This window comes from Adiantum capillus-veneris, chromosome 4 (assembly GCF_014529385.1).
Source record: "Adiantum capillus-veneris isolate H3 chromosome 4, ASM1452938v2, whole genome shotgun sequence".
Taxonomy (NCBI): Eukaryota; Viridiplantae; Streptophyta; class Polypodiopsida; order Polypodiales; family Pteridaceae; genus Adiantum; species Adiantum capillus-veneris.
Window position 1 is genome coordinate 159119830 of NC_140934.1, and position 72089 is coordinate 159191918.

At 41.2% G+C, this 72089-nt stretch overlaps 1 long non-coding RNA gene across 1 annotated transcript; it reads right to left on the reverse strand.

Annotated features, from left to right (window-relative positions):
• Positions 1–19419: 19419 nt before the first annotated feature.
• LOC147460232 (uncharacterized) lies at positions 19420–20559 on the reverse strand. The gene is made up of 2 exons (XR_015187750.1): positions 19872–20559; positions 19420–19794 (listed from the first exon to the last, which is right to left on the reverse strand). It is a non-coding gene; the product is annotated as an uncharacterized LOC147460232 (long non-coding RNA).
• Between the last annotated feature and the right edge of the window lie 51530 nt (positions 20560–72089).

Genomic DNA, 72089 nt, shown 5'->3' on the forward strand with positions numbered 1-72089 from the left:
TATGTGCAGGCTAGTAGATGCATGGCAAAGGGCTAGAGTAGCTATAATGATCATGGATAGGTAGGTAGCAGCAGAGATGTATGGCTAATGTGGTTTATAGGCCAAGAAGGATTCCCAAAGGAGCCAATCTGGGCAGCAAATGAGAGAGGTTCAAGGTGCAGTCTTTGGGCCTAGAAATGTAGAGCTTGAAGTACTAAAGGAGCAGGTCAAGATGGCTCATCAAACACAGCTACGGAGCCCAAGATATTGGAGTTTGAAGGTGCAGTGTTTGAAGGGCAGGTGGAGTTGTGGGTGTGTAGAGCTTTATCTGTAGAGCCTGCTGGTATTTTTAGATCGGCAATCTAAGTCCCGGGTGTCAAGTTATTAGCAGTCAAAGTTTTGACGGGGGCCAGGTTGGTGCCGAGTTGGTCACATTGGTAAACATGACATCTGGTAGTTCTGGAGCTTTGCCAAGGATTGTACACATGTTATGCAGTGTATGGAGCTAAAAGGAATTCACTGCCGTTCAAACAGATCCCGAAGCGAAAAGTTAAAGTAATTGGAAGTCAGGGAACAGTTGCGGTAAAAATGATTCCATATGTTTTTTTTTCAATTTTGATACTCATCTTTCGAGACCATACGAGAGTCGACATGCGGCAAGGCTAAAGGGTTTCAGAGTCAAAAAAGTGGAGTTGTGATTGGTCTTTACAGCAGGGCAATTGGAGCCTCAGGTAAGAAATGGCAGGAGAAGGAAGTGGCATTAAAAAAATGTGTTTTTTCTATGCTTGTTGAAGATTTTCCAACCCATTCCAAGATGGGGCGTTCCATATACTGCAATGTGGCTCGCATGTGAACCCTATACACACTCTTAAGAGAAGGTGGGACATTACATAACCTCGGGCGTGAGCCCATTGAGATAGTGTGAAGGAGAGAGTGATCTCCCATCGGCTTTGGCGATGGTGCCCTCCTAGGCGGTGTTGCGTTGCCTCTGTTGGTGGCACTTGTGAGGGCATGGGCGGCAGCCCGCCGATTTTGGTGGTAGCTTAGTGTGGTGGCCAGTGTTGGGCGGTTGTGTGAACTATGCTAACATGGAAGTACACCCCAAAAGGGCTTGTTATCACATGCCAGACCTCCATGTGCTCATTTAGAACTTAAAGTGTGGTTTAAACTTAAGATTTAGTGTCACTTGCATATGAGGATCTAGCACTAACAAGCAAGGCTCAAACTTAAGTTTGAGCCCCACTTACATACACCCATGTATTTTGGACTTTGCATAGATGTATGTGAGCATATCAAGAAACAATTAAATCTAGCAAGGCTTGAACTTATTAAGTATGCATCTCAACCCCACAAGTTAGAGCCTTGTCAATATTGATGTTGGAATTTTCAATTTTGCATACCATTTTTTAGACCACAGGGCACACACTTCAAAAGGGATTTGTCAAGACCGACTTGCATTTGCTTCTATGTGATGAGGAGATATAGAAGAATTGGGTTATGAAACAATATGCTATAGGCTTCTACCAAATACAAAGAGAGAAACAATTGACGAAGTTTCCAACAAAAATTCTAAATTTCTAATTATGAAGAGTGGCCAGATTTGATAAGTAACTGGCACAGCAACGCTGGCACCTACATTGTTCAGGTGTATTTTAGGCCTCGAGAGTAGAGAAGTTCCTAAACTGCAAAAATTCAATCCTGGACAAAACCATCTTGCTAAAGAAGGGCAAGCATACCCCTCATAGAATGGACATGGATGAGATGGCAAGTTAAAAATAGATCGACTATTGAAAGAAGCAATAATATCATTCTTCTTTGATTTGAAAAGGGAAAATTTATCTTGGGAGCAAGTTTGTGAGAAGTACAAGCTAGGAGAGCATGAGTACAATCAAATGAGGAGCTATAGCCAGTACTATGTCAAGGACTCCCTCAACAAAGAAAAGATGACCCCACCCTCGCTTCCAAAAAGTGTAGTAACTCTTCTCAATCATCTTTATAGAGATAATATGGCCATAATATCTCAAGATGAGTCTATTCCTTGGAGAATCAAGGGGGTGGGCTTTGATATGGGGAAAATCAAAGACTTTTGCAATACAGAGCAAGTACCATTTCAATTGGCCGTCTTGGATTTTCATGGTACTAAAGAACGGCTCTCTACAGTTTTTTTTGCAAATTTGGCACTCAATCTAAACACATTGAATGCACAATACGAATATGTGCTAGTGTGTTTCATTGATTTCATCAATATCAAAATGCTTCTTGAAGGGGTTTCTTGCCAGTCAACTAAGGTCCATATTGAGTATGGAAATATCCAAGCAACAAGAGATGACTCATGGATAGATGGAACTGTGGACACTGCAATGGTTGCTCTTTTTGTTAGCAAGCTAGATAGGTTTGAGGCTATTGGCAAGGCTCATACAAAAAGAGTCTTTTTCTCAGGCGCTTGTGGCAAGGATCATGAATTTATTGATAGAAATTTCATTGATGGCCTTATCACAGGGTTTTGTCCTAAGCAGAGCTATGTTTTAGAAATTGCGATGGAGTTGTGTTGGAGGAAAGCTTGTCGAAGAAAAAAAGGTTAATTGCTCTATGTAAACATGATTTTGAATCGGAGTTAGAATCTCAATGCTCGACTCTTTTGGAGAGCGATCTGTCCTTGTAGGAGTGGTATGGTGCAAGGGAGGTGCAAGTCAAGCATCACTTGCGAGACAAACACTGGAGCTGGATGATACAGAAAAAGAAGACCTTAACAATCTTGACGTCGATGAGCAACAAAGTAGAGGAGAGGATGTTGATGGAAATGAAGGCAATGATAATGTAGACAACACCAATGATAGCAAAGTTCAAGAAGCTACAAATTTTGACCATCAAGGGGGGGAGATAATGTTGGAGAATGAGTCCAGTTGTGGATGTTGAGTGTACAAAAGAAAATGCTGAAGATAATGAGCATCATGACACAGGCAATGAGGATGCACAAGAGGATGATAGAGCCCCTCACGACATTGTAGCTGATGAAAAAGGTGAGAATGATTCAAGGATATTTTTGATACTAGGTTTAATGATGCATGCCATTATCATGTACCAATAGACTCCTAAAGTGTAAAAAGGAAGAATAGTGTATTGAATTGATCAATTGTGAAACTTTAAGTCCTTTAAACACTATTTTCTTAACACTACCTTGTGTCTTTGTCTAAAAGCATGTCATTTTAATTAGATTTAGTTGTTGTTGATTGAGTGGTATCTATGCACACCTACCATTAAAAAATCATGGGGGGATCAAACTTGAGTTTGAGCCATAACAAAGCACATACAAATGTGTATTAAGAGTAAGGAATTTTGGTTTTGGTGAGACAATAATAGCATTACCAAATACTAATGAGGCTCAAACTTAAGTTCAAACCTAACAAGGAGAGATAGTGAAGCACTAGTGTATGAACTTCAATCACAAAAGTCCTAGCTGAGTTGTTCTAAGTGAGACTTAAAATTCCATATCCTAGTGTAGCACTTGCATATGTTACATGAAACTCATAATATCTTTGTACCTAAGAAGGCATTGAAATTTAGTTTATAGGCTCAAACTTAAGTTTGAGCCTTGCCTCCACATGTTAGTGTAGCACTACTATGTGAGGCAAAGCTCATGAGCAATACCATGTTAGGCCAATCTCAAGAGCATTGTAGCAATAGAATCTTCCAAATAACAAAAATACTTATGGATTATGAAGTAAAAGGAATCATACCTTGAAAATTCATAGCTAAGAGGTTTTTTAAATAAGCCTTGGGTGTGCACAATATAATAGGTTTATACATAATGAATGCGTTGAGACTAGAAAGGGCTTGAGACTTAAACCTTACACTTGAAACATACGCCTAAGGTTAAGACTTAAGCCTTAGGCATAAACTTTTTTTTTTTTTTGCAAAACTCACAATTGTGAGTGAATTATATCAATCAACCCAAAAAATTACAAGGTCTTGTCATGCTCGTGTTGAGCCATGACACCATCCAGGGACCAAAATTACATCGGCTATCAGGGCAACCACTCCTTCCAACCCGCCCTCTTATTCTTAATACACAAGGTCCATTATCCTGTTCTTCTGATATCTTTTAATTACCGATGGCCAAGATTTTCACCCGTCCTAGGTATGCCATCTGCTGACAACAAGGCACAAGTAGTCCTAGAACAACCTCCGAGTGTTGCTTACATCCGAGCATCCATATTAGCACTTTGATTTCTTGTATAATTTTACAAAGCTTGCCACCTCAAAATCTCCTCCAAACACATGGCGGTTCCTTGTCTACCATACATTATGTAAGAAGAAGTACCTGACAATTTGAGTGTTGATGAGGATGGCATGACTATCTGAATGCTTCCCTCCAAGGAATAGATCAATTTAGAAAAAACCAATTCTCCATGTTCTTTGGACCTACTTGCATATTTTCCCTGCGAGGCCTTTGATATTTGGGCAATACATGAAGAGATGGGTCAGATCTTCACTAGCCACCCTGCACCCCAAGCATCGATAGGACCCAATCCCTCTCTCCTGAATCTTCACCCCCATTGGTAGAGCACCCCAAATTACCTTCCATAAAAATACCTTCATGTGCTGCAGAACCCTTGGCTTCCAGATGTTCTCCATTACTTGCTCCCACCTTTCCTCTAGCCATTGTTTTTTCCATATCTTGTCAAGGGGGCTAGACCAATTCTTCTTACGCATCATTGTATGATAAATGTCTTAAGGATGGGGTTTCCAAAAGAGACTGCTTTCGGGCCGTTTCCACGCATTCCAGATAAACTCCGAATCACAGATTGGCATCACTATATTGTCAATCTCTTTCATCACTTTGTGGACAAGCAAGACCTCCTTAGGTATAAAATTAAGTTTGAGTCTCACCCCCAAATGTGAAATAGGTAGCATGCTAGGTGAGCATCACATTATCGTGTGTATGAGTTTCAACGACAAAAGTCCTTGTCATAGAATCCTACCTCAGTAGTTCCAAGTGAAGCTCAAAATTTCATATCCTATTGCAGCAATTACATATGTTAAGAAAGAGTCGTTATCTCTAACAAGAAATCAAAATTTATTTTGTAGTATCGAACTTAAGTTCGAGCCTTGCCTTCGTATGTTAGTGTAGGACTACCATGTGAGTCCAGCCTCATGAGCATTGTAGCAAAATAATGTTACAAATAACAAAATACTAATAGATTATGAAGAAAAATGGATCATACCTTGAAAAATTCATAGATAAGGGGTTTTATAAATAGGTATTGAGTGCACATAATATAAAAGGTTTTCACATAGTGAATGATAAAGACTAAAAGGGGCTTAGGGCTTACATTTTAAACTTGAAACACAAGTCTAAACTTTGAGATTTAAGTTTTAGGCTTGAAACAAAAGCCTAAACTTTGAAACTTAAACCTTAGGCTGGAGCTTAAGATTGAGCCTCATTTTCAAATGTGCTGTAGGTCTCATGCTAGGTGAGCATTTTTGTTTTAATGTGTTCAATGGAGCTTTTCTACCAGAAAACTTCTGGGTTAGATGGAAATGAAATGGATTCTATGGTTATTGAAAATCCACTAGACTATTTTCTAAATAGATAACAATGGCTTTTTTCATCTTTCAGTTGAAGACAACAAAATAGAAGACGAGATACATAAATCAAGCAACACAAGTGTTACCCACCATTGTTGGAGAGACCCCGTTTCATAAAGGTGATGATACATCTACTCAAGATATTGTAGAGCAAAAAAGTGATCTTGTAGAATAAACCTCTCAAAAACGTTCAAATGACATGACTAAAGGGAGCAAGAACATGCTACCTACCACTGGAGAGACCCAAATTCATGAAAGCAACACTAGGAATAGTGAAGAGGAGATGGTGATGGTATAGCATCAAAGTGATTTTGTTGTGCAAAATTCTCCAAAACCTTCACACGACACTTGCAACCAAGGACTTACAAGAAAAAGGGTTACAAAGGGACATGAAAAGCTGCATAAGATACAAACAAAGTCCAAAGCATTCAAGAAAGGGAGCAAGGGATTGAAGGTGGTGAGAAAAACAAAGCTACATATTTTTCCAATGTGATTAGTATAGATATGGCCCTTTTTTGAAGATAATACAAAATTCTATTATGTTGTCTTTGCAAGTCAAATTGACATTCAAAATCAAGGATCAAGTGTGCCACAAGTAGACATCAATGTTGAGGAGTTGCGTCCATATGCACGAAAACGTAGGCCACTTGGAAGCTTATATTCTTTTGAGAGAGATGGAGATAAATAAGTCTTTCAATCTTCCCACATCATAGAGAAATGCAATCACTTTAGGAGACATCATTATAGATGAGTATGGGAGTATGAGACATAAATAAACGTGTGCAATTTTCAAACGTGTGCTGCAAATATATGGTCCTTTGTTTTGAGATTTATAAGTGCAAAACCTTAAATTGTTATCATTCTTTTGTATCGTATGCAGAAAATATTTCTCATGCAATCAGCATGAAGAAACATGCACTCATTCTTGATGGAGTTTTACTCAACAAAGAAGACAAGAGGCATCCATGTACAGATTGTGTCAAAATTGGCCTTGGTCACACCACAATTGTTGTTCGCCCGGGTTGTTTTGAATTTTTCAATGAGATATGTCAGTACTTTCATGTTGGTATTTGCTCCACCATGCTAAAAAACAATGTTTGCACTTATGTGAACACTCTTGAAAAGCATGCACATAAAAAAATATCATTTCTTTATGATATGGGGACAAGAAGATTGCTACATCCATAATCTTTGAAAAGTGTATAGACCGGATAAGCCTAATGTTGAGGCTATGTTTAAGCCTTTGTTGAGTGTTTGGTATCAGTGCAAGAAAATTATGCAGTACAAAGAATACATTGCTCATTGATGATAGCCCTTTTCAAGGGATGTATTAACCCAAAAGATAACTGCTCATATCCGAAAAGTTTCAAGGGAGGCCTGACTATCTTCTTTGCAATGAGCTTTTACCATACCTTTTAAATCTAAATAATACAGATGAAATTTGATATGTTATTTCACTCAATCAAGTTGGAAAATCTCCAATCACAGAGCTTCATGACCTATTTACAAAGTTTCAATACATAATGGAAGAATGGGGCATGTTCAGTGCCCAAGTTCTAAGGGAAAAACTTGACAACAATTCAGTCAAAGTAGAATGCTCATCTTGTGCATCTTCATAGCTACCATTGTACAATAACAAGTTAAGTTATGTTCAAGAAAGTAGGGGCAAGAAAGTAGTAAACTCCTTAAGAAAGGATCCAGCTAAGTTGACATCCAAGTTTGGTGTGCCATTACTATCTTCAAACTAGCTGAACTTGTTAAAATTGTCTCACCAAAAAAAAAAATTGAGTGATCAACATGCTATTGCTTATGCTACTAGCTTGGGGTATGATCATGGTCATTTTATTAGTGGAGTTGTAGCAAAAGCATACATATCAAAGCTACAAAAGGCCTACTTAAGCTTATGGGTAGGACTCACTTTAGATTTATAAAAAAATATAAAAATTAAAATCAAAATTTTATCTAATCTAGCATATTTGTTATTGCAAGTGGAAGAAAACAATCAGTAAGGGCTTGGCGTGCGTGTTGACTCAATCACATGGAATGTTCACATATATCTAGAGTGGTGGAAATGTATTAAGAATATTTTGGCCAAAACAATGTGTTGGGCTTTAGTATTCCGGCCAAAACAATGTGTTGGGTATTTGAACATGAACCAAATATGTACACTTTTATATTTCATCACTAGATGCTATTCAACCTTGCAAAATAAGTCTCTCTTTTAACTTTGTGGTTGGAGCTCTTTGTACAATATTTCTTCTCTATTGAAGAAAATTATTTTCTTTTGTTTTCTTCTCAAGGTTTAAGTATATATATCATGGATAAAATAAATAATGTTGGTGCACATTGTGTAAATTGAAAATAATTTCTCTTTCATTCACCATCATGCCTTTTGTTTTGAGCAAGAGAATCTGAAGCATATAATTTTGATTTCAAATGTATAAAGCATTTTCTATTGAGGTGGCACATGTCATTGAGGACTCATAGGCCTAGAAGGAAATTGATTCCACCACCCTCAAATACTATATGAAAACAAGCAAGAGTATTGATCCTTGAACTCAATGGTGTTTTACTTAAGACCATTAAAATGCAACATAGTGATGTATGCCCAGATAGGGAAAAACATATGCATCTCGTTGAAGAGAGTACAAATGTATGACATTTTATTTGCAAAGACGCATTCACTTTTCTTGATTTTTACATGCAATGGTTTGAGGTGTGGACTTGGAGCACTAATAGATTGCAAAAGACTCATCGTATTCTTGAGTTATGCTTTCCACAACACCATCAAAAATTTAAATCATAGCAGGGATAGGCAGCATGCCAAAAGACAGATCTTCTAATTGGATATCGATTTGTATACCACAAGAACTTGGATGTAGCATGGAGAATTTTTCATGATTTGGATGGAAATAACACCTTAATTTTTTATGAGGCCGTTTACAGTGTAATGTGGAATATGCCTGAAACCTACTTGATTTTTCCAAAAATGTGGAATCAATCACTAGAAGAGCTTGAAAGTTTTTTTTGAGAGAACAATCACTGCATGGTTACTTGGTTGGATCTATGCAAGGGACAAACGAGAGTATACTTGCAATACGTTGGTAAATGAAGCAGTTTGTGATAGAGAAACCTTGTACGTATTGGGGAAATACATGAGAAAACGCAATGTTTAATGATGTATTTATAGTCATTGAGCCTCTTGACATAGTATCATTTCCAAGGATGAGTTGTAAAATACTTGGATCCGTGTAAATATGTGAACTGGATTTTATTTTCTATCCTAGTGTTTCACTATTTTGAGGTCCCTTCAATTCTAAAATTTGGTTTTGATTATTGTAGATTCTTTTCATGAGTGTTGATAAAGCCAATTCTTTAACATTAATGTCTCAAATTTGAGTTACTAATTCAAAGAACTTTTTTCACATGAAGATGTTGTATAATGCAAATTGAGTTTAGTGCCATGCTTCCCTCATGCTTTTGATGTCATTGTAGTCGATGCATATAAGTATGTATTTAAATACACATATCCCTATAGATATGTGTTAAGGGGTATATGAAACATAGAGTGTGACAGTCAATAGATGATAGTTCAAACTACATAAAAATACTAAGTCTTTCAATAGCGTTATAAGAAATGGGACTTGAATAATTTCCAAAATGCCTAAATAGGTCTTAAAGATAGTTTTAAAAATTGAACTAATTTATAGTCTTTTTGTCCTATTTATTTTCTTAGTGTTCTAAGCTATAATTTTGAATTGCAAAATAAAACAACCACATTGTTCCGAAGGTACGTGTGTGAACATACTTACTAATGTAGTAGCATACGGTTCTTGAGGATAGGTCCTTTAGAATACTATTTTCATTCATTCTTGTGCATAGTGTCATTTTCTTTAGGATAGGGCCTACAATTCAGGATCTTGCGTGTTAACTCATAAAACATTTGGTCCAAAAAAGAGTCTAGTTAGCATGAAGTTCTCCTCTATACTTGAAATGGGAACAAAATATTTTGAAATGAATCAAACAATCATGAGAGAAAAGAGTGTGTGAAAGAAAAGGCTAATTGTAGTGGATCCTCGTGTTATCCTAGATGATGATAGCATCATGTGGAATAGTTACCACTACTAGAGAAAACATTGCCCAAAAAATATCCAGCAATAGTACTTGGCTTGAGGAAGTGTAACAAGGATTGTGTGGAAAATTTGACAAACAAAACATAGTTGAAAGATAGCATGTTTTGGGAGGATTGCAAGAAACACACAAAGATATGCTCGCATCATTAATGAGTCTATAAGACATACAATTTGGGTTAACTACACCATTGATTTGGAAACATCACAAGTATCCCTCGGCCAATGATAAGCCATCCATCAACACTATAGAATGGTATATCTCGTTCTACAAAAACACACATACACATATACATTTTATCAACTGCCTGGTTTTGTCTGAGCGCAGCAAATGTCTATGAATCTCAACTCCTCTCTTGGGAGACTCTCCTTAAAAATGGTTGTTGGCCTTGGGCCTCTAGTCCTCATAAAATTCCCCTCTTGAGTCTTAGGGGAGCGTGAATTTTTTTGGGAAACTTACTAGGTGATAAATCCCCTCTCCCACTCTCTTTGCAATACCATACTCTGTGCATGACCTGTTGAACACACACATACACACCCCCACCCAACACCCCCGTTCTCTCTCTCTCTCTCTCTCTCTCTCTCTCTCTCTCTCTCTCTCTCTCTCTCTCTCTCTCTCTCTCTCTCTCTCTCCGGGGTTAATGTGGTCGTTGTTGCTGGAGCATCCTCTCATGATAACACAGTTAGCAGTGTTTTGTTGTGACTATTACTCCTCAAATCTTGTACCATAACCGGTATTTATAAACCAAGTGAGGGTTCTACCCCTCACTTAGCCTTGGTGCTTGTTTTTCTTCTGTGTGTGAGAGCATAAATAGTGAGCTTTTCTAAGTACGTGAACTACTCCGTATTGGGTTGCAATAGAAATGGTGGAACACAAGGACTCATCTCAGGTTGGTTAAAAAGCTATGGTTTTTGGTTTTGCAATACTCTGTAGTAGCATGCTTAACACTTAGTTGGTTAATGATGGTTATGCCCGTCTATTGGTTGGAGTAGCAGTTCGTCTGCGTCGTTTCTCTCACATGAGTTCGCGCCACTGTTTACTATCTTACTTGCAGATTCTTGTTCACGTACTGGTTTGATAAAAGTCACACATTTAATGAGGTTTTTTTGCTCATGGTTAAAGGTTCTAACGCTATATATGTTTGGTTTTTTGTCAAAAAATCTCTGTCCTTGTCTTTATGCTGCCAAAAAATCTTAGTTCTTAGAAAAAACTTAGGTTAATATTCTTACCCATGAAAAATGGTCAGCGGTTCATGTATTACTTAACACCAAAGGGTGAATGATTGAGGGTTTTGACTGCATACCATGATATTATTAACCAAAGTTACTAAGTGTGGTAATGAGATTACCTTTGATGTTGTAGCATTTATATAAAACAATAATAACGTGACTAGATTGGCTTACTAATTGTAGTATGACAGATTCCATATACGATTTTATTTTGCCTAGCCAATTTGGCTAACTTAAAAACTATCAATGGTTTATTTTGGTTCTAATAATTGCTGATTCAGAGACATTTTTTATGATGTTTGGAGAAACAAGACAAAAGCTAGGTTAAAAATCTAGTAATATAATTTGTTAAATGATTAAAAATTGTCCTATAGATTGCTTAGGAGAGTATGACACTTAGATCAAAAGGGGTCGTGGCCTTCCAATCAAGAATCACATGTATAGCATTACCTTATAATGTTTTCCTTAAAATATAGGGCTAGATAGAAACCAATAAGTATAGCTACTCTAAAACGCTTCTAAAAAAACAACAACAATAGACAACTGGATTACATAAACACTTTAAATAGTTGTTTAAGTTTTAGAAAATTGTAATCCGGACTTGGATACCAACTGATATAGTCCATTGACACCCGTAAAACACATCCAAGACTAAAGAATGTGTTGCCTTTTTCGGATGGATGCAGGTGAGGACTCTATCCTTTCTTGGATTTTCTTTGGCTTGAAGCAATCACCAGTCCGTGACTTCAGTGGCTCCTACTATTGGAACTACTTCTTTGATTAGTTACTGTCATTTTACATTAGAATGAGATCTCACTCTTATAGCCATGTACAACAATAAATCAAGAGTGAGTTGTTTTTTTACTAATCATGGTCACTTTTCTAAAGCCAACTATCTTTTTAATGTAAAAGTTCATTTATATTTTATTATTTAAGTAAAACAGCTACACACATGTCCTATACATAAGGTTTCTACAATTCTTTGGGAAAACTAGGACACTGGCTTTGGAAACTAGATTGAATCTTAGTTATAAGATGGACCCACTGTCTATAATTCCTTTTTGGGTTGGTTGGTGTTAGGTGGTCCTTCTTCGTATATTATTTTGGTTATCTGCTCATGGCTATTATAGTTTCTGACTTTGCCGGTTTAAGGAGTGGAGGTACAACCTACATTACTAATCATAATTTTCTATTAACTTTCAAGATCACATACATTATAAATTGATTGCTCGCATGAGAGTGATCCATGACTCGGAGAGCGTACAAGATTTTTAGAGCAGATTAGGTTTTACCTAAAGGATCGTTTTCCAATAAAAGCCTTGGCTATTAGGACTAGACCTTTTCTGGCTCGGCGAGCCAAAAGTCATGTCATCTCTTACCCTAAATAATCCCCTGATTACTAACAATTTTGTCTATTGCAGACCCTTGCCCTTTCGCAAGGACTGGAATTATCCTCTGAGGCCCTTTCTGTGGCTACCTTTCTTGTCCACAGATGTATTTGCAACTTGGACACTTTTCAATTAATCTATGATCCAGCCCTTTCCTCGGATAAAAAATTATCTTACACATGTTGTCTTTCAATGAGTGGGTCAAGAGTTTGGCTACCTTGGACAAGGACTTCGAAGATGGGGTGGCTATGATTTCCCATTACACTGCCCAGTTACCTATACTTTCTTTACAATATCAGCAAGAGCTAGCCCTTTTTTCTTCTTTGGGAACTGAGCTATGTAATTTCCTTAAAAAATTGTGTGATATTATTCCATCTTTCATTAGTAGCCCAGCTACTTTGACTATCCCGCAAACTGGCGGCATCTTTTGCAGAGATAGTGCGGCGCTTGAAGTTGTCAAGGAGTTTCAGAACAATATTTGCTCCCTTAGTGATTCTAATCTTTTGGAAATGGTACCCAAAGTTTCAAAAGTCTTTCCTTTCTTACCGGCTAGACAAATTGAAATTGAGTCCTTTGGTGTGGACCATCATCTCTGGGTTTTACCCAAAAAGATTTTTTGGCACCAATTCTCAGTGAAACTTGGGTTTATTTAGCTAATCTATCTGCCTCCATAGTTGAGGATTGCAAACTCAAAGTTCTGAAAGGAGGGCAATTCCTTGATAAATGGGAACTCATTATTTAAAGCCCCCGATCATTCAAAATGCTCTTCTAATGCAGGATTGTACATTCGGACAAAAGGTGCCATGGAGTTTGCTAAAAGTGATCCTAGCTTCTATAGGGAATCTATCTGGAATGTTTTTTGGCCATATGAGAAATATGCATGCAAATTTCTTCACCCTAAAGCCTCATGTGAGTCTAGTTGTCATAATAATCAATATCTAATTCTCCTAAATGATTTTCTCATGTTAAACTGATCATTTAATATGGGAAAGTGCCAGGGGAGAAAAAGCTAGAATATTGGTTAAGCTAGCAGACCGGCCATAGTAGGGATCCAAAGGGGGGGCCATCTGCAAAAGAGCCATGTGCAACAATGGGCTAAAAAGACCCTAAGGCTCAGCCCATTAAGACTTCCAAAATGCTAAGGTTCCAAAATTCAAAGGTTGTGTCCAAAGGTCAACCATAGGGGAATTGGATGCTTTGTGTGTGTCCAAAAAAGTCTTTGCATATCCCTACATAAGAGGGGGCGAGCCTAGCATGTAGGGATGAGAGAGAAAGCCACACACACACACACACAAGCTCCCTTTACACAAAGGGAATGAGGGACACATGTCAGCTCCCTAGGCCAGATGCCCACAAGGTGTACCCAATTCCTATTGGATGGCCTTGGAGGTGGACCAATGAGAATTGGGCTAGAGTAAATCTAGTTTAATTAATTTAAAAACACTTAATAAAATAACCAATGAGAATTAAGTCTCCTAGATGACTATTGGACAATCTCCCAAAGGGTCCAATGAGCATTCAGCAGCCCAATGGCTTGCCTGAAATAATTAAATTACCTAAAGCTCTCACAAAAGGGGAAAGGGGGACACATGTTAGAAGGCTATCACTTATGTTGCTTAATTGTGATAGGCTAGCCCTGGGGAGGTCCAATGGGGAGATAGCAAGAGCAAATAGCAAGAGGGCTCGCCCAAGAGAGAGAGGGGGCTGATTTTTGCAAGGCATTATCACACACACACTCACACACAGCCTATGTGTGAAGAAAGAGAAGACTATCTCTTCCCAAGCTTTAATGGAGAACTCATCACCTACTCCAAGCTTGTGAGATAGAAGCCTACATCGACACACTCTTGGTATGTGGATGCAAATCCAACCAAGAGCCAAGCTTCAATGCATGCTCATCTCCTCTACCATGCTAATTACTAAGCTAAGCTATGCTAATATGAGTGATTATGTGAGGAGATGTACATCTTTCTCGTAAGATACTCCTTCTTCCTCTCAATCTACTCTCATGCCCTGCTAGCTCTCACCATCGTCGAAGGTGTGTGAGGTCTTGGGTCTAAGACCGAGGATAATTGATGTTGTGTTTGCTAAGTGTTTTGCTTAGTGCATGAAGCTTTCATCTTCATTGCACTAGCTAGTCTTGAAGGAACACAAAGAATTGTATTGTACAATGTCTCTCTTGATGGGAGAAACCATAATACAAAGCCTTTTGGAGGGGGGACCAGCTCCATGCAAATCCGGTCCTCAATTGTTGTCAATAGCTTAAGTTCTCTCTCTTTTGAAAGTATTGTTCATGCTATCTAACTAGGTGTTATGCTTTTTGTTGCTCTCTCTCCACCCAAGCACTCTTGTAATTCTCATTAGGAATCTATTCTAATGAAATGCCCACTATGTTCATGCTAATTTCCGCTACACACAAGTTTTTAGGCCATTAAATGTTACATTGGTATCAGAGCACAAGGTTTCTCTTTTCTTGCTCAAGAAGGGAGGTCCTCAAGCTAGCTATAAATGGTTGGTATTATTAATTGTCTGTGAGTAAGTAGAATAGGGATTTTTCAGCCTTGCAATGCGCCTGCCTTCGTGCAGTTAACGGGGCATCACCGTCGAGAGCTATAGTGGAGTCCTACGGGGCTTGCCTATGGCTTAACCACTATTGAGCTATTAGAAGCTTGACAGGAGCCGGTGTTGTTTTGGTGTTGAACGACCCTCTCTTCTATTCCTTGCAATTAATTGTATTCGAGCCGCGGGTACAGTAGCTTGAGTGCTTTTTCTAAAGGGGTAAAGAGGAGTAGCAACTAGGGTTTGAAGTGCCAAAGTACACCTAAAAAGTTTAGACCTAAAAGTTGTTAGAATGGCTGACAATAGTAAAGAGAGTGAAATTAATGTTGATAACTTTGATTTTGCTAATGAGCAAGCTACTAATGATGCTCCGATGCTTGTTAACTATCTTGTTTCTAGGCTTCAACAAGCCATGGGAAATCCATCTCTCCAAAGTGAAGTGCAACGGCAGCTCCGTGCTCACGGGATTCTCCAAGCTCATCACCATGACGAGAGAACACCTAGGAAGCCTCCTTGTGAGACTCCCAAAAGAGGTCTCTCTCCGATTCGGGAAGAAGAAGAGAATCCATATGAAGGGCTCAAGAATTTACTTCTTGATGATGCATCTCCTTCCCAAAGGAGAACTCAAGAGCCTCCACCGAAGGAACGAGAAAGAAGTGAGTCTCCTGCCACCTCGATGGAGATGGCTCCACGAAGACGGCGGGCTAAACGCTCTCCATCAGCACCAAAGCGGAGAAGACCATCACACTCTTCTCCACATCATCATTCAAAGAGGGATGATAAAAAGCAAGAGAAGAAAAAGGCGAGAAAGAGGACACCCTCTTCTCCATCTTCTTCATCCTCTTCCTCTTATGAAAGTGAGGTGAAGACGACGCAGATCAAGACAAGAAAAAGGCGAGAAAGAGGTCACCCTCTTCCCCACCTTCTTCAAATTCTTCACCTTCTGAAGAAAGTGATGGTGCAATCTTTGAACCATCAAAAAGAAGAGGCCATAGGAAATCCTATGCCACATGGAAGAGGTCGTCCAAGTTGAAGAAATTCAAAGAGGGAGGGAAGAGCATCTCTTTCCTTACCTATGATGGTACCTTTGGTGCTACGGACAAGGTCTTGACCTTTATCCAACAGTTCGATACGGCGTTTGGAGATGAGGGCTTCACGGAGTCCTCTAAGCTACGCCATGTAGCTATGCACTTTCAAAAGTCCGCCAGGCAATGGTGGTCTAGCCTACGAGCCAACGGTGAAGCTCCACAAACATGGAAAGCTTTAAGAGCTTCCATTATGAAGCAGTTTTTGGCCACTGATGCCAAAGACAAAGTACTCACCGAATGGCAAATCTTAAAGCTCTCTCCCTATGAATCCATCCACAAATATGTAGACAAGTTTTGGGACTTACAACTCAAAGCCACTGTCTTCAAAAAGTTGGATTTTGGAGAGCAAAAGCAACAAATTTGTGCGGGCTTATTAACCGAAGAAATGGCGGAGTATGTCAACTCCCAAAGGCCACGTACCATATCGGCGGTAATACACTATACTATGGTGGCCTCTCGAATCAATTTCCAAACGGGGGCTAAAAGAAATAATAAGCCCACGGAAAACAAGGGTTCCAACGAGCCTAAGGGGAAGGACAATATGATTGATTGTGGCCGAATATATTTATGTAAGGTTGTGGATTATGGTAGATATGGTTGTAAATGGGCTACTCATGAGGCTGTAAATGGTTTCTTATTGCATCGAAGTTATGGGCCATGGCGGCTCACTTTCCTAGCTTTTGGAACAAATGTGGAACTATGGAATATCCCATCTATATGTTGTATGTTTTAGGGGATTAGCATTCATACTTACTACCTTACATGTGGTTTCGACTCCGTATAGGGAGGTGTAGGACTTACTTACTAGCATCTTTCTATGTTACAAGTGACTCAAAAGTATAGATTGACTGCACGTATGAGCACTGTTGCTAACCCTTTAAAAATAGCGGCAATTAATGTCAAACTCTATAAAGTCAAGAAACAGGTATATGTGGCCCACTTCGAGGCTAAATTGCCTCATAAAAGTCGTCTCCGGCCTTATCTCATGAGAGCTTGCAAAGCAAAAGGGGCTCCAAATGTTTTTCTTCCCTTGTAAATGAAACCATCTCTGGATATATGAGTAGCTTTACCTTTCTTATTATTTATGTTTGAAAGTAATATAGTTGGGTGACATCTATAACATGTGGGATACCCATGCATCACTTGCATATGGTGCCAAATTATGCTAACTGAAAGTTGCGTTGTTTCCATGGGTGCAAGTGAGTGTTACCTTCTCAACTATGGGTTTCAAAGTTCCTTGGCTTGAAGATGGCGGATTTATATATCTTCAGGCTCTTGATTCTCTTGTACTTATGTATAAAGTTTGTTTTGTACTATGAATGGGGATTATACCACTTTTTCATTGATAGAGTTTCTAGTGTCTTTAGTAATTTGAAAGGATTCTTTGGTGTTTATATTATATTGTTACTGGAACACACACACACCTAACACCAAGAGTAGTTTGATACTATTCAAAGACCTAGTTACTATATTTTATCCCTTGTTTTCTGTTCTAGATAGATTACTTGGGATCGATCCCAGTGGGATGGGGCTCTCTTCACACTGCCATTATAGGTTCTCCTGGTCGATTGAAGGCTAAAAAGGATACCAGTTCTTACCAATAGTCATATATTTCTCTAATTAATATTTTTTTTAACCATGCAGAGCTTAGCACTATCTTGAGGGTTAGAGCTTCCTAGTATTGAGCCTCTTTCTAAATCGTCGCTTCAAGTACTTAGATGCATTCATGACCCTATGACATCTAAATTAATATTAGGAGCTTCTGCTGATCTAGCCAACTCCTTGGTTCAAACCATGTCGTTTGATAAGTGTGTCCATACCATTGCCCAACTTATCAACAACTCTAAGGAAGGGGTAGGAGATATTTCTCAATTCATAGAGAGCATTCCCACTCTGACGCTTGCTCACAAAGGAGAGTTAGCCAAATTCTTTTCTGAAGGTGCTGAACTGACCAATTACTTACGCAAATTATGTGCTCTCACCCCTGGGTTTGTTTCAACTCCTTCCATTCCGGTACAAACAGTATCCAATAGTTTATTTTGCAGGGACCCTTGGCCCTAGATGTTGTCAAAGCCTCTCCGGAAAGAGATGTATTCTCTCAGCAAGACCTCGCTTATGGAAATCATGGTACCTAAAGTTTCTCGGGTTTTTTCCTTCTTGCCTTCCAAACAAGTTGAAATCGAATCCCTTGGTGTGGAACATCACCTTTGGGCCCCTCCCAACAAAGGCTTTTTAGCTTCTATATCTATCGAAACCTGGGTTTTTCTAGCCAATCTTCCGACATCTTCAATAGAAGAAGCACGACTCAAAGTATTAATAGGCGTCTAGTCTCTTGATAAAGGTGACCTTATTAAAGCCCCTTTCACTATGCGGTTTCTTGATACAAAGAAATGTGGCTCAAACACTGGTTTGTATGTGCGTACCAAGGGCTTGATGGAGTTCTTCAAAAGTAACTCTGAGTACTACACTAAGTCTACTTGGAACATTTACATGCCATATGTCAAATGCGCTTGTTGGTTTCTTGACCCTAAGGCCTCTTATGAATCAAACATTATCTGGTTTGATCATGCTATATGGTATCCCCTCAACAACTTGGATCTCATGTTTCCTGACACTCCTTCAACTCATTACCTCTCCCTTTTCTGCTCTTGGCTTGGTGGCCAGGCCAAGGAACTTGTGTTAGCTCAGATGGCTTTTATTCAGTTTCGCTCCCTTATGCTCTCTCTTCTCAAAGAGCTGGCTGCAGAAAAACCGAGGCTTCTTTTGACTACCTATGGTAACTATCTTGGTATTAAAATTGTCCTTAGAGCAGTTTCGCATAGGCGAGGGTGCTACCCCAACCTACTTTCGCCAGGAAACTACGCCCAATTTTCTCAACTCTGCCGATTTCGACAGAGTTGGAAAATCGTTCTTCTACCCCAGCCGTGTTGAAGAACCACACACAAAAGTGCTGGCAACAGGTCCACGCGAAGAAAAAAAAGTTGACGACATGGCTGGGGTTCCAACCGCCGTGCGGACGCGTCCTTAGCTTCCTAAAACCTAATACGGTGCAGCAACAAACAACAAAGTGCCAAGCGGGTTTCGTATCCATTGTCAAGATGGTAAACCAATCAAGAAAAGGAGTAAATCTACAAAGGATTTACATGAAAGAATTCACATGTCTATAACAATTAAAGAAAAACTAAGTCAAGGAGACAACGAGACAAGGAGACAATTGTGGTGTCCAATGAGAGGTATGTTTTTGGCAAAGCCTGCAAGGCCTTAGTGTTGCCTTCCCTTTTTTCTAATGAAAAAGGAGGTTATTTTTACAAAAAAAGCTCAATTTTTTGATTGGCTGGAGCAGACATGATACTAATTACAAAGACAAGATTTAGAGAAGACTTTCAAGTTTTTATTTGTTGAATAAAGAAATAATCACTAATTGGAGAGAGAACCTTGTAAGTACAATGATAAAAATTTGGCCATAAACAAGGTATTTAAAATTAGTAATTTTGAAAAAAGTGGGCTGGAAGATCGACTGCATGAGCAGACAGCTTGCGCATCAACACGCCAGAGAGAGAGAGCGCTCACAAGTTCACAACCTTGACGATGGTATTTGACATCTAAGCACATGCTTAGGAGGGAGAGAGCAACAACTCTCACTATGCTAATAAGGCGTCACAAAGGGCACATAGGTGCACTTTAGAGATACACACAGACTACAGAGATAGCCAATAGCCTCGCGGGCATGCAGAGAGAGAGAGAGAGAGAGCGAGAGAGAGAGCCCATGGAGGCAACGAGGTTGAGTTGTTCACAAAGCTTCATTGCTGCAGAAGCCTGTATTGCGTCCGTCTTCTCTAGAATGGAGGTTGCATTAGAAAAGTACCTTCTGTTTTATTAAAAATAGAAATTACAGCATGTCTGCTTACAAGGTATGTCGTCAATGGAAGGCACGCCTGTACTGTGTGTGTGTGTGGATCTGAGGTAGCTTGGTCACTGGTCAGGCTCACAAAGCATGCCGTGAATAGGAGGCGCGCAATTGTGTGTGTGTGTGTGTGTGTGTGTGTGTGTGTGTGTGTGTGAGAGAGAGAGAGAGAGAGAGAGAGAGAGAGAGAAGACTCATCCCACAATTCCATGCTTGTGAGCTTGACCATGTTAGGGCCGCTACCCATTACTGTTGCATGTGTTCATCACTAAACGCGCCAGTCATGGCCAGCTTAGGATAGGGCACATGGCTGGAGAGAGATCTAGCTTTCTCTTTGTTCTCTTTGTGCGATGTGGTAGGCAATCGAAGCTCACATGTACAACAGTGGCTGCTGTGGTGGTGGAGCAGGGGGCAGCCTAGCACCGAACGAGAATTTTAGAATGATACATCAACGACACAGCTATATTATAATCATGGCCAGCAAAAGCCAAAATGCAATGAGCGATGTGGTCTCAACGAGGTCCTTGATGCAACAGGTACACAAATAACGCCCAAGCAAATGTGGCAACCGATGTAGGGCAAGTGAGATGGCTCTATCCATGGCTTTAAACCATGATTCTATGGCAACTTTTCCACCTTTTGTTGTGGTGTTCCACAAGAGCATTTAGAAATATTCTCATGTAGGAAAACGGAGTCTTTTTCAGTGTTTTTCATACCATGCATAACATCATGAGCTTTTGCTCGAGAGGCGCCACATACCTAGCTAGGTACGATTGGGGGCAACGGACCACTGGCCCCCCCCACCGGGTCGACGGTCCCCTGCCCCCAATCGTACCTAGCTATGGGGGGGGGCCAGTGGTCCGCTGCCCCCAATCGTACCTAGCTAGGTATGCGGTGCCTCTCTCACAAAAACTCATGATGTTGAGGTAAGTCACAATGTGGGAATTATTGTGAGAATTTGTCTAAAATTTCTGGTGAGCTGATGTGCTCGGAGCCCAAATATTTTGCAATAGTAGGGCTCATCCCTTCTAAAAGAAGGGCAAGAAGGGAGTTGTTGGCTCTCTTGGGCAAAAGCATGCATAACTACCATTGAAGATGTAGATTGTAGTATGCTGCAAGGGCAACCCGATAGAAGACTCTAGAAGGCACAATATTCTCTTTCTCAAAGTCAGCTATGCCTCACTGTCTCTCCCCTCTACCCACTACGTACTCTCAATGAGAGTGGATTGCACTATACCTGCATATTGTTGTAAATATTTACCAAGAACCAAAGGGATACCCCCTCTCTCCATTTGCAAAGGCTCCTTTCACAGCTTGCCCATCTCTCCTCACCTCATTCCCTCCTCGACTTAATACTTGTAGCTTTTCTTGATTAACTTGTCTACTTCCGTTTTGCTCGTGGGGGCATCATTTTTTGCATGTTGCATGACATTAATCCAGGTGAGCGAGCTAATTAATGTTTTAAGGTTGAGGCCTACTACTTGATCTAAGCATGCTCCAAGCAAATGGGAATAAAAACAGCAGTTGGTTTTTGATTTTTTCATGCTAAGAATGTAATTGTGTGTGTGAGTAAGAGCTCGACATGCTTGAAGGAGAGGGTGACTTCTCAATTACCTCACTCGTGAAGATAATTCTTAGATGATTTTCCAAGTTTTGACATGCACACAATGAGCAATTTTTCTCAAGCTCTCTCTCTCTCTCTGTCTCTCTCTCTCTCACTCTCACACACACACACACACACACAAACATGATAGATCTTTTGAGGTCTCTTGGATAGTTGAGACTACTCTCTTCTTTTCTCTCCCACGTTTTCTCTTGCACAATATAGTTTAGCTTTCAATTCTTTCCCTTCTTGGAGATCCCTACATTTCATGCAAGGTTGGATGACAAAGTGATGAACTCGCAATTAATTGGCAAATCGTGTTCTAAGAGTACTCAAACTTTTTTTGAGGGGGAAGGTATTTCCTGCAACCCTTAATGAAGGATATGGGGTTGATCTAGATCGCTAGGCATATGGAAGTAATCACACACAGTTTCTTTGGTTGTCACAATTCTCCCTACGTGTATGTGCTTTTTCTTGCCATTATGTTTTTTGGAGCATTTCATTCTCTATGAAGAATCCAAAAATTGTATTTACATATATCTCTCTTTAGCTCCAAAATGGCAGGCCTTGTGATTTTATCACTTGTTAATATTAGTGCCAATGGCTCCATTTCAAGGGTGTGACTTACTTTGTTATCCTTGCTAACTTTAGGCCTTGTGATTTTATCACTTGTTTATATTAGTGCCAATGGATCCACTTTAAGGGTGTGACTTACTTTGTTACCCGTGCTAACTTTACTCAATGCACATGTGAGGATAACCCTGGGTGCCAATGGATCCACTTCAAGGGTACTCAATGCACACGTGAGGATAACCCTAGGTTTGGATCTAATGGCACATAAGTTCATGCATCACTCTACCACCACCAAGGTCGACGAGTTATGGTGCAAGAGCTTCCACACAACCATAGATTTCAAATCTTTGATGGTGTCTCTTGCTAGAGTTATGTTTATACTATGCATAATTATATGTCATGTTCAAGGTTTGTGGTTTATGTCTATTTAGTCTTGCACTCCTTTTGTTGTGATGTGTGGCATGCCATTACATCCCATACGATCTTAGAACAATTTTTTGCGCTTATGAATCTATCTAATGTTTAGTAGTGGTACTTTTTTTTAGCTTAGCTTAGTAGTGTTACTTTTTTTTCCTTTGTAATTAGGTATTCTATGGGTGGGGCATGGGACACCACTTTCATGAGGTTGTTTGCAAGACCATGTAATTTTCCATTGGTTACAGCCCTTCTTTTAACGTTACTCGCTCGATTTTTTGTTTGCTCGAGAATGTTTGCTCAAAAGGTGTGATTCCTCGCTCCAACTCATCAACCAAAGTGACCCGGTGAAATGAGGCACCCTTGCTTAACACCAATATTGGTTGAGAATATTTATCGATTTTTTTCTACCAAGTGTCTTTGATATATCACTTTCTCATATCTATTTGAACTTATGTGCATGTAATCACTTGGTACTTCAAGTTCTTCCATGCATCCCCAAAGATTCTCTAGAGGTACCATATCAAAAGCCTTCTTGAAGTCTAGAAAGCAACAATACAACTACCCTTTCACTTTCATTGGACTTTCCTCCATTAAAACTCCAAGTGTAACAAGATGATCAATGGCACTATGATTTTGATGGAAGCTTGCTTATCCAGAGCACATCTGCCATTTTCTTTAGCCATGCACTCAATTTTTCTTGCATTCTATTTCCAAAAAGATTTGCCATATAAGAGAACCAACCTTTATAGTTTGATACTTAGTAGGTAGAGAAGGAAGCATGAGAGATGTTGAAACCCACTCCACGCTTGAGAACTTCAAATATTTCTACACCTATATTTGTAATTACAAGCCCTCATCAATGTACAAAGGCTACAAGTTCAATATTGGACATGAACCATAACCAAGATGGCAAAGCAGACTTGTTAGATGATCGAGCATTGGATGCTGCTGCCAAGATTACATCCTTCCAGACCTGTGCATTTGCCACAGATATGACCCCAACAATGGTGAGTGAAGAAACATTCCAAAGCACTATTACCTGTCAACTTGAATACATGTTGTTGAACACCACTTGCACCATAAAAAATAAAGACATTATGTCAAAAATCCAAGTAAAGAAGCATATAACAAAGCAACAAGAAATGCTGAGGATGACATGTATGAGAGCGCTTTTCAAAAAACCCAATCACAAGGAGATAAAGATTCATCATCAACATGAAACCAGACCGATAAAAAAAGGCCCATATCTTCTTGGCAAGAGGGCAAGTAATAAAGTGATGTCTATTGTCTTATGTGAAAGTGGCGCAAAAGAAACACATGCCATTGGAAAGATGATGATGACATGTACTTTCTCTCTCTCTCTCTCTCTCTCTCTCTCTCTCTCTCACACACACACACACACACACACACACACACACCTCCACCCACACATAGATACACATATGTTTATACACACATACACAATGTGTATTTGTATATGTTTATTCCCCAAGACACACACACACACACTACAAGAACTCGCTTAAATTTTGACGTCAAATTACCGGCGTCAATGGCGAGCGTTGGTATATGTGAAGGTAAATCTGGAGGGAGATCGAGCTTTTAAAAAATATAATTTTTAAATTTTCGGCACTCATACCGGCGCCTATATAGGTGTCTGTACCGGCATGCATACCAATGTTCATACCGACGCGTATACTGGCACCTGTACAGGCAGACCCTGCAAAAAATAGAACCGCGGGTCTTTCCTTCGCATTTACCTCCTTTCTTCACTTCTTCTCTTGCCCTCCTCCTCCTCACCTGCTGCAGATTTGCTGCCTCACGACTTGCCAGAGGTGAGATTCTCACTCGTGGACTACTCCCCATCAACAAGGTGAGATTATTTTCAAGTTTCCTTGTAGATTTGTGCACTTTAGTGTATGTGTATGTAACATAGCGTGTGTGTGTGTGTGTGTGTGTGTGTGTGTGTGTGTGTGTGTGTGTGTGTGTGTGTGTGTGTGTGTGTGTGTGTAAGTTTTTGTAGGTTTGAGGACATTTTTTCAACTCTTTCTTGCTCAAATAGGCCATGTGAGTGCTCTAACATTCTTTTTTGTTGCATACACACATACACACATTCACATATACATGCACGCAAGTAAATAATTATGCACACTAAACAATATAAACACACTATATACGATGCAAACACATATTTTTAATTTATTTTTTTTAATGTTATGTATAAATAGTATTAATTAAAAATCACCATTAAAAGAAAGATTTATTTTGATTTATGTTATTTTTTAATTATTTTTGTTGTTTTTGTGTAAATAAATTTAAATTTTTGAAAAATATACTGTTATTTTTGTAATTGTGACTTATCGTAGGTTATTCACTTAATTAAGTTTAGTCATTTAACACTAACCGGTTTAGGTAATAAGTGGTTTTATCGCTTAAGATTGATCTGCAATTAGATCGGTGAAGGTTAGGTGTTGAATTAGAGCGTGTAGCTGCTTGCATATTAAATCGTTTAGCCGAGCCCGCTTAGTCTTACACGCGGCTCGACTAGTTTCGTTATTTAGTCACTTGGTGACTTAACACTAGGTTGGTAATGGGACACTTTTATGTCCTGTTAAGTGACCATTTTCCTTGAATTATGTCAAGAGTTTCAAAATGGATTTTGAGGTGCTATCTGTTTAGAAAGTTGTCTCATGAGCTGAAAAAAACTCGACATTTTTTTTGAATATCAATTCCATCTTTAACCTTGTCCTTGGACAACATTTCACAACCTAAACTGTGTGAAAAAACGGGTCCTGTTTCTGGCTTTTTTCAACTTTTTGCAACTATACCACTCTAGAATTCATATTTGTGAGGTCTATAATGCTAGAGAACTATCTTTAGTAGTCCTCAACATGTCCTGATGCTTCTAGGGAGAAATAAATGTTAAAGTTGTAAGTTATGACCAAATTACAAAAATTGTCAAATCCTGTTTTTTAGCCAATTTTAGCTCTTCTATGATTTTTTTTGGTGGCTTTCATGATATCCAAATGCACTTTTGATTTTCTATGTCGCATATTGTAACATTGAGCTAATATTCCTTGAGTTTTGGGGCACCTAATACCCTATTTTGCATAGTAGACAACGATGGTTGATTTTTTCAATTATAGAAGAAAACGAAACATTCTAGTATATCAAGTATAGCTTTTTCAATATTGTTAGTTTCTTGTGACAACTACATGCATTTTGTAGGTAGTAACCATATCTAGTCATAAGGATCAAATTTGGCTAGATATTGAATAGTTTCTATGGGATTCTACAACTCATAATGTTGAACCCAGTTTTTTCATGTTTGCTGTATTTAGCACTTCATCTTTGTCCCCAAGATTCCCCTTGGTAAGAGATGTATTATTCTTTTGACATGCTCCATGGCTCCTTATGAACCTAAAGGACAATAGGGAACTAAGAAAACATGCATATATTATTTGTATTGAGCGTGGCTATAGAAACTTTGATGATAGGTTTGCAGAATGGTAAAAATTCAACTTTTTTGTACCTATTTCTTTTGGCAAAACAAAAAATAGTGAGTGAGAAGCAATCATATGTTCTGATCACCAACCCATTGAAGTTAACTAGGGAATTTATCTCAAGTCCTACAAAAATCCCTAATCTTGTTTTTATGCAACAAAACATAAGAAATGATTGTTTTGATGAAAATGTACTGGTCCATCAACTTTAGAGGCTTGGTGTGACCAAAAGATGAGAAATTTTACAAGTTTCTTATTTTTTCCATGTGTAGTAGGCCTTGAACTATAACCTCATGAAAGGATTTTACAAAATGAGTGGATCTACTATGGTTTTGGAGGTTTTTTTCAAAACCCTAAAAGGACACTTTTATGTCCTGTTAGTTTACCAACCTAGTGTTAAGGCTAGTCATGTAGGTTTAATCGGTATTCAAACGGTTTATTGGGACGTGTTGCTTATAGGTAACCAATTATGTATTTAGTCGCTTACCGCTCAGGAAGGACTACTCCTTATTTAGGCTGTTGAAGGCTACACGCTTAGGGCTAGCCGCTTAGTGGTAGCCGCTCAGTGTTAGCCGCAAAAGAACTTCGACAAATGAAGTAAACTAACGCAATTGGACTTCAATAGCGCACACAGACTACAAAAACGCAAAAAGATTTCAAAAACAAACTTCTGTCATGGCTAGAGAATGTGAGGTTAATGTTATAGCTAGCGGCAAATAGTAAAAAAATCGCAAACAGACTTAAAAAATGCAAAAGTTTTTAGAAATGACTTGTGTAATTCAAAAACACAAACGAAGTTAAATATCAAACTTCAATGGCGCACACAGACTTCAAAAACCCTAATATATAGTCATTGACCAATGCACACGAGATTATTATTTTGTGGTTCTGATCTTTGTGCACCTCTAGACCAAGGTGTGAGAAGATCGGACATGGCTAGAGAATATGAGGTTGTTAGAGCTAGCCGCAAATAGTGAACGGGCTTCGAAAATGTAGAAGTCTTCAGAAATGACTTGTGTAAATCTCAGTCGGCCACGGTTTACTCTCACTAATAATAAATATGGTGGCGCACTCAATAGTAGCAAAAGCTTTGGGTATCAATAAATGGTGATTGAACTTTTGTAGGCACGGCTGCAAGGCAGATCATCATCCTGATCTCAAGCTGCAGGACATGTAGATGCAGAGTTGTGCATGGCAGCAAGTTGCGAGTAAATTACCTTGGGCTGCATTGCCAAGGTGTGGCAAGCCATGTGTTGAACAACGCCCGCAATGACTCCCAAGCATCCGGCCCTATGCAAGGAGTGTGCTATTTGCCAGCTTCTCTCTCTCTCTCTCTCTCTCTCTCTCTCTCTCTCTCTCTCTATGTGCAGAGTACACTCACCAGAGTATCACCTGTTTCGCCTATTTACAGAGTTCAATAACCGGAGTATCGTCAAAGCATCAAGCTTTTGACACGTTGTTGAAGGGTAAGTCTGGAACTGCAAGCGGACTCGAGTAGCGAGCAGTTAGAAGACCAAGATCAAGGCCAAGAATCAAGAAACCAAACAGCCAATGATATAAAAGCCACACGACTCCAATATGATTGGTATGGTGAACCTAGGAGAGGGCCCTTAAGCTAGGGTATGTGTGCTATATACGTATATACGATGGCTAGGTGCACCATTGTAACCGATTGTATGGCTCATTCTCAGAGCTTGTAGTGTTAGCCCCTAAGTGATGTACACACCTAATATGATTGATATGAAGTACTTGGGTTCGGGGCATCTCATGTATCTGTAGTATTTAGTATTGTGTTTGTGTGTGTGTGTGTGTGTGTGTGTGTGTCATGTGTTCTGAGCTGGTACAACCCTTGGTGTATTATGTGGGTGTCTAGTCTGGGACTATAGATAGGGTTGACCAACCTAGTCCCTGAACTGGAGTAGCAGTACCACTAATAGACGAAGGCTCCAGGTTGAACATTGGCTATCATGTTGAGGACCTTCTAAAGAAAGGAGTTTCAACCATGGAAGACACCAAAGAGGAAAGAGCGGGCACCAGCACTCAGGTAAAAATAAGGTCAGGAAGACCCAAGAAAAGGTCAGAAACAAAAGACTTAGACGGAGTGACGTTCGACCAGGATAGGGCAACCTTGGACCTGGATGACCATTCAGAGCTAGAGGGGGTGGAGGAAAATGCAGAACCTAGGGAGAAACCAGGGAACCAGCCCAGCGAGACATGCAGCTAGGGATTTAAAATTGAAAATGCCCGAATACAAGGGGAAATGAGGGCGTGATCCCCAGGAACATCTGCAAGCATTTGAAAGTTGGGCAAGCCTCAGAGAGCTACCCAAAACAGAATGGAGGGTGTGCTTTGCACTAACGCTGAGAGGAGTGGCTCAGACCTACTATTTCAATTACCCACCAGAGAACCTAGTCACCGAAAAGCGATGTTCAAAGCCTTCATGTTGAGAAGATCAAAGACCTGGCTAGACAGCTATCGTCACCACCAGGGAATAAAAGTCTCAGAGCATGGGTCCTCAATGGAACCAAGAAATCACTAACCCCACAAGACTTTGGATGAACTTATTCAGAGAGCTATGAAAATGGAGCAAAAGAGAACCAAGAAGGTAAAGAAAGAAACCATTTCCAGTAACTCCAGCAACTCAGAAGAGACTAGCAACTCAGAGGAAGAGCCAAAACCAGGAATTGGGAGAGTGAGTTGAAATAGCTCAGAGAAAATTTAGGAACTCTCAAGAGTAAGAACCAAAATGCCCGCTAAGTCCGAGGCATGGTGCATTCACTGCCAGGGAAATGACCATACAACAAATGAGTGTGTCAAGTGTGATTATTGCGAAAGGAGAGGACACCCCTGGGAAGAATGCCCTATCAGGTTATCTACACCAGTTGTGAGGGTAGCGGTGCCACAAACGCGGGGAGCCTCAACACCTGGACCTAGGTGCTCGAGCAGCTGCTTAGCGACAATACTCCAGGCTGCCACCTAGAGTGTTCAACTGCTGGAATTGTGGCCAAGAGGGCCATTTTGCACGAGATTGTACAGAACCTCCGATGAACCAGCAACCTATGAATCCCACAACCATCAACACTCACTGAAGAGTGAATTTGATGTTACCAGATGTGGCAGCTGTGACAAGAACCGCACAAGAGCTACCAGACAAACCCAAGAAGTCCCCAGCCAAAGTCTGGCAGAAACTGAAAAAGGAGGCTATCCATAAACGAAGGCACTACAAGGGAAACCACCTTAGTATAAATACATCAATGAAACAAAGCAAGCACCAGCTAGCAAGACCAGCAAAACTTGGATCACAAAATAGAGTGAGAATTGCCCCATCGTAGGCCAATCAAGAACCAAGCCAACTCAGCAAGAGGGGGAGGACCAGGAAACAACAGGGGAACTACATCAGCCAGGAGAGATCTGGGAAATAAAGGCTTCAGATGAACAGTTAAGCAAGAGCACTTTGTGGGAGAATGTCTCAAAAAGAATCAACAAGATAGCTCTGGAGATGTCCAGGCTGGTCCAAGCTGTGCCACCTTTAGAAAAAATATTGGAAAAAGAAGGCTTGAAGACAGCCTATGAGATCAACAAAATTGGTATTAGAGATGATCAAGCACTGGTCATCAATGTGGAGTGCAAAGTCAGAAAGCACTCGAAGGGAGTGGACATGGCAACCCTCGATGGGGAATCTGGGGTGAACATAATGTCTGAAAAAGTTAGGAAACATTTGGGTCTGAAATACAAACAAGCACCTTTCAGGCTTTGAGTTGTAGACCAAACACTGTCGGATCCGCTGGTCTTGGTAGAAGACGTTGAAGAGGGGGAATGGGGGAACACACCCGGCACACAAAAAGACTACCTCTCTATAGCTCAGGGCATACACAACACCCCAATCCATTAGAGTTCACCTTTGAAACTCTCAACACAAGCTAGCAAGCCACCGCATGCACACATACCAACACGTAAACAAGCTCAACACAGCTAGCCACGCATTTTACTGCTCCTTTTGAGCCACACGCCGCTTCCGCACACGAAACCTCACTCTCACTTCCGTTCCGCACTCAAAAAGGGGCCCGAGAGGCACGCAGATCCACACCGAGAACGCACACACAAGTAGAAGAACTCGAGAAGGGGAGGCAAGGGAAATGATGCGAGAGAAGCACCATGGAAGCTTCACCACTGCTCAAACACCATGTACAACTCTTTTACATCAAACGGCACACCCACATGATCCTTGGGCAAGAAAACACACACTCAAGGCTTTGCATGCACACACCTCTTCACAAGAAGCCCACTCAAGAACTCACCCACACACTCTATGGCTCTTTGCAGGCTCCCAAAAGACCTCTTGAGCAAAAGTCTTCCAGCAAAAAGCATAAAAAATGACTTAAAAATGGCTTATATAGGAGGTCTCTCTCAATTTTGGTATCTCGGCCTTGATTGGTCCACTTTGCATCTCAATTTAGCAACTTGGGAGAGGGTACACCACCTTGCTTGATTTGCTCTCTCCTCTTCGGGTGTTTGAGAGGGGTGCACTAGCGACATTGTTAGTACCCCTAGTCATTTTATTAATTTTTTTTTATCTTTATTTCCTTCATTTCCACCTTTGGTAAGCTTGGCTTTGCACTGCTCTTTTGACCTCCTCCCTTGACCATTTTGTCCGGCCCTCAATTGCCCACTCTCCTTTGCACTCTTCGGAGTGTCCCACTTAGCTGGCTTTGATCGCCTCTTTGCGCACCTTGTAGCCTTTGAACTTGGATTTCTCTCTCTCTCTCTCTCTCTCTCTCTCTCTCTCATGTTGTGGGACCCATTCCCTCTCTCTTGAGCTACCCTCTTGGCCGCCCTTTGGGCTCTCTCTCTCTCTCTTACATGTACCCGGGGGGGGGGGGGGGGGGGGGAGGTCCGACCTCTTCTCTCTCATGTTTGCACAACTCCCTCCTCTTATGCACATGAGACCTCCTCTTATGCCCTCTCTACACACGAACACCCCCTACCTCATGATCCCCCTCTTTGCCCGGGAGTTGATTTCCCTTTAGCTCTCACAGACATGACCCTTCTCCTCGCCAGTAGCAACATCGCTAGTGGGGGAGGCCTAGACTTTACCTTCAAAAAGCGGCGGGCACGAGACTAGCCGCCTATAGGCTGCCACATCATAACTGCACGCCCAATGCCATTGCCACCAACAGAGACGAGCGCCACTATATTGCCACCAAGAGGGAGCCCGCTACACCTGCCACCTCAAAGAGCGCCAAAGGCACCACGAGGTTTGCACGCACAGCGCCCTCATGGAGACCTCCATCGCTCACGTAGGAGAGCACTACTCTCTTGCTTCACGACCAAGAGTGGATGCCCTCGTAGCCCTTATAATGTGCGACTCTTGGCTTGCCCTCTGCATGTGGGATAAGGCCGGTGCCATGTGGCACTGCAGGGTTTAATGGCTCTCCAAGGCTTCAGAATGTCATCCATAGTACCTTTAAAAAAAAAAAAACTCTTTTTTATGCCCACTTTTCGAGTGCTTCCATTTGAGGCCCACTCGCTCAATGCTCGAGCCATCAAATCCAACCAAAAACTTGCACAATTGACTTCAACCCCCTTTGGCCGTGCCGCTATTTGTCTTATGAAGACCCACAAACCGAGGTCATCCAAATTGCAAAAATAACAAACTGACACCATGATGTCGAGAACGAACACTGACTTCAATTTGCCATATCTCTTCGGTCCGGGCTCCCATTGAGGTGTTGTCAAAGCCCATTTACTCCATTTGATTCATATTACCCTCTAGAACCCTGTTAAGGCCCAAAGGATGCCAAATGGAATGATGTTCAAAGCAACCAAGCTTGCACATACCCGACTCCCCGCAAATCTTCAAATGGCCATAACCTGCAATCTAGAGCTCCGGTCTGTAATTCAAAAAGACCGGCATGGTCCACAACACAAGCACTACACATGTTTCCACTGAAATCACCTCTAGCCACTTGTCCCTGGATGCCCTGTCTGTCTCAGATCTGTTAAACCTTCTAACTTCAAACTGCACTATCTTTCACACCAGGGCTCCGTTTGACAACAACTCTAGACCGGCTTCTAAAGCACCTCAAACACTACATTCCAGATCACTGACTCGTCACTTTGGGCACCTTGAACTATCATCCCATTTGGCTCAGTCTTGGAGTCTTTTTTGTCTTAAAAAGCTGCATCAGGCATACACTTCCACTAGCACCTGCTTGCCCAGGTCTTCCACATTGACTTATGCACCTTGTCATGTACCTCTTCTAGCCTTTGCTTTGCATAGAACACTTCCTTGCACAGACCAACGTTGGCTCCACCATCATTGCCCACCCCCTAGTTGAACATTTATGTTCAACCACACACAGGCTTATTGAACTTACAAACTACACACTCCAAACACGCTCTCTGTACACAACAGAAACACCTAGCATGTGTACAAAAATTGGCACCTCTCACCCACCACCTTTGTTCATGCGAGTTGCCCAACCCTCTGCTTTACAGCATAGTCACCACCTGGGTCAAGCACCTTGCACTGGTCTTCTCCACTCACCTGTAACAGCTTTGCAATGTGCCATACCAATGCATATAACCACCTGCATACCCAAACTGCCAACAACATATCTCTACCACTCCATGCACCCATTAGCATACCGCTCACTTCAAACACATCATCTCCAAACACATCAAATAGAGCACCATCGTGCTCACCATCAGAAAACATGCATGCACACGTACCTGACCCACCCTCCCAACCATGTAAAGGGAGATCCTCTTCGAGAAGATCATGTACCTCTTCAACAGCCCACTGCACAGCCGCTTCTATCACCACAACTTTCAACCACCACTCACAAACCTCCTTGGAAAGATTGGACACCGCCTCAAAATCTGCACCAGCTATCATAAAGTGCACTTTTTGCATTGGAAGATCTTCCACCTTTGGCTCCATACTGTCCTTCTCACCTACCATGCACTCAATTCTAGAATCACCAAGCTCTTCCTTGTCGGTTGGCCCTTCAAGGTTGATTAGCACCAGCTGCTTGTTGGCTCCAATCACCTGCTCTTTCGCTGCATCATGCTCCACAACCATAGGCAAGGCTGCCCCATCTCTTTTGGAAAAACCTTGTACTTGTTGCACCACCAAAGCACATTCCACCGCCACTTTGATGAGCATGGCCATTAGCATGGCACCACACATCATTTTTACCTGCATATCATCACCTCTAGGCCTGAACTGCTCCACTCGGTCTTCATTAGTCATCTTGGCTTGCACTTCATCCTGCTTCTTGCGCTCATTCACTGTCTCTCCACTCACATGCAAGTGGTCATACTCATCATACCTGGATTGAGATGACGCGGTCTCCCAACTCGTGTCTGCATCCTTAGAGCTACTGTCACTTGGCTCAATCTCTTCCTTCTTAGGATGTAGGCCACGTGGCCGTGGGAAACCACCCTTACTCTTATTTTTCCGTAATCAATAAAGGGAGATAAAGTGAGAGAGTTGACTATCTCTCACTTTCCTCTTCACTAATCCAACTCCCTATTTTTGCTTCATCCCCTTTCCCAATTCTCTTCTCCTCTCTCTTGCATGCATTCTTCACACTCCGCCAAGACAACCCCCACAATTGATATCAGAGCTTTGGCTTCGACGGTAGCGGCGGTCTAGTTGCGGCTCGATGCTCAAGGCCTCGAACTGGGTTGATCCAGTGACGAATCCGGCACGGATCAGAGAGATCGGCGGTCTCTTCCCCCTACCCGGTGCACGCAACCCCTCTTGTTTTCAAAAGAGATCTTGGAGATTCCAAGGAATCAAGCAAGAAACTGTGGGTATCTACGGACATAACAGGAAGCTTAGAAGAGCTTGGAGGCTTGAGATCTGCAGTGGTCAGAGACAAAGAAGCAAGATTGGAGTAAGCCAATCAACGCAAGCTCAAAGGCTTGAAGGCAACAAAAAATTGAGGGCAAAATCGATAGAAAAATAAATCGGCACTTGGTTGCATTTGGCAGAAGGATGAGAAAAGCTTAACCAAGTAGCGAGCTCACAAGCAGAAAATTGATTGTAGTCAAATGCATTGCAAGCACTGGAGAGGCCGTTAAGAGTGTTGTGAGCAGCAAGCACCAATTTGGAGCAATTTTTGTTGGGTGTGTGTAGTTACACACACACACACACACACACACTCAAGGGCTCTAGGGTTGCAACTCATCACACACACACACCCTTGATTGCAGTAGGGTTGAGGCAGCACAGAATCGAGAGCACCGAGGAGGAATCACGTTGGCAATTTTGTGGCACTATCGAGCTTGAGAGTTAAGCAAGCAAAGAGAATCCACACACCCATCTCAGGCTTTGAGCATCCCTGGCATCCACACACACACTCGCTCCCCCTCGGATCTTAGAGAATCGCCAGTAATCGACATAATTCAATTTCTGTAGAAATCGACACAATGCTATCATTTTTTTTTTAGTTTGAGCCTTTTTTAAAAACAAACCTTGGTGTGTGCAAGGGCGTAATCCCGCGACAGCCTCGACTTGCCCTCCCCCGATCCTCTGACACCCCGACTCTCCGATTTCTCGACTGCTCGCACCCGGGCAACTTGAGTAGAGAAACATAGTTTGAAAGTAGATAGCTGAGAGAGACATAAAAATTTCAACCCTCTTTGTGTGTGAAGAGAGTGAAAGCAAGCGTGATTTGTGAGAAATTTTTTCTCGAAAGGGAGCGAGCGAATGAGAGAGTGTGGGACGCATGTCTAACTTCACCATTCTATATTATTGCAGTATTAGCGAGAACCACGATTCAATTGTCAATCCATGGGACGAAACTGACTCGACTAGTGCATAGAGGCTACAAGAGGTTGTCAATCTCTCGAAAAACAACTAACAACTCGCATCTAACTCAAGCTACACTCAAGTGACTGAAATCACCAAAAACCAATCGCTCATCGGCAAACAAATCACATCCGTTGCAACATCAAATGACATCCAAAACGTAACAAAACTTCTAGGACAAGTTTATAAGACCTAAGCACACATGCTTATAGTCTCAAACCCCACTTTAGGTCAAGTTCCAAAATCGCGATTATTAACAACAATGAATTTTTGACCTACTCGTTTTCGACCCATAATGCATCTAAACGCTTAGCAATGATGTCCCAATATCCCACCTATGCTTAGTTTTAAATTTGAAAGTGTAAATTCCTAGTTATGATGAAATTAGACCGCGGATCGGCGACGCCAAAAGCTACAACTCTGAACTGCTTACGTTAATGCGTAGAGCTCTTACCTGCGGTTGCAATGCAATAAACATGACTACAATGTGACAACCGGGGAGGGAGTAGGAAGCGTGAGAAGGAGAGGAGTGAGCGTCGTTAGCTCACTCTATGTATTTCATTATCCAAAACTTATCCAAAACTAATAAAAAACTTACAAAAATTGGCTTTTATACCTTAGCCAAGGTTTTTGGGTGGTCAAAACTAATAATCTTGAGTTCTACCAAAGCTGGGTAATGACAGGCTGACATAATCTGAAAGCTTGTAGCCCCAGCTCATTAATTACAGAGTTTATCCGAGAAAATAGGAGTTACAATATTCTCGCTTTATCAAAATAATACTTTTTTTCCAAAGAGAACTCTGAAAAATGGTATCCGTGTTAGCTTGCTCCCCTCCTCGCGTGTGTCGTCCCTTGACACAGTTTTATAGGCTGAAATAGTCTTCGGGCTGGCGGCTGGCGAAGAGGTCTTTAAGCGCATTCAGTGCCTTCTAGTATCCGATTTTTCTTTCTTTATCTGACACTTGCAGAAACTGCATGGTTACTCTGTTCTTCAGCTCCACCGCTGAGTAGCCTACAAACCTTGAGGCTAGATTGTTGATCACTGGTGCAAATATCTTCACTCGCCAAGTGAAGAATCCCGTGTAGAAAGCTTTCTCAAACGCCAACATATTATGTGATGGTAAGAACATACACCGGGCGTAGAAGCCATAGAGGACTTCTTCGGAAGGCTGACCACTGAGATCATAGCATAAACCTTTATTTCCCTCGAGGAATGACATCCACCACGGGATGCCTGCTTGCTCTGGCTCATGAAATACTTCAATACAAGTGAGCAGCATTCGGCATATCTTATATAACATTGCACAAGAGAGATAACGGTAGACTCTTGAAGAAAGACATGGCGCTCGTTAGGGTTTTCACCATGTATTCCTCTGTGACCGGTCCCTTTTCTGGAGCTGGCAGTCTTGGGTAGTTCAGCCAGGTTGGCCTCTTCTTCATTAGTGACTCATGCTCTTGCCAAGTCCTTACTCTTGGTACAGGACAGAAAGTGGGATCTCTTTGCAGGGCTGCAGGTGCTCTTGTGATCAGAATCAAATACCTCGGATTCTTGTTCAACCAGCTCAACCTCCACTTTGGGTGGTCTTTATCTGCGCTATCTGTTTGCATGTCTGCGTATAGTCAATCTTTTACTTGGAGTAACTCCACCTTTTTCAAGGGGTATGGCAGGGATTGCTGATGCCATTGCGCATTGATTTGATTGGGAGTGAGTTGAGCGACATTGACAGAGTGAAGAACTCTCAACTCCCAATCCATCGCTACTTTCCATTGCTCATCCACCTCTTGTGTGATCTTTAATTTCAGTGCATCTTCTTCAGCTTTTGACAGCTGGACCATGGGCATTGTGTCTGCATCTGTAATGTTTATCTAAAAATCCTCCTCACCACTAAGCTCTATTGTCAATTGTGTCTCCAGTTCAGTGAATGACACTGAGGGTATATCTATTTGCGGCGGCTCCGAAGTGCCTGCCTCTTCTTGGGTTTTTGACTTTCCGTCTCTCAGGAGCTAGTTAACTCTTTTGAGCTCATCTATTTCTTTTAGGAGCTCTTCTTCTCTCTAGACTCGCATCAAAGCCAAGTCCCTGTGCTGAGATTGCTCCAGCTTGAGGTCCTTGTTCTTCTTCTCCAATGCTTTATACACCTCATTTGTTCCTTTGATCGAGGCTACGACTGGATTCTCTCTTATTTGTCGTAAGAAGATTGCCTAATCATTTATTCTCTGTTTGGAGTATTGTAAAGAAGCATTTGCAACATCCAATTGCACTTGAATTTTTTGAGTTGACAGGGTTGTCGTTAGCCTGTTCGTTTGTAACTTCTGTCAGTTGTTCGTCTTTCGCTTTGCAAGCATCTGATAACTTTGTGAGCAGATCACCTAGCTCTTCCATCTCCTTCTGCTGTTTATCTCTGGCTAGCTGATGTTTTTTAGCTTCGTCTTTCATTTCCTGCACTTGCCTCTGAATATCGGTGATGACGTTCATTCGGTCTTCTAACTCTCCTTGGAGAGTGTCAATCACCATCTCTAACTCCTTGGCCTTTGTGCTACGGTCAAGTGCTGCTGATCGGAGTCTCTTTGTCATATCCTGCATTTGCCTTGCATATTCGTTTACTTGTAAGATTACTTCGTCATTAGACTTCCAGTCTTTCTGTCTTGCTAGCTAGGTTGATGTGCCTGCAGCCTCATGTGTGTCTTTTGGCTGTGTCGTAGCTGCTGGTTCTTCTTGCCCTTGAGGTTGTGGCTGCCTTGTCTTCCTGAGGCTTTGTGAATGCCTCGGTTGTTTCTTGCTGTGTGGAGGTAGAGGATTGTGTCTTGGACTTTGTTGTGTTCTCTTGTGTAGTGGTTGCCTGTTGTGCAGATTCTTCTGCCTTTTGCTGTTCAAGCTCATCTTCTTTCTCTTTTTGTTGCTCTTGTTGATTAGCCTCTTGTGCAGTTTGTTCTGCTTCCTTTGATTCAAGTTTTGTCTCTTTGGTGGGCTCAGCTTTTGTGGCTTTCTCTTTCTCAAGCTCAGCTTCTTTAGTGGTGTCTTTACCTGCAGGTGATGGTGGTGGGCTTGCCATAGGATTTTCTTGTTGTTCAGTAGACGGTGAAGTGGGTCAGGGAGACCCTTGACCTTGGTCATGTGCTTCTTCCCTTGCCGTTTCCTCGGCTTGTCTCTGTTCCTCTGTCTCTTTTTCTTTTCTTACTTCTTCCTGAGCTTCTTTCAGCTTCAGGGCTTCTGCTTCTTGATACATTTTTTCTAAAATTTTATGGGATCTTTAGCTTCTTTTCTCGTGTGATGCTTTGCCCTTGGGCCTTTAAGTCCACTACGCACCCATTTTTTTGGGTCCTCCCCTTGTGCTTGTCGACTGTGCTGGAAGGCATGTTTTTCTCTTTCAAAATGAGCTTGCTTTTGCACTGGCTCTTCTTGGTGGGCGGCCACAGCTTTTCTCTTCATCTCCTCTCTTCTTGCCCTCTTTTCCTCATTATCAGCGCTCTTGTTGTTGTGCCTTTTCGGCGAGCTTTCAGCCGATTCTTCATCTGACTTATAGGATCTTTTGGCTGACCTTGTAGATCTAAGAGATGGTTGTGCTACCGATATCCATGTGTTTTGAGCTGGGGGCAGGCGGTAGGTTGTCGGCCATGCCGATGTCATGGTACGCAATCCTTGTCAAGACTTCTGGTACACCCAAGTAAGTGATCTTTGCTTCTTTCTTTATGCCCTTCAGAGTGGTCAGGACGTACTAGGCGTGGTCCACTGGTGGTTGTTGACTTGAGAACTTGTGTGAAAGTGGTGGCAACCGCATGATTTGGCGTGGTGTACCTTGGTGGCCTTTTTGCCAGGAAGTGGAAATGCTGCTGGTATAACCTTGCTGGTTCTTCCACTTGCTTGTGAATTAAATCTGCAAAAGTGGATGCGGCGGTTTCTTTGGTGAATGTACCTACCGTTTTCCTATCCCTTGCCCTCATGGTCATTTCTTCTGTGGGCAGTCTGAGTTCTTGTGCCACTATAACTTTGGTTATTACCACTTCGACCTTATTTCTCTGCGTGTCAGAAATTTGGGTGGTTCCATCTTCTTTAATTGTGGATAAAAGCTCGTAAGCTTTTTGGAAATCCACTCCGCATGGTTCCTGTTCATAAAAGTCTCTGAGTCCCAGCCTGTGGTTGTCTTCTTTGGTCTCAGGCTTTGCGGCGACATCATATACTTCTTTAGATAGGAGTTGCAACTCCACCTGATGTCCCTCTTCACTCTTGAATCTACCGGTGAAGACTGTGGTATGATGCTCTTCTAGCTGTTCTTTGGAGAAATAAGCTGCCTTGGCGGCTTTGACTAAATCTGGATCCAATTAATATGCGGGCAGCTCTTGCAACTTTTCCTTTTGGTTGAGCTTCTTCTTGGCTCTCTCTGCTGCTTGCATGGCTCCTGTTCAGTGAATAGAGTGTCAAAGTCAGCAGATTTGTCGAAATTTTCTCTGAGATGTCCTTTACTCTAAAATGCTGACAATTTTGGTCCAATTTTCTTCAAATCAATTTTTGAACAAACATAGATACATAAAAACATGCAAGAAACAAAACTGTCAAGTCAAAACAAATTTTTGCCACCAAAGTAACTAATCACAATTATTTACAACTGAGTAATTTTTTTCAACTTTCTACAAACTTGGCTTCATAGGTTTGAAGTATCTACCAAATATATGCTCTGAGTGAAATATGGGCTCATTTGGATGCATAGGGTAAAAATGGTACCAGATTTTGGCTTTAGGTCTCTGAAACAATAGATATAAAGGAAATTTGAGATTTAGAGCTCCAAATTGGTTCAAACTTGGCTAGTGGTCTTAACACATCATGTACTTTGGATGTACGATGGCAAAATATCAAAACTCCCCCAATTTGGCTAGAAAGTAAATAATCGTGATTATTAACTTTTCTATCAAAATCAAGATTTTTTGGTACAAATTGGTTTTGGGCATTGTATAGACCCTGTGTATGAGATATTAAGGTGATTTGGATCAAGAAATGTTGTCCATAACCCAAAAATTGGCTTGCAAAGACTTCTTTGCATTTTCTAGCAATTTTCCAAGTTATAGGTGCTCATTTTGGCTCATACTTGATTTTTGGCATGTAATAGGTGTATACACATGATAGGTGAGGTGATGTGACAATTTCCAAGCAAAAATAGTACAAAAGTAAATAATCGTATTATTTACAACAGTGACAAATGTTTTGCAAAGCTTACAAATTTTGACCTAGACACAAATACACCTAAAACAAATCCTAAATTGAATTTGGTCAAGTTTGGTCATGTCGGCATCACTTTGTGCTTTGTCGACTCTAAAATCACCGTTTTTTGTGACTACACTGCCTGTTGGGTTGGTCAGTCAATTTTGAGGCTTTGGACTTGTCCACAACATAGTTGTGAAGCAATTCATCCAATTCTGGCTCATTTGGAGTCAGTTTGACCCCGTATATCGAATTTGACGCTTTGTGGCCTTTGAGCCGTTTTCTACTTTTTGAGGGTTTTTGCTTGATTGATTTTTCTAAACCAATCATATACATTGTATATGGAACTCGTAGGCAAGCTATCTGTGGAGTAGATCGAAATTCTGGCATTTGCCAAAAACTTAGCTTTTCTACTGGGGACCCCCTCGACCCTTGCCGAATGGTCAACTGGTGATATAGAAAGGTTCTATTATGTTAGGGCATGCTGCAATTCAAATCCCATCTGATTTGGTCGAGCTGACAAGCCGCTATGATCAGTTTTTGGTCGTACATCTTCGTGCACTACTCGATTTCTAGGGGTTTTTCTAAGGGTTTAGACTAGCTAGCGGCCGTACAAAATGGATCATTGACGACTAAAAAACTTACCCCTCATGTCTCATGTGAGACGACGCTGAAAACGATCAAGTGTGGACTCCGAAAAAGACGCGCGAAAGTCTCTGCAAAGGCCGCAAGTGGAAATGAGGTGGTTTTAGCCTATCTTGGATATCTATACCCGGACTTTCCGAACCAATTTTCCGAGATTCCCCCGTTAGTCCTATTAGGCCGTGAAATCTATGTTAGACTCAAAAATTTCCTTGATCGGATTCCTGTAGCTCATTCTGCAAGAATTTTGCAAAAGTAGGTCTGGCCGCCTAATTTAGGCTTCCCGCTTCCATCTTCTGATTCATTGAAATTTTTTGTGCTTGTCCACCTTGTTTTTTTTATCACCATCGTGTCTTCTGTTTTTCCATATGAGCTTCCTTTCTTTTTCACTTATTAATTTTTGACTTGTTTATTTAAAAAATCAAAGAAAATAGCAAAATGCTCTAAAAAAGTAAAGTGAAAATCCAATAATTAAGAAAATCCATTGAAAAACACAGCTTTATTGTTTTTTTTTTCTATTTTAAAGTCTCATTATCAATAAAAATGATAAAAAATATCCAAAAAGAAATATTTTTTGATGATTTTTTGATAGTATATACACTATTTACACTCATCGGGAAGATATTATCAGTGAATTTTCCGTTGATGATGAATTATGAGGGCATTATTAGGTAATTTTGCAAAAAATCACACGTTAACATCGAACTTTTTCCTCCCTCTTCAAACATTGCCCTTCGTTACTAAGTACTTAGTGCCCTTCCACCCCTCATAGATGGCGTACTCCGGGACGAGTGTGTACATGGGTTGAACAATCGTGTCTATGTATAGCCGTGGTTGGCTCTACCATGCTTTGCAGATCAATGCAATTCAAACCACTATGTTGTGCAAGAGCTAGGTCTTGAGTAATTAACTCAAGGGTTTCTAATGTCGAGGTTTTTTACTGCTAATGTCTCCCAAAGAGCAAATCTTGTAGCTTGTGTGCTCTCTGTTTTATTGTACCATCCGAATACTTCAGCATACTGATTGCTTGAGCTGTTGGTAGCACTTTTGACTATTGTCGAGCTTTTTCTTGCCATTGGTAGGTTGGTATGCTTGGTGCTATATGGTGTAGTGGAGTCTTTTGATACTTAACTCGCCATTGCTTGATTGGTTTTACGGTTTGTGGAGAAGATAAGTGCTCCTTTTTCTTCCAAACCAATTTCATGTTAGGTTCCTTGCACGGAAGTACTCGTCTCTGTGTTTTTACCCTTGGAACCTTCTTTTCTTTTGTCAGTGAAGTCTTAGGCACCCAGATTTGAATCGGCTTATCCTTAAGCTGTGCTTTTGGTACCCAAATTTGCTTGACTCCTTCCATGCTACTTGTAGCATTTTCTTATCGAGGGGATGGACAAGATTGACTACTTCGTGGTTTGGTCTGCTGATTGCTTCCTTTCCATTCCTCTTTACTTGGTGCAATTGGAACAATGGGTTGCCCACCTTTAGGTGATAGCTTTAGCTGATTTGTATCCCAATCTGGTACTGCTTTGTATGTCCGCATCCAGGGAATTCCAAGAATCATCGTCTCATTCATGTGTTCATCTGGTAAGCATACAAATTGATGAGGACATGAACATCCATGTACTATCACGTTCAAGTTGACTACTCCTAATGTTGGGGTCAGCTTTTGTTGCATCCTTTGATTGTTGCTATTCCTGCTGTGAATGCTTGACTTGTTGCCTTCTTGTACATGGAATAACTTACTGCATTTACTCTAGCTCCTGTGACGACCAAGGCATTGGTGCTATGATTGTTGAGCTGTACTTTGATGCATAGGTCCATTCCGTCTAACCAATCATCATCTGTTGAAACTGCATCTTTAGGTAATTTCCATTGTCGGTCATCTATTTCCAAAGTGTTGATGGGAATCGGTATATGTTTATTCTTGAAAGAAGTTTTCCTTTTGAGTACCCAAAGCCAAGCTTCCTCTTGGGCTTCATCAATAACCTACTGTCGTTTAATCTTCCTCTACTTGGTTGCATGCATTCTTTCTAGCAATTCATTGGTTAGTGGCAGATTGTATTTCTTTAAACGACATCCATTAATCCAATTAGCCATTGGTTCACCATCTAGGGTGAACAAATTTTACTGCTCCACTTGGAGATGCAATGATAAACGATCCGTTTTCCTTTTTCTTAAACTTGGGAGTGTGTTGCTTAAGGGAATAGATTAAAACTAAGTCCCCTTTCTTGAAGATTTTTGTGATTAAGTGGGAATCAAAAAACTGTTTTTGTTTTTCCTTTTGTGCATAGATGTGAGCTACAGCAATTAGCCTTTGCTCATCTAGCTTTTCCAAATCTTCAAGTCTTTCTGACAATTCATGTCCAGTCCACTCAAGATTCCGTGCTACCCTTAATGTCGGCAATAGAAATTCTATTGGCAATATGGCATCAAGACCATAAAGAAGGTTAAAGAGTGTAGCATTTAAAGTTGTTTTAATGAAACTCGAGAAGCCCATAGAGTAGCATGGAGATTCATTTTCCAATCTGTCCTTCCTGAACTAACCACTTTAGTCAGCACTGAGCTAAGAATTTTGTTCGTATGCTCAGCTTGTCCGTTTGCTTGTGGGTGATAGGGAGCTGATTTGTTATGGATGACCATAAACTCATTAAGCAAATACTCGAATACCTCATTGAGGAAATGAGTTCCCCGATCACTGACAATTTCTATTGGTAGTCCATATCTCGTGAATACATACTCATATCAGAATGCAGCAGTGGTTTTGGCATCATTCTTGTGAGTTGCTTTAGCCTCAGTCCACTTGGTCAAATAGTCCGTAGCTACAATGATATATTGAGCTTGGGTTCTATAAGGAGGTGGTTGTATTGGCCCAACAAAATCTATACCCCATTTTGCGAAATCTCTAGTCCCCATCATTGGTCTTAAGGGCATGCTATCTACGCATGTTGGCATCTTTGCTCGTTGACAAGCATCACACCTTCGAACATATTGGCATCTGCAAAAAATGTTGGCCACCATATGCTTGCCATCAAGATTGCTCTTGCGGTGATCTCACTAGAAAAGTGACCTCCATCTAATCCAGCATGTGCTTGTTCTATATTTGGAATTTACTCGTCTTCATTTGCACAAAGACGCAAGTGTTAATCTTTACCTCTCCGATACAATTGGTTCCCAATAAGAGCATAGTCTCTTGCTCCAGTTTAAATTGCTCTTTGATGGCATTTACTCGATAAGTAAGTAAACAGATAGTTACTCCACTTAGGAAAAGGTGACATTTGAAACAATGTTACATGAGGTATGGGTGTTTGTTTTCGACATTGAGGACAATCCTTTACAAAAGATCGAACATCACTCCTCATAGTCGGCCAAAATACTCCAAGTCTCAAGATTTGTTGCATAGTTTGGTATTCCATGAACTGAAGTCCTACTATGGTAACATGTGCTTGACTTAGGTACTGTTCTTTTTCTTCAAGATTAATGCATAAGAGCAATATTCCGTCTCGATTTCTTTTGTATAGCCTACCAACTAGTAATTGATACATAGTCGATTGCTTGATTAATCCGATCGTAACAGGAAGTGGTATTTGTGAATCCACTTGAGCTATTGTCATCAATGACAGAATGTTTTCCGACCATCGAGGTATCATTTCCACGGAGAATAAATAGGCATCCGGTAGATCATCGTCTACCCCTTTAGGTGATTCTTCTGAAACAATCCTTGACAAATGATTTGCTCGTTGATGAGTAGTGCCCTTTTTTACAACCACAGTAGATCAAATTCCAAAAGAATGATGAACCATCTCACTATTCTTCCTGTGCTACAGGGCTTGTTGACCAAGTACAACAAAGCTTGGTGGTTTACAAAGAACACAAACTTGTTGGCTAATAGATAATGTCTATGATGTTTAACGGCATAGATCATTCCTAATCCTTCCTTTTTGATGGTGTGTAATTCTTTCCCGCTATGTTCAATTGTCAGCTAGCATAAGAAATAGGAAAGTCAATTTTTTCGTCTCCTCATTGAGCTAGTATACAACCGATAGCAAAATTGGAAGCATCTACATGTACGTGGAATATCTTATTCCAATATGGTGCTTTCAATATTGGACCTGAGTTGAGAGCTTGCTTAAGCTTCATGAAGGATTCTTCACATGCCTCGGTCCACTCAAAGTGTGTAATCAAGCTATACATGGGTTTTGCAATTATAGCGTACATGTAGATGAACCGTCAGTAATATCCACAATGTCCCATGAAGGCTTGTACCCCCTTGACTGTTGTTGGTCTAGGCAAATCAGCAATGACATGAATCTTCTCAATATCAGTAGCTATGCCATTTTTAGACACTATATGTCCAAGAATTTTTCTTTGTCTACCCATGAATGTGCATTTTTCAGGATTTAAGAAAATCCTATAAAGTCTACATTTTTCGAATACCTTTTTGAGGTGTTCAAAATTATCAGCCTGGATTGATGAATGTACGGATAGATCATCCATATATATTTCTCAAAATTTCTTAAGATATTCTTTAAAAGCATGGCTCATCAGCCTTTGAAATGTGGCTGGAGCATTAGTTAACCCAAACGGCATAACCCAATAGGCAAAAATACCCCATTCTGTTGCAAAAGCAGTTTTATGCTGATCTTTTGGGTCAACCAGAATTTGATTGTATCCCGAAAAGCCATCTAAGAAGATGTAAGCTTCTTTTCTTGCAACTCGTTCTAAAACATGCTCCGTGATTGAAAGAGGAAAGTTGTCTCTAATGGTAGCTGCATTTACCTTTTAGAGATTAACACACGCTCGTAATTTTCCATTCTTCTTGGGTACTACCACAATTGGAGATACCCAATCTTTGTGTTCAATTTCGTAAATAAATTTAGCTTACTTTAGTTTTTATCTCTTCTTTTATCTTCCTGGAAAATGTTTCATTATACGTGTATGGCCTTTGTCTACTTGGTTTCGCATCATCTATCATGGGTATGGTATGTTGACAGATTTTTGGATCAACACCCTTGAGATCCTTGTAAGACCAAGCAAAGATATTTCGATATTCCTTTAACCAGCTCAGCAAGAGCTCTTCTTCTTCTTTCGTTAGGTCATTTGCAATGTAAGCACATCTAGGCTCTTCTCCTGGTTCAGCCAGGTCTATCTTTTTAGTGTTTTCAGACCCTTCGTAAGACTCGCCCTATTTCCGTTGTTCCCTAAGGTTGTTTGACTATGATATTTCAATCTTGGAGAGTATACTTTTTGTAATGGGATGGAACACTCATTACATCCTTACCATTCTCTTCCGTGGTTTCCATTTCGATCGTATATATCTCCTTTAGAGCTTTTTTCAACTCTTGATATTTCTTTTTCCGCTCAACTCGGGTCATGAGTGGTTTCTTATACTGTGAGTTTGCTTGAGTATCCTTCCTTGATTTTCTTGATATTTTAGACAATTTTTGAATTTTTGTTTGAAGGATATTTGCCAGTGATTTTGTCTTTGACACAATCATTTGCATCTATCTGCATCATGAATTGTGTTCTACTGGAGCCTAATGACATAGGTCGTGTTTTCACGTATCTGGTGTCTCTTTTTCGTCTATACCATTTTTGTCTTCTTGATTTCTGGTTTGGAAAGTCAAAAAACTTTTCCTCCCCTCCTTTTAAGAGGAGCTTAGCTCTCACATGTTCTTTTTCTAACCCGGAATCTTCTGAGGTAGGTGAGTGTTCATCTAACTCATATGTTGCATCGTAGTAGAGGTTTGAAAAGACTTGTTGAGCTTTCATTAAGTCCATTCCTCATCTTCATCTTCAATGTTGAGGATTGAAATCATTTGGATGGGAATGATGTCGTAGCCATCCTCATTGCAAAATTGAAAGGCATAGACGTAGTCACACATACATCCATTGTCGCTAAAATTTGAGTCCACTCAAATGGCTCAAACAAATGCTCTGGAAAGAATTCAGGTACATAGGCTTCATCTGTGCAGTCCCTTTCTAGAATACATTCTTCCTGTTTTAAACTTCCATTTTCTGAAGCTCCACACATCCAAATAGGAGTGTCCTTGTTTAACCAGGATGGAAGCTTAGTTTCAGTCAAAGGGACTGAATCAAACTCTTGTATGGGTGTTTTCAAGACATCTCTATAAGTGTGATCTTTTAGATTTACTCTTGTTATAGATCCTACTTGCTTCAAGTACAGATAATTGTTTTCCCAATCTTGGATAAGCTGTACCTGCCGCATGAAAGGTCTTCCCAATATGATTTCATAGTTGAGTTTTTTCCCAAAGTCTACTATGGTAAAAGTGTGTTGATATTCAATTCCACAGGAATTGACTATCGCTTTTTCAAGCAGCCCTAATGGTCTCTCAATGTGTTCGTCAGCCAATTTCAATTTCATTCGAGTTTGTCTAATGGCTGGTTGTCCCCAGGATTTCCCATACTACTTTCGTGGCTATGGCTATGCCTGCTCCACTATCCAGTATTGCCATGGTTTCAATGTCATTATATTTCACTGGGAGGGTGGTGTTTCCTTCTTCCACTTCGTAATATTCTCTGACTTTGTTCATGGGAACAGATCGAATCTCTTTGTTGTCCATTTCATTTTTTAGTTTTTCCAAATTTTTCGAGATTAGCCCTGTTATCTCCACCTTCTCTAGGGTTTTCTGCAGATCATTCCATAAATATGGTCTCAGTTTTAACAGTTTTCCCAAGGTAAGAGTGCATTGGATGGGTGTAGACATGATTGAATGAAAGTTGTCTACTTCTAGGGTCTATTCAGCTCTTTTTACTTGAGTGGTCTTACACACTATGGATTTATATTCGTTATCTTTCAAGTAAGAGGGTAATGTTTTCAAGGTCAATGGTTTTGACATTACTGAAGCTTCAGATCCGCAATCCCCGTACAAGGATTGTACATCCATGTTCACATCAAAATATAGGTTATCTAACCAGACTTCCTCTATAGGAGCTGACTTTGAAGTTAGGCTCCCATCATTGATCTCTCTAACCTTTTTCCATAAGTGTCGTGGCCAGTCTTCCTCTACGAATGGGATTCCGTCTAACACATCTTTGTTGTCCGGCACTACAAGTTCTGGTTCTTTTGTTTCAAGGTGGGGTTCTGCCACCACATCAAATTTTTCTTTAGTGTCTCTTACCACAAGCTCTTCAGGTTTTGTAATATTTTCAAGTTTGGGTTTTTGTTTTTCCAGCATTTCTTGCGTGATTCTTACCAAATTTTGATTAGCTTCCAGCTTAGCTGCTTCCATGTCCAGAGAAGGATAGTTTTTTCATTTGTTTTCCATGTTTTGGCATGCTTTAAGTCCTGCTTGGTAAGCTTTCAAGGCAACATTTATAAACTCAAAAATTTTATCAACCAGAATGGATCCCCCAGATTTCATGGTTGCTTCCTTGATCTCACTTCCAGTTTCTTTCAACTTTTCCTGAAATAGCTTTTTAGCTTTCTCCTCGATTTCAACCCGTTGTTTTTGTTTTCTCGTCTCATATCTTTTGCTTCTGCTTCTTTTGATTCTTTGAGAGGAAACTTTTGTATTTTCCGAATCATTAGAGGAGTTGTGTTTCTTTTTCTTGGCCTGGGCTCTAGGGATTACCTTGATTGGAACAATCGGTTCACTCTCTGATGAGCTACTAGGTATGACTTGGACTGCGTTTACTATCGTTTTACCCTTGTTTAAAGGATTTTTAGGACAATCTTTCAGAAGTGTCCTCCCTTTTTGCAACATTGTATGCAATAAGCTTCACCTAGTTTGAGGTTTTTGTCAGACTCTGGACATTCATTTTTTCAATGATCATCTGCACCATAGTTATGACAGTTTCCTATTCTTGGCTTAATCATGGGTCTTACCATGGGAGGTCTTACACCTTGATTAGCTATATAATACATTGGTGCGAGCTCTGATGGAGCATAAGTCACGGTTTCTTCCATTGGTGGTGGATGTGAATTATACCAATATGGACTAGGCTGTGCATAAGGTGTAACAGACACTAATGCTTGTTCATCTATGACTCCTTGAGAGTGCATGTACTTCACAGGAACCGCATTATGTCCTGGATATGGAGGTTGTTGTCCCAACAAAGGTTGAGGTCTTTCCATACCCATTGGTGGTCTTTGAGCTTGGGTCATATTAGGCTGATATCTGTACATGGGTTGTCCTTGTGGCCTCATGGGCACGTACTAAACATTCCCATCATACTTTGGTGTGAAGTAGCACTCGTGGGTCTCATGGTTGGTCCACTTACCCTCAATTGCACACCATTTTTGTGGCCTAATTGGTTGTCCTTGTTGACGTATCCCCTGTCCTGGTCCCCTCATAGGTGCTTTTTGCATGTTGTTCATCATGTCGTTCATCCTTTCGAGCATGTCTTCTATGGCTGAAAGTGGTGCCGCAGCAGTCGTTCCCACTTGTGTTAATTTAGTGAACGTTGTTTTCTCGCTTTGGTTATCCTTAGGGACATCTTCTTGGTTAAAAATATCACAATTGTCTCCTAAGTCAATAGCACCTGACACACACTCTTTTAGGGTTGCTGCATGAAGTTCTTTGTTTAGCAGTCCCTCTAGAAACAAAGATACGAGCCGTTTTTCTACAGGTATCTCTAGCCCTGGGCATCTGGCAATGTATTGTTTCATTCAAGTTGCACAATCTCTAACAGACTCACCATGTTTCTGTTTAAAGCTGTAGATTTAAGCTAATGTATTATGTTTGATCCCTGTTTTGGAACAAGCAGCTACAAATCCTTGAGCTAACGTGTTCAAGTCCATGATTGACCTTGGTGGAATGTTTTGGAACCATGTCAAGACTTTTCCTTCTAATGTCATTCCAAACCCCTCGAATTGAGTATGGAAATCGAATATACGTTTTGCTCTTAGAACTTGCTTAAAGCTTGCTAAGTGGTCGTATGGATACCCTGATCCACTATATTTTCTGACCCATTTCTAAAAATCAGCTAGTTTGACGTGTCTGTTTGGTTCAACTCCCGGTCTCTTGGCAGTTGATCCTATTCCGAGTTCTTCAAACCAGTCTGTTGGAAATAGTGACTCATGTAGCCCTAGACTGGCCTTAGTGTCACCCGGTTTTCTACATGATGAGGTGATTTTTGGTTTCTTAACATTACTCTCAAATGATCTCTCACGGTGTTCATCTCTTGGAATTGATTCTGGTCCTTGTCCCAATATCCAATCACTTATGGAATACCCTTGGTATTTGGTTTGGTCTACCTCCTCAGGAGTCATCATAACAAAGTTGTTGTTATAACAATCCCTAAACAGGTAGGTTGGTAGGTCTGTTGATCCCTTATCTTTGATTTTGAAGATATAGATGATATTCATGGCCGTTAGTTGTCTTGGTTTAGCATGCGACGTCCACAAAAGACCTTTTATGTTTCTATCCTCCCAACAATAGACCCCGATCCTAGGATTATCCGTACTAAGCTGTTTCAAAGGCTTCAAATCTACTTGATCGTATCCCTCGAATTCTGAAGTTGGTGGTCCTTCTTTTGTTGACATATCTGGGATTATGGTTTTTCTTCTAATTCCCATTTGTCTACCACATCGGGGTTTTCGATTTGTACATACTGAGTTCCGTTTTTGTCCATGTACATTTTTCCTTGTTTGTTTGTCCTAATTTCTTCTTCGAACTCAGTACGATGGTCATCAATGTGAATAGCATACTCCTTGTTAGGGTCCAAGTAAATATGGGCTCCATGATGGTTAGTCTTGTAAAAAGAGAGTATATGCTTATAGCGCATTGCCGTTCCGGTTTCCGAGTGAGTCGAGTAAGAAGACAATTCGGATGTTGAATCTGAAAAAGTGTTTGAGACTTCTTCAAGAATTGTGTGCAAGGAATTTCCTTGATTCACGCTTTCTTCAGTGGATACTCTACTGGAGGTTTCTCCAAGTATGCCCTAATTTCCTAGTACACGACCAGATCTAAGGTTCATATAGACTTATGAAACCCTGGTTACAGTACTTACCTTTGAATTGACTTGCCATCAATTTCTACTTAATTCGATTGCAACTTCTGTCAAGCCACTGATTCCTCGTCTGCAACCTGATTCCTATACAAATTTGATCACGTTAGTTATTCTTCTATAAAGACATTAGAGTTTTTGCTACTCTCGTGATTAGTCTATGTGTATCACTTCAAATCGAGCTATGGGAGTCAAAAATTGACTTTCAGATTCGACTTTAGCAAAAATCAAAGGTTTAATCTACAACCTGGAAACTGAGTGAACATGTACCAATTTTGATCTGATTGAACCCAAAATTTCCTAGTGGCTTTGAATTATGTTGGTCTAACACTGTATAAGTTCAAAAGTCAAAATTGAAGTCTCTGGATAGCAGTAGTAAAACATCGCGATTATTTACTTTTGCTAGTTTTTTGCACTATTTGGATTGGTTTGGCAAGTATACAACTTGTTAAAGTCCCTAGACAAGTTTAAACAAGTTTAGACAAAATCTGATCAAGTTTATCAATTGTTTTGTGTCCGTAGACTCTGATTTCAGGAATCTGGCTTAAGTTTCACTTTTGTGATTCAAATTTCACCAAAATTGATTTGTGGGGTCTACTTGATATGTTTGACCTTGTGGTATACTCACATTTGCAAAATTATCAAGTTTTAAAGCAGATGTAAATAATCGCTCCAGCTATATTTTTGCAACATTTTGTCCCAACTTTGACACAGATCTGTTAAGCACCTCAAGTTAAGGTCACTAGCCAAGTTCATCAAGTTTGGACAATTTTTCGTTAAATGGTCATCAATTTTTTGTCCGCATACTAACTTGCAAATTTGGTCACAATTTCAATCCAGTGATCCAAATCTTACCAAATTTGGTTTGTGGGCTTATTACAACATGGTCAAACTAGTGGTATGCTGACTTGGTCAAAAAAGTAGAAAAATGGGACAGATGTAAATAATTCCGATTATTTACAACTGGTAATTTTTTGCATCTTTTTGGTCAAATGATCATGTACACATGTTTATCATATCAATATAAGCCTATGAATCAATTTTTATCATGTGTGGACAAATTCTTTTCCAATTTACACTCAACATTCAAAAAGTCAGTACAAACTTTAGTTTTTACCCAATTTTTTGTCGGTTTGGTGATCCAAATCTTTTGGGCCTTTACAAAAGTTGTTTGTACACATGCAATGAGTCAATGGTATGAACCTTGGTCAATTTGGAGCAGAAAGTTAATAATGGCGATTATTAACTTCAGGCTTGAAATAAATACTTTTTTGCAATTTTCTCAAAGACAGTCTTTACATGAGCTATTTTAAGCCTACGAATCAAGTCAAAACTTAATTTGGCCTAAAATGTCAAGAAAAAGTAAATAATCTGAGTTTTGTCCAACTCTTGAAATTTTTACCTCAACTTGTCTTTGAGCTTACCAACTAGTTCAGACAACCTTCAAGCTTACTCTCCAGTCAAATTGAGTGGTTTCGAGTTTTTTCAAGCTATTTCTAGCCGTAGACCTGAAATTCAGCAACTTCCAACAACAACTCACACTTGATTCTTTCAGAGAGAGCAATGATCTGAAATTCACCTTGGATCCTACTTACCGTACTCCTAGATTCTCATGCAATGGGGTTGTGGAAAGTGTCCACAAACACTCGTTTTCTTGTCTTTTATGGTTTTTTGAGCATTGATCTTAAGACTGATCTCGTCTACCAATCATCCTCAAAATCCTAACCTATTTCTACAATCCTACAATCCTAAAGGCACTCAACAAGTACGATTACTTCCGATCTACCTCTACACAGCAAAAGACGACAATCTTAAGCTATGCTCTGAAAGAAAGTTTCAAACTCTAGGCAATTCTAGAGGAAGTTAAAGGATAACTTCACAAGATGCTCGTGTTTTCCCTAGTTTAGGTCTATTCGATCCCCAAAAACGGCGCCAAATATGGGACGCATGTTTAACCTCACCATCCTATCTTATTGCAGTATTAGCGAGAACCACGATTAAATTGTCAATCCATGGGACGAAGTTGACTCGACTAGTACATAGAGGCTATAAGAGGTTGTCAATTCGAAAAATACATAACAATGTTCAAAGTTACGACCAAGAAAACACCATTTTGTCATAATTTTGGTCAGGAGGCCATAGTGCCAAAAACTCACTTGGTAGCTTGGTAAAGAGAAGAGAGTTGATTGCACGTATTTTACTAAGAGCATCATCTATCACATTGTATCGTCCTTTATGATACCGGAGATCTGCATCATACTCTTGAACAACCCCAGTCCACCTGGCCTTTTGACCATTCAAATTTGTTTTCTGTGTAAACCATTTTATGCTTTCATGGTCAAAGACAATCTCAAATTGAGCTTCATACAAATAATGTCACCATGTCTTCAAAGCTGACACTATTGCATAGAGTTTCTTTTTGTAAGCAGAATAATTCCAACGGGCAAAATCAAGCTTCTTGCTTTCAAATGCAATTAACCTTCCCTCCTGTAGAGGGACTGCTCCACTAGTATGATTACTAGCACTTGTTTCTAAAGTGAATGGCTTCAAAGAATCCACAATAGCTAGAATAGGAGTTGTAGTTAATGCTTCCTTGAGAGTTGTTAAGTATGGAACCTGATTCACCCTTGTAATTTTCTGTGGTAAAAGCGCACATTTGTAAGGCCCCCATTATGAGGAGAAGCCATCGTGCGTGAAGGAAAATCACTCACCGGAAACCAAAATTTTCACGGTGCAAAATGCAAAACCAGTTTCTACACCTTTGGCTGGTCATTTTAAACTAACGAAGGATATGTATCCAAAGACACAAGAGGAGATAGCCTATATGCCTAAAGTTCCATATGCTACAGCGGTAGGTTCTCTAATGTATGCTATGGTTTGGACAAGGCCAGACATTGCACATGCAGTGGGAGTTGTGAGTAGGTTCATTGACAACCCAGGTAAAGAGCATTGGCAAGCTGTGAAGTGGATACTTAGGTATCTAAAAGGGACAACAACAAATGCTTTGTATTTTGGAGGAACTGATATTTTTCTAGAAGGGTATGCTGATGCAGATATGGCAGGTGACAAAGATACTCGAAGGAGCACTACTGGCTATGTGTTCACAGTTGGAGGCACAGCAGTAAGTTGGGCTTCAAAGCTGCAGAAAGTGGTTTCACTTTCTACCACGGAAGCAGAGTATGTAGCAATGACGGAGGCAAGCAAAGAAATTCTATGGCTTCACAGATTCTTAGAAAAGCTTGGATTCAAACAAGACAATTGTGTCTTGTACAGTGATAGCCAAGGCGCTATCCATCTTGCAAAGAACTCAGCCTTTCATTCAAGGACAAAGAACATTGAGGTGAGATATCACTTCATACGCACTCTTTTGGAAGAGGGACAACTAAAGCTAGGAAAGGTGCATACAAGTGAAAATCCTGCAGACTTTGTTGAGGGTCGAGTGAGGTTTTATTGAGTTGGGGGATTCTCGAATGTTGAGATCCTTTCGGTGATATAGGTCTTGCAGCAATCCCTCGAGCACCCTTAGATAGGCAGCTAGGATGTATTGAATATGAGTTAGACAGTTGGGATTGCATCTTTGCTTTACTGCCGTTGAGGCATTGTTGCAGTCTATGCTTACAGGACAGTGAGAGACAGTACAGGTGGAGGACAGGTTTACCCACAGCTTATAGTGTTAGAGAGACAATGGTTTTTTGAGCTGTTTTTGGTCTGTTTTTTAGTACACCATAGCCATTTTACAAAGGAGACTCCGTCGAAATTTATGCAGAATCTGAAGCTTTCTTGGTTCATTTGACAGGTTGATATTGGTTCAGAGGTCAGTTTATAGGGGAAACTCTGCCGAATTTTTCCCAGGAAAGTAAACTACTGTGAAGCGTAGCTATGGTTGGATCATAGGACACTGCTCTTTACAATATCAAGAAGCTGGATGGAATCAATTTCCCATTGTGGAAGAAGCAAATTTGGCACGTGTTGGTACAAAAGAAGCAGATAAAACCTATAAAGCTCAAGGGGATAAAACCAGAAGATATGGACGAAGATTAATGGAGCGAAATGGATGAATTGGCACTTTCTACCATTATGCTGACTTTGGCAGAAAGCGTTTACTTCAATGTAGCAGACGAGATGTCGGCTTATCAAGCATGGACAAAGCTGAGTGATCTTTATGAGAAGCAGAGTGCAGCTTCACAGGTATACTGGCTTAAGAAGCTTGTTGACTTGAAGATGAAAGAAGGGACACCTATGTCCAATCATTTGAATGAATTCAACACAATCTATAGTCAGTTGTCAGCTCAAGGTGTCAAGTTTGATGAACCTGTTACAACTATGTTCCTGTTGATCACATTGCCGGAAAGTTGGGACACTTTTCGCACAGCTTTGAGTAATTCTGCACCTCCAGATGGTTTGAACATAGCAGGTGTAGAAGGAAGTTTGCTTACTGAAGAAACCAATAGAAAGACAATGGACAAAGGCAAAGGAACAGCCTTAGTTGTCAGGGGAAGGACCAAAGAACAGTACAAAGGTGGAAAGAGGAATCAGTCTCGTAGCAAGTCCCGCAGTGCTAAAGGCAAGAGTGACATAGAATGCTACCATTGTGGCAAGAAGGGTCACATGAAAAGAGACTGCAGAGAATGGAAAGCAGAAAAAGGCAAAGAGAAAGCTAAAGACCATAGTGAGAAGAACAAGTCCTCAGTGAAGATTCAAGAAATAAATGTGACAAACACTGTTGCAGAGGATGACAGTCTAGTGTCAGGAGACATCTACTTCTTGAAGAATACAATGGACTCAGCTCTTCTTACAGCATCTGATGGAAATGCAATGAGTGACTGGATTATAGACTCAGGGGCATCACTTCATGTGTCTCCAAACAAGGAGTGGTTTACTTCTTATGTGACCACTAAAGATCATGTTCGGCTAGGCAATGGGCAGACATGTGAGATCTTAGGTGTTGGAGATGTTCAATTGAAGTTTCAGAATGGCTCTTCTTTCACGCTGAAGAATGTGAGACATGTTCCCGCAATTACAAAGAGCTTGATCAGCACAGGTTTACTTGATGATGCTGGCTACGTCACCACTTTTGGACTGAACATGTGGAAGATATCCAAGGGTTCTATGATAGTAGCACATGGAGTAAAGTCTGGAGGACTTTACATGATTTATGTATCAAATGTCTCTAAAAATGTAATCAATGTAACCGAGCAGCCGAATGTTTCTTTGTGGCATAGCCGGTTAGGACATATGTCCAAGAAGGGAATGGAAATCTTGTCTCGTTCTGGTTATTTGCCTGGCTTTTCATTTAATGATTTTGAATTCTGTGAACATTGTCTGTATGGTAAGCAAACACAGCAGCCATATAAGCATAGAAGCAGTAGAAGAGATACACAGTTGGCACTTGTTCATAGTGATTTGTGTGGACCTATGCCTAGCCTATCTCTAGGGGGAGCTTCTTACTTTATGACATTTATAGATGATTACTCGAGGAAAGTATGGGTTTACTTTCTCAGGCACAAGGATGAAGCGTTTAGTGTTGTCAAAACGTTTGTGACACTTGTGGAGAATCAGAGTGGCAAGAAGCTTAAATGCTTACGCACTGACAATGGTGGAGAGTATGTTTCAAAGGCCTTTCAGGACTTTTGTGAGTCAAAAGGTATAAAACGTGAACTTACTGCTCCTTACATTCCTCCTCAAAATGGTGTTGCTGAGAGGATGAATAGGACCATACAAGAGAAGGTCAGAAGTATGTTGTCTAATGCATAGCTGCCAAATGGGTTTTGGGCTGAAGCTGTATCAACAGCTGTTCATCTTGTAAATAGATCTCCTAGCAAGGTTTTGCAGAAGGATTCAGTGCCAGAGATGGTATGGTCAAGCAAGGTGCCCTCATACAAGCATCTCAGAGTCTTTGGCTGTGAGGCATATACTCACGTTCCAAAGGAATTTAGGAACAAACTTGAGCCCAAGAGTAGAAAGTGCATCTTCCTAGGCTATGGTCATTCTGGTGACATGGGGTACAGACTTTGGGATCCCAAATCCAGAAAGGTTGTCCGCAGCAATGATGTTCACTTTAATGAATCCAAATATCATACTAAACTAGAGAGGGTTGAGGAGATTAGAAGAGTTGTCTTCCAAGAAGATGGACCTGCACGTGCAAGACAAAATGTCAGGGCTCAAGAGGAGCAAGGACAAAATAGATTGGAACCACAGGTTGTGGCTGAGCCTGAGCCACCTATTGTGCGTAGATCTGGACGTGTCACGCGACCTCCTGATAGGTTTTTTCCATCTATGAACTATGTCATGTTGACTGATTGCAATGAGCCTTCATGTTACAAGGAAGCAGTGAAAATGAAGGACTCCGGGAATTGGCAATTGGCCATGCAGTCAGAGATGATAGCTCTGCATAAAAACCAAACATGGAAGCTAGTTAAATTACCACGGGGCAAAAAGGCTCTACCTTGTAAATGGGTTTACACGTATAAGATCACCGCTCATGATAGTCAGCCAAAGTACAAAGCAAGGCTTGTTGCCAAGGGCTTTAAGCAAGAACAAGGCATTGACTTTGATGAAGTCTTCTCTCCGGTGGTCAAGATGACTACATTGAGATGCTTTCTTGCATTGGTTGCCATATTAGATTTGGTGTTGCACCAAATGGATGTCAAGACAACGTTCTTGCATGGTGATTTAGATGTGAAAATTTACATGCAGCAGCCAGAAGGGTTTGTTGAGAAAGGCAAGGAAGATTGGGTATGCCAGTTGTTAAAGAGTCTTTATGGCTTAAAACAATCACCGAGGACATGGTACCATAAATTCCACAAGTTTATGCTTTCTCAAGGCTACAACCGTAGTGAGTTCGATCACTGTCTATATACAAAGAAGGCTAAGGATGGCAGTTGGTTGATCCTTATTTTGTATGTGGATGACATGTTGATTGCTGGCAAGCACTTGGAAGAAATTTCAGCTTTGAAGTCAAAGATGGCAAAATCGTTTGACATGAAAGACATGGGTGAGGCAAGTCATATACTTGGTATGCGCATTGAGAGAGACAGATCAAGGAAGTTGATTTGGTTATCTCAAACAGAGTATATTGACAAGGTTTTGCAACGTTTCAATATGGAGAAGGGAAAGGCATTGAGTGTTCCATTGCCACCATATGTGAAACTTAGCAAACAAGATTGTCTTGTGTCTGAGGAAGAACAGGCTGAAATGGATAAGATTCCATATGCGTCTGCAGTGGGTAGTTTGATGTATGCGATGATTGCTACTCGCCCAGACATTGCATTTGCAGTGGGAGTAGTAAGTCGATACATGTCAAACCCAGGCAAGAAACATTGGGAGGCAGTGAAAGGAATATTGAGATACGTGAAAGCTACAAAGAGTATGCGTATATGCTATGGGAGTCAGGAGCTAAGCGTAAAGGGTTTTACAGACTCAGATTATGCAGGTGAATTAGACAACCGAAGGTCTACGTCAGGGTATGTCTTTACATTGGCTGGTGGAGCAGTATCATGGCGTTCTAGATTACAAGATTGTGTTACTCAGTCTACTACAGAGGCTGAATATGTTGCAGCATCAGAGGCATGCAAAGAATCAATTTGGCTTAATCGACTAGTAACAGATTTGGGAATCAAAGAAGAGATGCCTGTGTTATATTGTGATAGTGAGAGTGCTATACAATTGGCTCGCAATCCAGTTTATCACTCAAAGACAAAGCATGTGGATGTGAAGTATCATTTCATCAAGGAAATGCTCGAGGATAAGCAAATTCAGCTTGTCAAAGTTCACACCACAGAAAATCCTGCTGATCTACTTACAAAAACACTTCCCTCAGAGAGCTTTGCGCATCTTCGCAAGCAGTTAGGTGTAGGGTAGTACATCACTTCTCTACATCTCTTGTATATTAGCTTGTATAGTAGCTTCTCTCACACTTAAAGTACCACATTGGACTTTAAGTGGGAGGTTGTTGGGGTATAAATCCCAATGTGGTCGCCCAGGTAAGTGGGCGGGCCGCCAGGTATGTGCACATATTCTTTTGTAAAAACCTAATAAGAGGATATTATATAAACCGGGTGGCCACCCTAAGGCTAGGCCTCTATCCTCATCATCTAGATAAACGAAATCATTTTCTGTGAGGCCATAGTCTTCCTCGGTCTCTATTATTTCTTCTTCATCATCCTCTTGCGCAAGCGTGTTAATCAAGAACCTCGCAATGCGTGGATACTCATCTTGTGCAAAAGAATAAGCATGTGCCACCGGAGAAACATTCGCTACTGGGTAGGGATCACTAGTTATCCATAGACGTATCAGCCATTCTAACTCCTCAAAATTTCGCTCACGAGCAAGTCTCTCTACCAAATCCCATTCGCAAGAAAGTACAAGGTAGCAGATGTGAAACACTTGAGAAAAAGAAAAAGGGTACCTTTCATCAAAAATAGAAGCGCATGCCTCTGGTGAACTAGCCATCTCTGAGAATACAAATAGATTTGGTTAGGTCTTTAAAACATGAGTTGTTTTTGTGTGCTGCTTGATGTGACATGGTGAATTTAGACTTATGTGTAGGATTTGATAGGGTGCTCTCTCGTTGCTAGTCGCTCTTGCTCTTTTACTTTTTTATCTTGTTTTTGTGAGTATAAGGCTTTATATATACATTCCCTAAGATTGGAGATTAAGAGGTCAGGGAGAAAGGTTGAGAGGGAAGCAAGTGAATGATGGATGTCAACAAACACTCCCCCCTTCCTTGGGTAGATCATACCATTTGAAATGATGTCGTCACCCTTTGAAACCAATTGTTCCAAGTTGTTATAGGTGAAGGCTTTAACCAATAGTTTTCGACCGCTCTATGTGTTTCATCTAGTTGCAAGGGTGGTAAGGTACTCTCCCATGATTTTATTTGCAACATCGTTGTAGGTGGTGAACTTACAACGGGAGGTGTAAACTCTTTCTTGCTTGTATGGATATGTACAATGGTAGGTGGAGGTTGTATCGAAGCTTCTATTTCCGTATAGGAACTACATGAAGAGCAAGAAGCTTCATTTGCTTTCCCTGTTCATGAGCTATGTGGAACAAATCATTCTTTCTTTGGTACCCAAACTAGCTCTGGAGCAGGTGTGTCGCATTCTGTGATTTTTTCCTTTCCACGATATTCAATTTGTTTTGGAGCCAAAGGATTGAGCTCACATGGGCCCGGTGACAGGTAAGAGTACAATTTACGTTTGGACACCCATATTTGATCATTTCCTTCATAGTATCCTTGGGCTTCCAATAGTCGTTTAAGAATCCAACGCAATGTTTCTTTACATTTCTTGGAGTGAGGGGGACGTTTCTTACGAGGATTTTGTTTTTTAGCATCAACCATGGTTACTAAAGAGGCTTTAGGGACCCACTTGTATGTTTTCTTTGTTATATTAGGATGGTTCTTGTGTGTTTCAAGCTTTCTTTCAACTACATCAGTTGAAGCTCTAGAGAGTTGGGCTATGGGGACATATGGTTCAACCTCTCGGACATGCCATGTCTTGAGTTTTATTTCCTTAGGCAATATCTCAGGGATTATGGCTTGAGTGGTAGGGATAAGAGTTGGTTTTTGCATTGTGACACGCCCAGTCCCCCAATCAATAGTGCATTTGGTGGCTATCATCCACATGCGTCCTAGGTTTATATTACCCTCCATAGTTCCAACAAGCATGACCAAAAAGTCTTGAGCTACAACCCCATTGTCATAACTGACAGAAGTGTGCCAGATTCCAAAAACCGTAGTTTTTTTCTTGTTAACACCCTTGACTTGGATAACACTCTCAGATAGAGGTGGCTTCCCTAACTGACACCACATCCCATATGATAGCAAATTATATTTAGCACCCGTGTCCAATAAGGCGTTATATAGCACTTTTCCATAGGTGCTATTTAGCTCAATAGGGTATCGTAGAGGTGTGTCAGAGTCCAACCAATCCTCGTCGATTTCAACGTGGAATGCATGTGTGACTCCAAGGTTAGCCTCTCGTTTTCGTCTTATACGTTGTTGTCGCTCCTTAGCCTCAGCTTGAGCTTGTATCTTCTTCAATTCTATTTGTGCCTTGGCTGCCTTTTTTGTATGGATGGCACCCAACTCCTCTTGGCTTAAAGGATCATAGTATCTTTTAAATTTGCTCCCATTGAGGAATCCAATGGTTTCAACTCCATCAAGAGTCTCCACACGAATGGTTCCTTGTGGGGTGATCTCACATACTCTATATGGTCCTTTTTCCGCATATTTCAACTTTTTCTTTTCGTTACGTACTCCATACATAAGGGCTTTATCACCAACATTGATATCTTTGTTCTTTAGATGACGGTCAAACCATTTCTTCCTCCTATATTTCTCCACAAGTGCATTTTGCATAGCTAATTGCCTCTCTTCATCTAGCCTTTCAAGGATATATAATCGCTCAACTAAGGGGTTACCATCCCAACCTTCTTGAGAAGCTACTCGAAGACTAAGAACGACAAACTCCCATGGCATAACCGCTTCTTGGCCATACACCATCTTGAATGGTGTGCAGTTAATGGCAACTTTAGACGCAGTACGATAAGCCCATAGAGCTGATGTAAGCTTTAATAGTCAGTGGCAACAATAATATATCGAGATTGAGTGCTACGAGCTGCCGGACTAATTGGGCCTACAAAGTCTAAACCCCATTTTTCAAATGGTTGAGTCACTTTAACAGGATGTAAGGACATCCTATCCTTTTGTTGTGTGATCTTGTAACGTTGGCATTCATCACATCCTTTTGCAAAAACCGATGCATCCTTAAATAAGGTTGGCCACCAATAGCCTGATTGCAACACCTTTCTAGCTGTTAGTTCCTCTGAGAAATGTCCTCTGGCTATACCCATGTGGGCTTCTTGCAGTATGTATAAATACTCATCCTCACGGGCACAACGTCTAAGAATATCATCCTTCCCTAGCCTGTAGAGAGTTCCTGCAATGAGAGAGTAAGGTTCACATTCTTTTAACAGTTTTTGAGCTATGTCCTTACGAAGCTCTTTGGGTGGAAAACCATTAAATAGAAAGTTCACAATCTTCTCACTCCATTCAGGTATGGTTTCGACTAGGAATAGAGAAGTATCAGGCAATTCATCATCTCCAGTAGGGGCTTCCCCATTGGGTATGCGAGACAAATGATCAGCCATGACATGTCTTTTACTAGGTCTCACCACAATGGTAAAATCAAACTGAAGGAAAATTAACAACCATCTTGTAATTCTTCCCGTGGAACAAGGTTTATTTACTAGATACAACAAGGCTTGATGATCAACATAGAAAACAAACTTGTTGGCCAGAAGGTAGTAGCGAAATTTCTTCACTGCATAAACCATACCTAAACCTTCTCGCTCTGTAGTGGTGTAGTTTCTTTCGGCATCATTCAACTGACGACTTGCAAAGCTAATGGGGTAGTCCAGTTTATGTTCTCCTGGTTGAGCTAGAACACACCCAATAGAAAAGTTCGATGCATCAATATGCACATGAAAAATTACATTCCAATTGGTCACTCGTAGAATAGGAGCGCTAGTCAAGGTCTTTTTCAATGACTCATAAGCATGGTCACACTCCGTAGTCCATTGGAACTCAATAAGAAGCTTGTACAAAGGACAAGCTATCTCGGCAAAGTTTAAAATAAACCGTCGGTAATAACCAACATGGCCATGAACCTTTAAACTCCTTTATAGTTTGTAGGTGGTGGCAATTCTGCAATGGCTTTAATTTTGCTCTCATCTGTGGAAATCCCATTTTTGGACACTATATACCTTAAAATGACTCCATGTTTAACCCAAAATTGGCATTTGAAAGGGTTTAAGGAGATGCGATACAATCTACACTTCTCAAACACTTTTCATAAGCATGATAGATATTCTTTTCAAGAGGAATAAACACAAAGGTCATCTAAGAAAGCTTCACAAAACTCCCTCAAATATTCTCTAAAAGCAGTGTTTATTAATCTTTAAAAGGTAGACGGGGCATTGGTTAAGCCAAAAGCCATAACACGAAATGCGAACACTCCAAATTCGGTTATAAAGGTTGTTTTAGCTTGGTCCTCCAGCGCAATTGTGATTTGATTGTAGCCAGAGTACCCATCCAAAAAGCTATAAGCTTCCTTCCGTGCAACTCTTTCAAGCACATGTTCTGAATATGGCAAGGGGTAATGGTCCCTCCTAGTGGCGGCATTGACCTTCTTGAGATCCACGCACACTCTGAGTTTCCCATTCTTTTTTGGCACAATCACTATTGGAGACACCCATTCTGAATGCTCGATAGGGTATATGAATCCGCATTCCACAAGATTTTCAATCTCTTCTTGAACGATCTTTGCATATTTAGGATTCATTGGGTAGGGTCGTTGCTGAACTGGTTTAGCCATGCTATTCATGAGGATTGTGTGCTGCACCACGGAGGGTGGAACACCTTTCATATCATGATAAGTCTAGGCAAATATATCCATGAATTCCTTGAGAAGTTCTTTAAGTACACACTCCTCAGTCTCGGTCAGATCTTGGGCAATGACAGGTTTAGACTCTTCTCCTGGGTCTGCTAACTCTATTTCCTTAACTATCGTTGGACCATCATAGACTCCATTGCTCCCATCGATACGTTTTCTTTGAGCCTTTGTATACACAACCTTACGTTCCTCTGTGGTATAGGATTTGAAATGTTCAGGTGCATGGTGTAAGTCTGTGGGGTCCTGTTGTTCTGTGGACTGTGATTTAACTTCTGATTCCTTTTGTTGTTGAGCTAACTCTCGATTTTGTCCTCTCCTTACGGTACGGCTCAACTTTGGCTTCTCTCTAGCCTCTAGTTGTGCGATGTCAATGGGTTGTGGACTACACCACATAACGCTTTGAAGGTATTCACCCCATTCTACCAACTTTCGATGAGCATCACATGCCCCTATATAATTAAGCCATTCTGCGGTAGATTTCTTTTCATTTATTCTAGCACGCACATTTGCTCGATATCGTTGCCTCTTATATCTCTTACTCTTCTTGTTTGATTCTCGATTACGGTCGATTTCTAGTGAAGACTCACTAGATGAATCACTACTTGTGTCTTCTGCTCCCTTGGATAGATTATCATCTAGGTTACCACTAGGCCCTGAATGGTTTGTCCCCACATTTGCACTAAGATTTAACTCAAATTCTTTGTCTTCAGAGTCAATTTCAACTGATGATTCTGACCCCAAATCGTGTGGGCTATAGTCTTGTGAGGCGCTACTGGTTTCAATGCCAGTCAAACTTTCATCTTGTAGATCATCAGAAGCTATATGCATTGCTTCTAGCATGTTTAAGGGTACAAGTGGTGGTATTTCATCCCCCTCAGGTGTTACCCAGGTCGTCCCCCTATTTCCCCAAGTGCTATGGCTGCTGCTAGGTGGACCCAATCCACATTGTCCGACTCAGTCATCCCAAGTAATACATCCATATAAGGAGAATCTTCCCCAACATCAGTGTCCCCTTTACACGTGTAACAATACTGCAATGGGGCTGAGTGAACTGTGGTGTCAGATCTATGATTGATTATAAACCTGTTTCCTAGAGTATGTGCTCGACCCGTCACAAGATCCACTCGAATGATAGAATCTTGGAATTGCAAGTAGACATGGTTTTTAGACCAGTCATGCACCATTTTTGCTTCCCTCATGAAAGGACGTCCTAAGATCATCTCCGATGCCATAGTGTGTTTGGAGAAATCCATAACAATAAAGGTAATCCTTATTTTATGTCCAAAGACCTTGATCTTGAGATCTTCTAGCATCCCAATAGGTTTAACAATAGACCCATTGGCCATCTTCACTACTATGGTTGTGGTCGCAAGGTGAGGTCTTCCCATAGTTTCCCAGCAATTTTTAGTCACAATGCTAACCCCAGTGCCACCACCAAGGATTCCCTTCAAAGTTAATCCCTTAGTAGTGATTGGTATAGTCGCATTAGATTCATCACCCTCAAAGTATTGTCCCAACTTGTTAACATGTATTTCTATAACAAGGTTCTCATCTAGGTTCGGTTGTGGATCTATGTATTCCTCCTCTATTGGCATCTCCCCAGCTCCATCCATCTGTGCAAATTGTGGTAGTCCAAACTTCAATTCTCCATTGAGGAAGGCTCGAAGGGCTGAGAATAGCTCGGGGTCTTTATATAGTTTGGACATGATGGTGGTTCTAACTTCTGAAGACATGAAATCCATCAATTTGGCAATGTTTAACGGCACCTTTTGGCCTTGAGTCCCTTGACGTGGGGAAGATGGGATCTCCATTTCTTCAATAGGATCAAGTAGTCCCTCTGTAAACATTCTCTCCATCAAGAAGTGAGTACGCCCACTTTCTCGTGACTTTAAGTCACTTTCTTCTTGGATGACACTAGGTATGTCCAAGGGTCTATGGACTTGGTGAGGTTGTTGTTGCGTAGGGAACACGGTGTCTGTAATCTGGATCTTCCTAGGTGCTGGTTCTAGATCCCTTTGGGTATCTTCTACCAAACTCCTTAATTGCTTGACTCGCTCAATCTTCTCTGTAGGGTTTGGGTAAGTTCCTATCTTCTTTTTGGATCCTGGCCATTGTGGCTCATGAAGATCTTCCTTGTTGGTTTCTATGTTAGTGGTCGTTTTGGTCTCCATGGTTTCACCTGAATCAGAATCTTCTTCAGCGTCGTTCATATATACGGGGTCGTCACCAGTCCCTATGTTGGTCTTTGAACTGGGGTCTAACTTCGCTGCTTTTTGCGATCTCTTTCTTCGTGTTTTCTTCTTTTTCTGAGATTGGGCAATTGATGCCGTGTCTCTTTCCTCAAGCATATAATTTTGTTTTTGGAGCATCGATCGTGTGAGTACGTTTACTGGTACCACGGGTGTACTTGGTGATGGCTCCTCGGTAACTTCAATCAAGTTTAATGGCGTGATCTTCGGTGCATTTGGATTATTTGGACATTGGGCGATCAAATGATCTATGCCACATCGATTACACATGAGTATCGGCATTGTAGACATGCTCGCTTGATTGGTTTTCATTAGTGTGGGGCGTTCTTTTGTAGCCTAATAGGACACTCGGCCACACGATGTGGACCTCCACACTCATAGCATTGAAGAGGTGGTCTCTTAGCGGTGTAATTGATATTTTGGCCTCTTGCCGCAAGAGCAGCTACTTGATATGCACGTTTGACTTGTCCCCAATAGTCCTCCATGTAGTATTGTGGACTTTCTTCAAGCACATCCATCCCATAGGCGATATTAGGATCTATATCTTCCTCATAGCCTTCCAAACAAGAAATAGATGACTCACAACCCACTTGATTCACAGAAGTGATTCTCAGATGTGGTGGTTGCGGTCCTAGCAATGGAGGTGGTAAGGGTGTTGTTTGAACAACATTTTGGGCCCTAGGGACCATGTGTTGTGCTGTTTGTTCAAGCGGTGGGGCCGGCATCAAGGCAGGCACTCGAGGTGTGTCTGTCCATGCTAAGGTTGGTCTATTGGCCATCGCATGCTTAAATACTATGCAATCCTTAGCTTGATGACCATACCTCCCACATGCATTGCAGTTCCCATTGAATTTTACTCTAAAAGTAGGGCATTCACTGGTACTATGTAGTCCATAGCATACTGAGCACCATTGCTGCTCCCTTCTTGGATACATATGATTGTTTTGCAGAGCACGATTGTCTCTAAGACTCTCTTGAATAGCCTTGGTGAGATCTGCTAAAGTCATCTCATATATCTTTGGCTCCTTAGCAATAGGCTTTAGGGTCATTGGTTGATGCCCTGATGCTTGCGAGCTAATAGATTTAGTCTCAACAGACACTCTTTCTCCTTGAATCATTAGATTATCCTCCAATTGGATCGCATTGGTGGTGACTGCTTCCCAAGTGGTGATACCTCTAATGACTAGGCCATTATAGATATCCTCATGTCGTAACCCCCTAATGAATCTATCAAGCAATTGGTTATTGTTCAAGCGCTCATTTGGATTACAACGAGAATTCAAATGCTTCAAGCGACTTATAAAGTCTCTCACCGACTCTCCTTCCTCTCGTTGGGCTTTCTGGAGCTGAGAGGCTACACCCCAAAGTACTCCCTCTCGTATGTATTCTTTTAAGAACAGTCTCCTAAGAGTAGGGTAAATCGTTTTCTCTTCCACCCTTAGGGTTCTATACCAATCCCCAGCCTTTCCACTTAAGGTTAGGCTTAAAGCATTGCTCTTATGTAGGTCATTGTGTTCTCCTAGAGAATCACATATTTGTTCAAACACTTCGATATGCTTTCTCACATCCCCGTCTCCACTAAATTTTTGTGTGAGCTTGGCTATTTGTACTGCCTTACTTCTAGTCTCTCTATCAGGCATGTTACGCATATTCTCAGCAATAGATCGACCAATAGCTTGAGCAAATGTTGCCAAGTCACCTAAGTGAGAAGGCACCGTGGGTGAAGGTGCTCCAGAGACTACATGTGGAGTAGGCATTGGCATTGGGCTTGGCGCATAGGAAGCCCTTGGGTTCCACGTTGGGTACGATGTTGTGCCATGTGGTGGTCCATAGTTCATATGAGTGGCCCTAGGCATAGTAGACGTCGGATGTGACATGCTAATGCTAGCCGGTATAGTCCCATGGAAATAAGAACTTGTGTATTGTGGTTGTGGAGCATAGGTAGTTGAAACAATGGGAGGGGTAGGGACTACATGAGTACGTGGACCCATAGGTGCATACGATTGGTTCGCACTTGTAGGTACTATTGCAGGCATTGAGCTACCATGTAGCGGTGCTTTACTAACAAACAAGGTCCATGGTGTGTTTCTTGGCATGCCCATCATTGGGGTAGGCATAGTATCCGTGGTGTCATCCAGGGAAAGATGAGCTAGACTTGGAAAAGTAAAGCTATCACTTGTGGGCTCAGGTTGCATTGAGACCCCTGGCGAAACAACATATGGGGGATCGATGGGACTCACTGGGGGAGTCTCCATTTGTGATAGAGTGGGTTGTTTCCCTTTGCCCATGTCTAAAAATCGCATAGAACCCGTCGAAGGTATGTTTATTCCTCGATTTTGCCTCTCGGACTGGATAATCCTATGGATGACATTGCAGATCATGTGTTGTTGTTCCTCTAGACTAGTGGCACTAGATGTGGATTGTACAACTTCTAACCAACCCACATGGTATGTGTAGCCCATGTATAGGTCGGTCAAAGTCTCCGTGTGTAGGTCATATTTCCAATTTTCATTGAGAAATACACTGTCCAAACTTGGTGTACTAGAGGGTTGCCGTGAGGTGGATGCAATGTTGCTTCCCGTGTTTTGACTTTTAGTCACCGCGACCTTAGAGGCGACTTTGGAAGGTGGTAGCTCGGTAGGGCCCTCATTAAATGAGGTAGGTAGAATGTCCACGTGGACACTCTGAGGGAGTGTGGGGTCTATAGGAGATGTGAATGGTGATTCTACTTTCCCACCCACTTCGTTTACTTCACTAGCCGCAGGTTCAGAGCGCGTAGCTCTACTAAAAGTTTCCATCAAACGGCTAAAAACACTAGTTCCAGGTTGTTGGGCCCAGCTAGGCACGGTTTCATTTGTTCCCCCGGGGCTTTGTGTAAGATGCTCTTCCATAATATCGTAGTCAGAGGAAGAGTCGCTAGCCTCTATATTTGGGTCTTGGGTTGCACTACCTTGGGTCCCCGCCGAGGGCGTAGACCCTAGCGTGGAAGGATAGTGAGTACCCCCGTAAATCGAAGCACTAGCTAGTTGTTCGGACTCTAGCACATGACCAGAGCGTAGATACATGTGCTTTGGGTGCCCTACAAGTGTCGGCAAGTACCCTCAAAGGTTACTTGCTTTGTTTTGTGGGTGTTTTGCACCCCGTTTTCTACTTGATTTTTTCTTGTTTTTGATGTTTTTTTAATGTTTGATTTTTTTGATTGAAGTGTGTGATAGCTTGAAACAAGCGTATCACTTAAAGGGTCGCTATGTGCTTTACAGCACAATTTTCGGGCATCTGACGTTCCGTTGGTCCTCAAAAATCAATTTTTAGCTACGTGTGAAGCTAAAATTCGTTTTTTTAAAAGGCGACTGAGGCCTAGGCCTAAGCGTGAGCTTGGGTTTGGGTCTGGGCTTGGGTCTGGGAGATATTCCCGATCCCGATCCTACCTTTTTTAAAAAATTTAATTTTTATTTTTTTACAAAAAGTAATTTTTTTAAATTTATTTTTAAAAAAAAATAAAAAAGGATAAGGTCGCCGCGGCCTGCGCGAGAGCACACACACACTCTATCTACCTACTTCTAACTAATATACCTACTCTTACACACTAACACACTCTATTAACTCTCACTAATCTACTTCCTACTTATTGTACACAGAAAACTAACTACCTTAATACACAGAGAATAAACACAGAACCTTTGAAATCTCTATTAACAAAGAAAACTAACTACCTTAATACACAGAGAATAAACACAGAACCTTTGAAAACTCCATTAACAAAAAAAAAAACACAGTATAGCACCAAATCCCTCTTCTCAACACACACACACTCCTTCCCTACCTTTCCTATAATTGAAATTGCACCACGGAGAAGCACAGAGTGCTACTCGAGCTTCATGTATGGCACTCCCCGGCAGCGATGCCAAAAATGTGCGCGTATGTCGCACGTGTCAATGCAAGGAACTTGCCGATACACCGTGTGCGAGCCACAAATGGCTCTAAGCACATAACAAGCCTAAACTAGTAAGCTCAAAGAAGGCTATGGTGTGTCACTCACCGCTCTACGCTTGCTTCGTGGAGGATTCCTCGCCGGCGAAGAAGAAGGAGCCACCGCTTCGCCGCGCTCAACCGCTTTGCCGCCGTCGTCGTGCCTTCGTAATGCTCGATCACCCACTCTCTCTCTCTCTCTCTCTCTCTCTCTCTCTCTCTCTCTCTCTCTCACATACACACACACAAGGCGGTGAAGAAGAAGAAGATGGAGATGGAGATGGAGCAAGAGCACTCTTCTATTGCACAAATGAGAGAATGAGTGAATTTTAGGTTTAGTTGACTTTTATATGAGCTCGCCCCATTCACACTTGGGCGCCCATGCTTAGCCAACTAATCCCTTGAATGTTCCAGTTAGAGTGCGCCTCTCATCGGCGATCACTCTTACCCTTTTCCTATTGGACCGACAAGCGTGGTACCTAACTCTACCAAATAAATAATACAATGTCCACTGTAGGTTACAACGTCCGTCGTAGGTAATACGTGAGCCGTGAGGGTTAACAAACTTCCTCCCAGAAAAGGGCATACTTCTTTCGGGTCTTCAACCCTTTCACGTCAAGATTGGATAGCTAGACCTTCCATCATTGGGAGAGCGGGACAAATTCCTCAACCTTTGATTCCTATCTAGCCTCTTGGTCCCTAACTCCAAGAGAATTCGAAGGATCACCTCGGTTAGGGGATTTTTTTTCTTAAAGGACGTCGAAGGGGTTGTGCAGTGGAATGGAACAAGCTCCGCTTCTAATTTGATCGGGGGTGGGAGACAAGACTTTCCCTTTCAAGTCTCCAGTACCTTCTAGTGTCCTAGTCTCTCTGGCCACTGCTTTCACCCTTTTGACCCTTTTTAGACATGGGATTTGCACAGCCGACAAAGTTGTTACAGTCAGAGGCTTATGTGTATGGGCAAAAAACACGAGGGAGTTCTCAAAGCATGTCCTTTGTGGGATAGTCATTGTCAAACTCTATTTCTCCACATTCTTCTCTTGCAGTTTGGTGACCACTTTGTCACAAACATATCCTCCCTTTCCTTCCTTGCTCATGTCCCTTCTCTACTCTTTAGCTATTCCTTGCTCTCCATCCTAGTTCAGCCCTTGGTACTGTTCTGAATGTCGCCTCCTGATTTGGAGTCCTGTACTATGGGATCATCATTTAGTTTTACCTTCATGGGGTAGTCCTTTGCAAAGTGTGTAGGTGATCGTCGATGAGAGGTGCACCATTTTTACAGTAGTTTTGCAACAATCGGCCATTGTGGGCGCCTATGTGTGAATGGGTCAAACTCTTATAAAAGGTCCATTTGACCTAAAAATCCTCATTCTTGGAGGTGCAAGCCAAGAAGTGCTCTTGCTCCATCTCTATCTCCTTCTCCTTCGTGTGCTCATGGGTGTGTGTGTGTGTGTATGTGTGTGTGTGTGTATGCTTGAGAGAGAGAGAGAGAGAGAGAGAGAGAGTGATCGAGCATTGTGGCGGCATCGACAGTGGCAAGGCGGTTGACCGCAGCATCGACGGCGGCTCCTTCTTCTTCGTAGCATATGATCCTTCACGACAAAACCATTGAGCGGTGAGTGACACACCATTATTTCTTTGAGCTTGCTAGGACTGTCTAGTTATGTGCTTGCAGCCTTTCGAGGTTCACACACAGTGCACATGCAAGTTCCCAACCTCTGACACGTACGCAAAGCGCACATTTTTGGCGTCATTGTCAGGGACTACCTTGCACTGAGCTTGAGGAGAACTCAATGCTACCTTAGGAAGCCTTCACTTCTGCCATTTCTGGTTTTTTGTTGAGTTGTGTGAGAACTTTTAAGTGGCTATACTGCGCAGTTTTAGCAGGTAGTTGTAAGCTCTGTTAAGTGTTGCAGTGTACTTGTTTTTGTTAGATTTGTTAGATATGTAATGTGCAAGTGTTAGTAGATTTGTTAGTTAGTGTAAATCTGTAATTTGTAGTGGACAGTGAGTAGATTGAGTACTCTGAGAGTACTCTGTGAGTGAGCAGTTTTGCTGTGTTAGGAAGTGTAGACAGTGTGCAATAGTTAATGTAGACAATGTGCAGTTCTGTGTTAGACAGTGTAAGGAGGTTAGACAGAGCTGCTAGGAGCTACTTGTGTGTGTGTGAGCTCTTATCATCTGCCCGAGCTAGAGCCCGAGCCCAGGCCCAAGCCTCAGTCCTCAGTCTTATGATATAGTATACACACTACTTTATATATAAAGACTAGGACCTCAAGTAAAGGGAGGGCATGTGGGACAAGTTCCTCAAGTCCTCCACCATTTCCTTCACACTCACCCTTTGGACTTACTAATTCTAGCCTTCTCCCTAACTAGGAAAATACTATGTTTAGGATTTCGAGGGCTTTACATAACCGAATTGGGGGTTGTAAAGCACGACATGTCCCCCTAGCCAAGACACTTGTTTTAAGCTATCACACATCATATTCCGTGGCTTGGTTAGAAAAAAAGACCTAAAAATCAAGAGTAAATTTGGGTTACGAACGCCCAAAAAACTAGGTGAGCGACCTTCATGGGCACTCACCAACGCTTCTAGAGTGTTGAGGTCACATGCACCTATTCTTTGGTCGTGTGCTAGAGGACGATCGCATAGAGAGTGTCTCCGTTTACACGGGCACTCGTTATTCCTCCACCTTAGGCTCTAGGCCCTCAACGAGAACCCAAGGTAGTACCACTCAGGACCCACATATTGCATCTAGTGACTCTTCCTCTAACTACAATGTCATGGAAGGTTACCCGATGCATCCCAATAGTTCAAGCCAAGACA